This window comes from Haliotis asinina, chromosome 4 (assembly GCF_037392515.1).
Source record: "Haliotis asinina isolate JCU_RB_2024 chromosome 4, JCU_Hal_asi_v2, whole genome shotgun sequence".
In the NCBI taxonomy this organism is placed as follows: Eukaryota; Metazoa; Mollusca; class Gastropoda; order Lepetellida; family Haliotidae; genus Haliotis; species Haliotis asinina.
In genome coordinates this window covers 13,704,026-13,776,114 of record NC_090283.1, presented here as the reverse complement: position 1 = coordinate 13,776,114, position 72,089 = coordinate 13,704,026, and the positions used below count along the sequence as shown (strand labels likewise).

The 72,089-nt window shown below is 40.7% G+C and overlaps 2 protein-coding genes and 1 pseudogene across 4 annotated transcripts; 1 reads left to right on the top strand and 2 right to left on the bottom strand.

Moving 5' to 3' along the window:
* Positions 1–1,281: 1,281 nt before the first annotated feature.
* On the top strand, positions 1,282–14,004 carry LOC137280781 (uncharacterized; annotated as a pseudogene).
* Positions 14,005–14,483: 479 nt separating this feature from the next.
* LOC137281302 (uncharacterized) lies at positions 14,484–17,746 on the bottom strand. The gene is made up of 3 exons (XM_067812473.1): positions 17,653–17,746; positions 15,180–15,928; positions 14,484–14,712 (listed from the first exon to the last, which is right to left on the bottom strand). The coding sequence occupies exons 2-3, from the start codon at positions 15,907–15,909 to the stop codon at positions 14,627–14,629; spliced, it is 816 nt and encodes a 271-aa protein (XP_067668574.1). The 5' UTR covers positions 15,910–15,928; positions 17,653–17,746; the 3' UTR covers positions 14,484–14,626.
* A 7,337-nt stretch (positions 17,747–25,083) lies between these two features.
* LOC137281301 (chitin synthase chs-2-like) lies at positions 25,084–57,551 on the bottom strand. Of its 3 annotated transcripts, none has more exons than XM_067812471.1 (16): positions 57,508–57,551; positions 56,956–57,080; positions 55,517–55,943; positions 50,861–51,822; positions 50,482–50,575; positions 46,053–46,222; positions 44,461–44,537; positions 41,759–41,867; positions 40,890–41,043; positions 38,766–38,976; positions 37,795–37,995; positions 35,422–35,588; positions 33,063–33,293; positions 31,245–31,743; positions 29,694–29,756; positions 25,084–27,102 (listed from the first exon to the last, which is right to left on the bottom strand). In XM_067812471.1, the coding sequence occupies exons 2-16, from the start codon at positions 56,979–56,981 to the stop codon at positions 25,979–25,981; spliced, it is 4,515 nt and encodes a 1,504-aa protein (XP_067668572.1). In that variant the 5' UTR covers positions 56,982–57,080; positions 57,508–57,551; the 3' UTR covers positions 25,084–25,978. The 3 variants fall into 3 exon arrangements, with proteins under 3 accessions (XP_067668572.1, XP_067668571.1, XP_067668573.1); XM_067812470.1 differs by having other exon boundaries at positions 57,227–57,545; XM_067812472.1 differs by lacking the exon at positions 57,508–57,551 and adding an exon at positions 57,316–57,350.
* Positions 57,552–72,089: the final 14,538 nt, after the last annotated feature.

Genomic DNA, 72,089 nt, shown 5'->3' with positions numbered 1-72,089 from the left:
AACTATTCCTCTTTTGCTATTTATTTTTGTTAACTGGTTATGCTACAGTCCTTGTGAACAGTGTGGCCAGGTCGTTGTCTGGTCGGAAGTCGTCCGTCTGTTTATGGATATGGTATGAACTATTTTATGTAAACAGAGGGTAACTGTATGGAATCACTCACAGGCTGCACATGTCCTCGGTTTCCTGAATGGGGAAGTATGCAAACAAGCTCATTTGTTAATACACTGCTAAACTGGGTTAACTGTTATTCGTCAGTATCTTGCACATGCCCACATATCGTACATGTGCACCACTTGTCACGACTCGTTGGGTTGGATGGTTGTTTAAAACCGCGCTCAGCAATATTCCATCCGTTTGGCGATAATCTGTTAATAGTTTACCCTGGACCTGACAATCCAGTGGTCAACATCATGAGCATCAATCTACAATACTGGTATACGATGACATGTGTCAACCAAGTCAGCGATTCTGCTAACCGGATCACGTTAGTTGCCTCATAAGACAAGCGTGGATTGCAGAAGACCAGTTCTAACCTGGCTCGTCGCGACTATCATGACTTCATGATTTCAGTAATATATTTCCCCGGCGTTGTGCGATCAGGATGATTTCGGTTGCTAAGTATTTATTTGTCAGAATACAGTATGTCTCCACAGCCCTGTCAACAGATGTATCGTATAACTCGACTTGATTTGATGTTACAAACACATCACATAAAGTTTACAAGCATTGTCGTCAGACTGCATTCCGGTAACCATGCATTCCCGCTCCACAGCCTCACGATGGTCTGTAAAAAAGAATCTCTAGTCAGATGCGGTAGTTCACAAAACGTTCGCAGATAAATCGTCAGACATACTGTTTTGCGTGTCTCTTATCCACTTCTATTTCACCATTGAATATATTTGATACTTGTTGAGCGTGTGAGAAGCTATGATTACACGGTGCCATTTAGAAAGTGGCCAAGTGTAACATGTGTTGTGTTTCGGATTACACTTTCTTAGTAAAGTACATGTTCTAGTACTAAGAAAGTGTAATCCCAAATATGAAATATCTTTCGTCTGAGTAGCTGTACCAACATCCCATCTTGGCCTAGATTGTTTGCAAGAAACGTTGATCTGCCATTAAATAGTTCAGGGTTACGATTCTGTAAAGTTTTAATGGCATAGCTATGATTCATGCTCACAGGACAAAGACGGGGAAGGTGGAAGATAACCCTAGCACTATGCACAATGTTATATGCCCCTCTTTCATTTCACAGAGAGAACCACTGACGTCATCACAGGATGGACATGCCCCACACCATTATCCTGCAGAAGAATCATGTGTTTCTGAAGGAGGAACTTCAGGTTGACCCTGTCCTGAATGTCTTGTATGAGAAATGTGTCTTCACAAGTGAGGACTATGAAAAGTGTAGAGACTCTGGACGAGAGAAATGCGAGGTGTTCCTCGACACGCTCAGGAAAAAGGGAGTCGAAGGGTACTAGGCGTTCTGCGCTGTCCTTTATACGTCACAGCCATTTATTAAGTCACGGCTTGATGCTTCTGCAACTGAAGAAGGTTTGTATGTGTGAAGGTATCGTGTGACTCAAACAGACACACACACACACACACACAACTCTCACATACAAAACTCTCACACACACATGTATGTTTATTTGTAAATTATATTTATATCTAAACCAAGGACTTGTTCATGATCGACTTACGGCAACTCTACTGGCAAAATGTAAAGATACCGTCCTCTGAAAATAGCATTTCAGCTCAAAAAATAATACAACAGCACATTGCAGACAGAAGTAAAGGAAATATATTTTACAATGTCGATAGGCACTGTCTCATGTGTGGTTAAATGCTTTAGGATTATACAGTCAACTGCGTCATAATCTAAGGACGATATCACTCACCTGTTTAGCCCGCACCATGACACAACCTTTCAATGCTTTCAGCGTGACAAAACTGAGCTTATATTTTCAATCATTAGCATTACCAAATTATAAAATTCCGATCTGAAACAAATGTACACCAACAACGTGCTTGCTCCATGAACCACTTGTGATGATCACGTCTCCTGACAGCTACAGTACCTCTGTAACTATCAATCTCCAAGACATGATGACATGATGAGACGCCATAACCATCATACATTTCAGGGCATCCAGGCATTGTCTATGTGAACAAAGGCACGATGGAGGCTGAACACAAGAAGGAACTTGATGAGAAAGATGGACAAATAGCAGCACTACACACCGTGAGTTTTGAACATACAGACCACCCTTCTTAGTTTATCACATGACAAGGCAAGTCGACACATCATTTCTAATATCCAGAATTTACTACTTCAAATTAGGAGGGTCATTCATTTTAGTGGTCTCAATTTGGTGAATGTGTTACGTGTCTGAACTCCACATTTGTATATGAAAGGATGGGACTGTGTTGCTTTGATCTGTTCTCCAAACTCTATTCTTGCTGTGAGGTTAACTCTTTCCCTGGCAGTTATTCTACATAAAACAGTTAATGGGCCAGTTAATCAAGGATAATTTCAGGCAGAAAATGTCATACGTTACTCCATCTGGACGTTTCTACAGGAAAGGAGTTTTTCAAAATATTTACTGATCATGAACGTTCGTTTTCAGGAGATAGAGGGACTTCAGGTACTAATTAAGGACAAAGACAAGGTCAACGCTGAGCTGATGGGAACAATAAAAAAGGAAAGAGCTAAATACATATCGCAGATTGTAAAGGAGAGTCTAGAAGTTGAAGCTCGTAAGCTGACAATTATCTCATGTAGTGAATTATAGTCTCTACCTTGAATTATGATAACGTTACACTGCCTATGTGGATGTCTTTGTGTACACGTGTACGTGTGTACTCAGTCACACAGTGACAAAGTCGAGATTTGTTACATCTACATTTTCTTCTTTCAGTAACGACACAAATATCTAAGGCAGATGCTGATTTACATCAGAGTAAAACAGAGTGTGAGAAAGTGAAAAAGGTGAGGATAACGTCTGTTCTTATTTCAAAATTAATCACTTGCAGTGCATACGAAATAGAAATAGACTGTCACATAATTACACCTGTCACATCATGACATGTTGGTGTAGTGATTACTATTACAACATGCGTGAAGGAGAAAACATGAGAAGTATTTTACACATTGACCAAATCAGTAACGACACAAGTATCTAAGGCAGATGCTGATTTACATCAGAGTAAAACAGAGTGTGAGAAAGTGAAAAAGGTGAGGATAACGTCTGTTCTTATTTCAAAATTAATCACTTGCAGTGCATACGAAATAGAAATAGACTGTCACATAATTACACCTGTCACATCATGACATGTTGGTGTAGTGATTACTATTACAACATGCGTGAAGGAGAAAACATGAGAAGTATTTTACACATTGACCAAATCAGGACCAAATCCTGAAAGTAAACGACAAAAAAATCACACATGATCAGGAGAGGATGTGTTTGGATGCAGTGCTAAATGTTGTTACAGAGACTTCAAGAAGAACAGGAGGCACATGGTGCTCTAGTGGGTGTTCCAAGGACACAGTCTCCAGACAGGGTGGGCAGTACAGAACAAGTCCAACATGCAGGTACAGTGGGTGAAGTGACAATCTTTCTTTCCAAATAAAACAGTTATCTCTAAAATCAATACAACCTTGAATGCATAGCCCTATATTTGGTTCATTTAATTATCTTACCTTGCTTTTCTACCATCAGTTTTAGAGGAGGGAATGTGCGAGTTTTCAACGCAGTCCTGTTGTGATGAGAGTCAGCCTCGTCTTCTACCATGCCTTCATTCCGCCTGCAAGCCTGCCTTGATCACCAAGCTACACAGACGGAAAGGAACCGCATACACTGTCTATCCTGTGGTCGTGAGTTCACCATAGAGCAGACAACAGTAGATCATGTCAGATGCAGTGAAGCTGCCTTCAAAGTCAACGTTGATGGTGATATTAAATGCAGCTACACCAAAGACGATCATGATACAAAGCCTGTGATGTACTGTCACGAATGTGATGTCAAGCTATGTTCTGACTGTCATAAACTCCATGACTCCTTAGGACGAAACCAAAACCACGAGGTAAGCGAGATGAACCAAGCAGAGAATATTCCTATGAAGCGGTGGCTGAAGGAACTGAACTGCAGAGACCACTCTGGGAACAAGCTGCAGCTGTATGACCACACGTGTAAGAAGGCCGTCTGTCTTATATGTGTGCATGGGGCCCACAACAAGCACCAGAAGGAAGACCTGAATCAAGCATATGACGTAGCGAAGGGTCAGCTGGAGGAGCAAGTGAGAAAACAACAAGATAAACTGAAATATGTCGCTAACAGCGTGAAAACTGCCAGGGGTCACCTGCAGCAAGTTGCAACTAAAGTTTATAAAGCTGTTGCTGCAAAGTTCCTTAATCGGCAAAGACAACTCATGAAGGAAATTCAAATGAGTCTTAAAGACCCAAGCGAAATAGTTCAAGAGAAACTTGACACTTTACATGACGTTCATGCGTCAATAGTATCAGCGATAGACTACACCCAGGGAACACTTGAATCTACAAGAAGAGAGGAGCTCATTTCTCTCACAGATGTACTGCAGACGAAATGTGATGAAAATCTGAAGTGGATCCTTCCATAAGATGACACACAAGACACCAGAATCATCCTTTCCTTTCAAGGACAGAGAGCTCTGCAGGAACTCATCGATACGTTTGACGGACTTGTCTACAGCCTCAACGTTGATGACATACCAGATAAACAACTTACTTTGCAAGGTAAGTAGACTTTTCGAAAAATGTACCAAACAAAACAATTTTCCTAATATTTAGAAATGTCTTTCAAAGGTCCTGCTTTGAGTTCACTCTATACATATAAAACATACGGAAAACTGAAAAAAATTACCACGTTCCACGTATGGGTATCTTCAGTTGAATCGTATAAGTCCCATCTGCGGTGATAATCTCTCCAAATCTATTATTTCTGTAGTCTCTTGTAGGCTCTGAAACAATACATCTTTAGCATGTGCACAACATCCTGAGGTGTTTGAAACCAAATCCCGTGTCACCAGAATCATTCCCACAAGCAAAGAGAATGTCTCCACTCTGTCGAAAAAGAAGAGAAAATGAGTTGTGCAATTCTTACGTCATTGTTTGATGATTAATATCTTCATGACGTTACTATATTTCCCACGGCTTGATATCATTGTTTATCGTTTTGACAATGTCTCCTTATTACAAGTTTACTAGCTTTCATCAAACGGTATTGTATATAACTTGGCTTGACGAAATTCTGATTAACCTGCATTTGTACTTTTTCTCATCAGATCTCCTGACATTGAATATGCAGCTGACATTAATAGGGGAAAACATCAGGAAGGTAATGTATTGCTTTTGTAAAATAGACAAACTTAATACACTGTTGAAAATGAAATGAAAACAGAGAAAGAAGTTAAAAGGCTGTTATTGCTGAAAATCATTCATGGTGTGTATAGTAAGTATGGAGATATGGCATTCTATACAGGTGTGATATACACAGCTACTCTGTAAGTCGAAGTTATATTCGGACATTTATGATGTAAGCGTTGTTGTTTCAGGTACATGTTTCAGGTTTCAGTGTGGGGACATCATCCATCGTATCACAGGTAAAACATAATAACTGGGTCAGATCGTGAAAAGAAGATCAAATACAGAATTAACTACATCACATTTCTGCTTTAAGTTGAATTATTGCATCACCGGTTGGTATTATATAATATAGATAACTAATACTTAATGAGATTTTATTGTCTTTATGCAGTGAAGTACAGTTGAAACATTGAAACATTGCAGGAACTGTCCCCCGTCCATCTGAATCACCAGGATTACAGGGGACATCACAAGAAGTCCAGCCTGAACAAGTAGCACGGCGAACCGAACATGAACCGTTGATATCACATGATGTTTTTGAAGCTGTTAAAGATGTAAGTTGAATGTCATACAAATATCCCTAAGTGACAAGGTAAGGTCCATTTTATTGAAGAAATAGAAATTCAGTTTGGCTCTGGCTCTTTGTCCACGATGGTATTTAGATTAATGTTTGAAATTCATACAAAGTAGAGATTTTCTCATTGTTTATTTTCATTTCATGAGTAGAGCGTTCGTTCCTTCAGCGTCACTTGAATGTGGTTTATACCTGAAAGGTTCGTACATGAGGAGTTGTTGATTTGGGGTTGAAATCTTGCCTGAGTTAATGATACAGTTACTAACATTTTTAGAAGTTTCATAATTTGTCCTTGGAGAATTTCACTGTCCGGTAGCAGATGCTCAACTACTGCAAAAGTATCTCGTCTGTTTATTAAACCGCCTATTTCCAACATATCACAACCTACATCAAAACGTACTTTCTATAGTGAAACAATAAATATGTTACAATAAATATGTTACACTTACACCGTTTATTTTTCTTTTAATTGGTATTATTGCGACTTTTGAATTGTTGGTTATCATGCAGTTTAAACTGTGACATGTGGCAGTGTAGCAGGGACTCAAGATGACCCTTTTTGTTGTTTGGAATATATTGGGCATTCTGGCGTACGGGGTGCTATGAGAAGGTACAGAATTGTAAACATTATTTATATCAATTTATGTAGTTTACCGCCCCTTAAAAGACGAGATGAGATGTGCCGTTCACTTGATCACGTGTTTCCTAACTTTGTGTTTTGACACGGGTTGCCAATGTTGACTACAGCACCTCCGCTGATTGAGTAGAGCTGCGTTCCTTTCATGTGTTATATTTTTTATAATCCTAACCCAACAATGCTCAAAGTAGCTATAATCAAAACTCATTGACTCACTTTACTCTGTCGAGCACATGTGATGGCCGAGTACAGAAACAAAGCTTTGTGTTACCATGGAAACTATGTTGCAGGGAATTCAGGCACGATTCACACCATCAGCTCAGAGGGAGGTTTTGAATTCATCACCTGTAAGTAAATTCCATTCTTTTATGCAGTTTCCTTATGTGGTGATTGCTATAGTCCGTTTGGTTCAAAAGTGGACCGATGAATTGCAGTCTGACTCGAAACTTAATAAGCAAAATGTTCAATTAAACGTTTATCATAATCAAAACATTAGAGCATACCTGTGAGCTTTTTGCAGAATTGATGTCATAAAAACTAAAAAACAACAATTGTTGAACAGACTATTATTAAAACATTGACACACTTCACCATTTGTTACGAGGAAGGAGTACAGAGAAGGGGATAGCTTGGTGTACGAGAAAGGATGAAGACGGCACAGCATAGGTAAATGAATTAATGACTTTGTCAGCACTTGTGGACGTGGTTCTCGAGCACCTGGCTGTCACTTGCACTCTTCCCTCTTAACAATTAGTGAACTGTGTCAACATTTTAGGGATAGTTCTAACTCGGGACATCACGAGAACCAAACCGTTCATTCATACATGTGTGTAGTGTGGGTTTTTTTATGTTTCATTTTCTGTATTAACTTGTCCACAACTGAAGGAGTTAATTAGGAGTTTCTGGTAGCAGTAATAGTGTGTCTTCCAATGTGACCCAAGCCGTTGTCCAAACCAGGTGCATTCATGTAGCAGAAGTACTTGTAGTTCCCTTGGTCGCTGCGGTGTGGCCGAACTCAGATACTTGTCTTGTTTCCTATAATGTGTCTTCGGCTTAGTCGACTTACTATATATTGTGTTTAAAATGGTTTCTAAAGTATTAATAAGATACTTTGCCTATGTTACTAGTACCCTTACGAAACAGATTGTCACTATTTATCTTCCTTCCTTCCTTTCTTCCTCTCTCCCTCCCTCCCTACCTTCCAATCGATATACATACACACATACATGCACGCAAGCACGCAAGCACGCAAGCACGCACGCACAGGCAGACAGACAGGCAGGCAGGCAGGCAGGCACACAGGCAGGCAATGAGCAGCTGATAATCAAGTGATCAGTATACTGAACAGTGACTCATGTCGTGGAGATATCATCACCTGGGATAGGTTAGAGTTTGGGAATATGTGAAAACCTGACGACCAACAAAATGTCACATGTAGTAAATTACTCTAGATGTCCGTTATAACACATCGGGAGTGACTTGACCTGGCCGGTAGTGCTAAATCATTGCTTGAAAACCATGTTATTAGGACAATCTGTTTTTCTGTAAAATGTGAATAATATGTCCACCATCTCTAATGTACCCAATGGAAATGCACTCTGCTTCCTGCATTTTGCTCAACATTTAAGTGGAAATGTAGGATGGGAAATCATACACGAAGAATAGGTTTATAGATCCCTGCGATAAAACCACGTTTATATCTATTTGGGACATTTTTAACAGGAATTTCCGTGTTTGGCTATCTTGTTTGTGGCATTTATGAACAGGCATACATGGAATAGGTTCACAGTGACCTGAAATTCAATTATTCAATATATTTATATTATATATTGAAGCGTAAAATGTTAGTAAATGAGAAACAGTCGAGAATGATGGCATTACTTCGATCACAAACATGATACTATGCTTCAACATAGTGCAAACCATCATTATTATACGTCAGATGTAATTATTGAGGTTTGTTGCCAGAATGGATGCATTTCATATTTCTTAATAACAATAACATAGCAATTTACTCAGTTCATTCACAAATATCTGTCCCCCTCCAGACACGAGACAACCCTCCCCACACAGCGGGTATCATGAAACTGTGTTCAGTGATTGAAGCGGACGTAGAAGATACCGGTTCACGTTCTGTCTGTTGAACACATAAATGTAAAAATATCGCCAAACAGAATACTACCTGTCTCACTCTGTCCTATTTCATGTGATATGACTCTAGAATACCTGTAGTGATAGATTTATTGTGAAATGATGTTGAAACATCTACATCTTTAGGCAGTAGTAGTGTCTATTTCTGGCCACCGTCACAACAAACTGCATTTGTGGGTCAAACATATTTGGGTGAAAGAGTACTTAAACCAAGGTTTATTTGTTTACCAATGTACGTAGAAATGAATTGTTTGACAAACAGTTTAAATACCCATATGAATAGTATCATCTCGTTATTATTACTATCTAGGGCACGGGTGTCGTTGCGCTTACAGACGGACAGAAATGGCAGTCGATCAATTAGTGAGCTGTTTTGGATTCACTGAAACGGGACAAACAATGCAATGACATCTTAGAGGAAATACAGTTGCTAAACTCCATTAAATGACACTTCTATATTTGCAGGTCCTAAACTCCACCTGGACGCTGGTCGAGCCAACACCTGCTGCTGCCATGTTACTACAGACGGTGAGCTGGTCAACTCGCCCCCCGCCACACAGCACACGGACAGGGACAGACGAACCAGGTGGACAGTAAGTGGTATGCTTGTCTACAGCGCCGCTCCTGGTGTGTCAATGTACTGAGGTGTGACACACACCCGGGGAGTCTCTGTAACAGGGTGTGTCTCGCTGGGGTGTGGGGGAGGTGTTGCAGAAACACAATGTCTGACACACCCGGCTCACAGGACACCCTTCACTATGGCGTTGTGTTGGATGTCAGGAGGGGTAGAATAGGATTTATTGATGTGGACAGGTCCGTTGTTTTGGGACAGGTTGATGCGAAGTTCAAGGGGGGTCTCCTGAATGTGTTTACTGTCAATCCAACAAGTCACTACACAGTAAACATGAAGGTATTTAGTGGGGAGGAGATCCTCATATCTGACACCAAGAAATCGCTCATTAGTGAAGCTAAAGACAAGAAGCGGACAAAGAGGTTACCCGTTCATGTGTTGTACGTCGTGTACAACAGTGTAACAAGGGTAGCTAAATATGTCGGTTTTCTACATGACAGGTTTCATGTGTGGACTAGCAGCATTTTGCATCCACACATATTATGATTATTATTATGTAATAACTGATCACTTTATGAAACATTTCACACATTTCTGAGTTGATTATTGAGTAAAAAGGTGTTTCATATCATGAATATCTTGACATATTTTATTTTCACTCTGTAAAATTGATATCCACGTAAAGCTTATGGATTGGAATACAATATTTGTAGCTGTGAAAATAGACATGTTGATGTCAGTTCAGTTAGACAATGAAAGTGACTGACGCGGACATAAAATGTCCTAGTTTAAACGTGCAATGGTTCTTGTGTCAACAAAGAAATGAGTTACTGAACTGTCCGTTTCTTCATTCTAATCAGTCCTGTTGTGTTTGAAATTATTTAAATTCCCCACAGAGTGTTTGTTTTGTGTTTTCCTCTCGGTCAATTCATCTACACGCATAATGTCCAATGTACAATCCTACCATGTCAGCTTATTACATCACGGCTCCCGATGTGGTTAAATTGAAAGCTGTGTGTGATATACTGTTATGAAACACTTCCTCTAGTATGGAGTGTGTAGAGATGGATGTGCCACTCTTAGAAGTTTACACTGTGTTAGGCTCAGATCTGTCGACTCCTCCTGTAAATTACAAGGCTTAACCAGGGGATAAATTATCCCAGAATCCAGCATTTAGGAACTTCTTGTATTCAGTTACTTTACGATGTCAAGTTCACTAGTAGATGTGTCCGATAAATGTATGAGTTGACTGTCTAGTTTTCATACTGCATGTATATGATAAAATGTCTAATGTTCATTGTGCCGAGTACAGAAACAAAGCCATGTGTTACCATGGAAACTATGTTGCAGGGTATTCAGGCACGATACACATACCGTACACGGAAAACTGCCCAATTGGACAATCTCGTTGTGTATTTGCTTTATCGATTAGACTTTGATTTTGCGCCGAAATTATGGAAATTAGATGAATCAAATATATTTACATGGGGTTTAGGCAAGATGGTGACAATGGTGTTGCCATTGAACGGCGGTTGGTGGGACTTTCCATAGACGGGTTGGGTCATGACCAATGAAAATGAAGGTTATGCGCGAATATCCGCCCAATTCAGCGACAGCCGCCACAAATGAACAGAACCTTAGGGCTAGGTTCGCTCTATGAGTAGGTAAGGGTAGTTCCAGTGAAACTCATGACAGGCAAGTTGAGCCTATGGAAGTTGATCACTTCCGACCCTGCCCACGTTGCCAGAATTGCAGTCGAGTAGGTCACGAAGCACGTGACTGCAGGATCTCAACTTATAGTTAGGAGATACCTACAGGGGAGACCTGATTCAGATGATGTAGACAACAACATTCCACTTGCAGAAATAGCAAAACGCATGAAGCAAAAGCCCATGGACACGAGTGTTGTTTCCGATTGAGAGAATCCAGTGATCCTGAAGACCCGGTAGAGAATTATCACTCCCAAATGGACAATGACACTGTAACGTGAAACCGACCCAAACAAAGGAATCGGTCAAAGCATTACTTAAAGCAGTAGCCGAGCTGCTATAAGGCTACATAGTGGCAGGGTTACGGATCATTGTATATAGTTGTCTTGGGGTTGTTTCATATGGTATTTTATAGTTACTCATTGTATCCACGTTCTGGTAATGGTCAATGTTGTAGGTAGTTTTAGTTAGTGAATGAATCGGCATTACATTACCTGATGTTATTAGTATAGTGATATACGATCTATACCTATGAAACGCCTTTTTAAAGAACTGTCACTCGTACGGAACTGGGATGGGAATATTGAAACGGGAAACCAGAAACATGCGGCTCTCATAATACTCTTCAACTCGGCATAGTGGTTACACTGATAATCGTTACCATGATTACACTAGGTCTAGTGTATAGACCCTGGTTCGCCAAAAAGTTCAGATTTGGTAGACACCCCCGATCCGATCCGGACCTAGAGATGGTGCCAAGAGAGCGGTTACCCTCTGCACCATTGCTGGCGGGAGGAACGACGGAAGGACTGGGAAACGGCATCCCAAGGTACGATCTTTGTATCCGGGCCTGGATGCTGGGCAGACACAGCGGATCTTATAAAGCTAGATGTAGGTAGATACCATCCAGCTGGAATATATCAATGAAGACACAACGCAAAGGAACAACTACTGACGATTCACCGGACGATACATAGACTATAAGGATCCGTGCCAGGATCATCCCACCAGTCATCGACAGTGATGGACGGGATGAAACTAGTTGATATGCAACTCCAGTTAACAACTTGGTATCGCATGCTGGTTATGATCAATCATCGACAGTGGTGGACAGGATGACACTAGCTGATATGTAACGCCAATAATTATTAGCAATTTGTTATCGCATGTTGATCACCATCAAACGTCAACGGTGTTAGACAGGATGACACTAGTCCTTCTATTGACCACTGGCTGATACGTGATCCGGATGCTGGGGAATGGGTATAAAAGCACCCCAGGCGATGGACAGAGCATAATGGAGCTTCTCAGCAATCGGACCAGTGCATGGCCTCGGTGTACTGGCCTGGGGACTCGCGTGGGCTGTCTTGCAACGTAGAAATCAAAAATTCCTGTAAGTAATAAATAGTTCCTACTCAAGAAATCGCCTTGAGAGTTCTGTCATTGCTTTGGAAGAAAACCCGAGAGAACCTGACTTAACGATGTTGTGTGTAGCGTTACAGTAGTGTTCTTGCTTTTTGGTAGTTTCGGCTTTCTGAAAAGAATATTGTTTGGCAACAATTTGGCTTCTACTGAAATTTGTGGTAGTACTATTTACCTGAGCAGAACTGAAAAAAACATTCCGTTCGTTTCTCTCACTGTGGAATACAGTCACTGTGACTTGGGCGACACATATCATTTTATCCCAGTTGCGTAGATCCATGCGCATGGTGTTGAATCACCAGATATTGCTGAGTGGGATCTACAACTAAACTCGGTCACTAATTAATACCAAAACATTTGACATAGTCATAACCAGTGGACATTTATATATAATACTGTGTAGTTCTGGTCCAGCATGTATCAGCTGTCAAACTGCTCTCAGTAAGGGAGATAACTTGTAAATGTGTACAGCTTCGATGTGTGTATACATCTATATTCAACTTAATGTAAAAAAATGTTGTCGTTTCTTTTAGCTTAACTAAACAATTCCATTTGGCGATGAAATTAGCTTGTGATTGTTAAAGAGGTTAAAACGAGTAAGTAAGACGAAATTCAGCTGAACAAAAATATAACAGTTTGTTAAGTGTTGGAAGCATGTAGGCCATTAAGTCCCAAGGTCTCCCTAAAACCGCACCTACCTATCAACCATGAGTCGGCACGTACCAGCAGTCACTTCCATTTCGCTTCACGAAACAACGAAACACGTAACATAATAGCCAGGTGACTGTTTAATAATTCAAGATAGCGTCTACCATTTTTAGCAGAATGGTTCCCATTTGGCACAATCATGTGCCAGAGTAGGGATGCATTTTGTTCTTTCTTTAGGGGAAGGAATGCTGGGGTAACCATTTGATAAAACATTTACCAAATGGTACAATGTGTTGAGCGTTTATTTTGCCAGCAGTAACGATAATAATTACAAATATTGTTAAAGCGTAAAACACAATGTACCAACGCACGTGTACAAACAAACAACCATGCACCACGATCTGACACTCACTCACTCACCCTCTCACACAGTCACTCACCCTCTCAGACACCCACTCACTCACTCACCTACTCTCTCACAAACTCACTCACCCTCTTTGTCACTCACTCACTCTCACTCACACCCACTCACTCACACACCCACCTTCTCATACACTCACTCAGTCACCCTCTCACACACTCACTTACACACTCACACACTCACTCACTCACCCTCTCTCACACACACTCACTAACCCTCTCGCACACTCACTCACACACTAACACACTTTACTATTCACTTAGGGGCGAATTGTGTTTAGAACAAAAGTAATGGCAATGCAAATTCCCAAAATGAATGAGTGTTGTTTTACTGCCAGAACTCCATCCCTCTCACGGCTTGTATCTGGATCAGTCAAACCAGTATGGGAATACCCAATGTCTCAGTGTACCTGATACACAATCAGCGAAATCAGCAGGTGTGGAGACAACGCAATGGTGAATGACATCTTTCAGTTGTATCTCGGTGTTCAAGACCCAGGTTCGATTCTCCTAATGGACACAATGTATGAAGCCCATTCCTGGTGTCCTCCGCCGTCATACTGCGTGAATATTGCTAAAAGTGGCGTAAGACTCACTCACGCACTCACGCACTCACGCACTCACTCACACTCTCCACATACTCTCAGATGGCCCAGGAATCTGTTACTGGACTTCTCAGATTCATAACAGAGCAATGAATATCTAAACAAATCTAGAATTGAGTAAGCACCTTTTCACATCTTATCAGAACGTGTCAGATTATTAGGTGCTGTAATGGCATGAGATCCCACGATTTCGGGTTCCTGGCAATCCTAGGGGACACAACTCTTGCAATTTTTCTTACAGAGCCAATTGTTCTCACAGACTTGATGCAGGCAAGAGTTCTCATTGGTTGTGTGGAATTGTTATCATTGTAAGTCTTAATAGAACAGACATGGAGAAATTTCAAAATATAATTTTATTCAAGCAGATAATATTTCTTTCTATACTGCTCAAGAACATATTATTTTGTCACGAATTGACACATAGAAAGTTTGAATTTTTCACTTCTGAACTCACATTTCAAATAAGTACGGGTGAGTGTTTCTACAGGTAAACCAGGGCGTGCACTGCAACAATTACGACAACGTTTCCAGGGAAGATTCCGTTGCCATGGAGATCCGATCCTGAACCTGAATCAGTCAAACAGTATTACACTGAAATAGGTTAAAGAAGGTATGCACGATCCTGCAGCGGTGATGGGGTAATTATAATGACTAATCTCTCTAATGGGGCATCATCAAATAAGCAGATAGCAGATTCTGTTCTTGTTTATGGGTTATGTATGACTGACTGAAGAGCGTTCACGCTACCGTTATATACCTGAAACATTGTTGGCGATACCGGTATTAGCAACAAACACAAATGCACGTTTCACTGGAGTTCGTATAAAGAACTATCATTTAAACATAGGACACATTGAGCTAGACAATACATTCACACATTCAAACAAGCTAGTGAATCCTGTATCTATAAGCACATCCCGTTTGATTCCGCATATTCCTACACCCTGTGAATATATTTTTTAGAGTTTGAGGTTGTCCTAGTTCAAATTAATTCACTAATGGTCATGCAGTGGACTATTTTTCCAACTTAATACCTGAACTATGCTGCTGCAGCATCGCCTGTAAAAGGAGAACCAGATTGTCGTCTGCCGCGCTGTCGACTGCTTCATACTGGTCCCGTGCAGTGCTGTGTGTGGGTTCCGCCTGCGGCTGGAGTGACGCCTGCAACTCTTCTGCCACCATGACCATCTCCATGATGGAGCTCCCAAGATCAAAGAAGTCTGGACCATACTCCAAAAGAAGTTTAGCAGTTTTCTTGAGTTTATTGCGAGCAGATGCGGATCCCTCGTAAGCTCTCTTCATCGCCTCTCGGAACTTCTGCCTAAACACGTGCTTTTTCGGGTGATTAATCTTGGCGGTAAATCCATCTACCTGCTCCCTTGTCTCTCTGTACATTGGTTTGTCGTTATGTGGGTCGTTGGCGTCGTCGATGTCAGTGTTGGCATCATTCTGTCGTCGCGAGTCGTGACTGTGACTGTGTCTGTGACTCCGCACATCATCACTGTCAGAATCTGTCCTGAGTCTCGGCGATTCGTCGATAGTCAGTTTACGCGGTGGCTTGACCTCGATTGGTTTAAAATGAAAACTGGGTGTTCTCATTCCAAAACGTGCTCTTTTCATTCTCCGAAGTACTTGATCTTCCATATAGGTGTCCCCTCCGTGTGAGTCCCCATCACGTGCTGATGACGGCCCTGATTCCATGGTCAAGGTCAAGGTCAAAATGAGCATCAAGAGGAAGCAAATCAGCATGCTTGTGAGTGCCATCGTCGGAGTAACCGGTGGGCTGAAATAACGTTGAAATAGCATACATTTAAATATTATTCCGATCAAACAACTACAAGATCATACTTCTGTGGAACGTACAGATTAGAATGCATCCCTGGACGTCCGTCCCAAACAAACTGAAATGTCGAAAGGAGCTTCTCAGAAGATATCTAGCCGAGACAGAACAGACAGTAAACTTGGCGAGTCGAAGATGGCTCATTGACAGATAGTTGTTATATATTGCTGGTCTTAGCAGCTACAAGAACCGGATTTTCATCCAGGACACATATGTATATTTGTATGCAAATGGTAACGGTAGGCAGTATACACGAAGCCTGGACTCTTCCCAGGTTTTCTGTGATTCATTTACATGTATATAGAACTAAATATATGTTATATATTTTCATAGCTCAGCGAGACACGTGCTATAACTCATTTAGCTGAAAAGCGGACAGATAAAATGCAGTCTATCTCGAAAACTACTAAACTTAGAAAGGGACACCCAGGTGTTATATTCATTAACCCTTGCTGTACCATCTCCATCCTGTTTCGCACACCTGGCTGTTCCATTCTCTGCACTCCTTCCTTGTAACAAATAGCAAACTTTGTCAATATTGTAATGATAGATTGCTAAGAAAACGCTTGTATGTTTTAGGACACAAATGCTGCAAAAACCTCACGTACTTGGTATGATGTTTTCATTAAGTATTTTATGTTTATTAGTTTTCGAGTTAGACTGCAATTCGTCTGACCGCTTTGGGGCCAGACGGACTATGCCCTGTTGCTGACGTGCGCTGTAGGGTAGATCGTAAGCCATTAACACCAAGTGTAGCAATACTCGAGCAGGGACACCATAAACAGTACCCTAGTGTACAGACTTACAGCTGGCATTATTAATATGTTCGTGACGAAGAAACCCTTTAACCACCCAGCTACCACCCCCCACCCCCCGAGTATAGGCCAAGCAATCCAGTGATCAACAGCATCAGCATCGATCTGCGCAATTGGGAACCGATGACGTGTCAACCAGGTCAATGAACCTGACCATTTGATCCCGTTAGTCGCCTCTTACGAGAACCATGGGTCATTGAAGGACACTATTCTTACCCAGACCTTCACGGGTCCCATCAGCAAATGATTTGTCTTCAGTGGAAAAACATTGAATACTATCCCCGCACCACGGGCACTGTCACGACATTTGACTACGCTAAACATGTATGGTATCATCATATATGATATTGAGCAATATGAAAATATCGTTTTCATTTGGATAGGCTTTTGTTTTGCAAACAGAATGTAAAATCCCCCCTGTAAAGAAAAGTATTCAGACAAATATTGTGCCAATTTACTTAGTAATTTAAACGTAGTCAAAAATAAATATAACTACCTCCTCGAGTATCTAATCTTCATCAGTAAGAAATAAAGTCCTGCAAATATTATGGCATTACTGTTGATATACAGATTGGAATGGTGTTCATAACATCCGTCACTAGACTTTATGGTTTAATGGCGGTGCAGTGGGGTAGCCTAGTGGTTAAAGCACTGACTCGTCACGACTAAGACCTGCGTTCAGTTCCCCGCATGGGTACAATATGCGAAGCCAACTTCTGGTTTTCCCCCGCCGCGATTATTGCTGAAATATTGCTAAGAGCGGCGTATAAACCACACTCACTCACGACTTCAGCAAGTCGGAATATATCTGAATGTGTTGGCAAACAAACAAACAAACAAAACAATGCATACCAGGAGGCGGCCTACCCCGTCCGTTTTCGCTCAGCTGTCTGTACAACTTGATGTAGGGTAGCGTGAGTCTTGAGCCCAGGTCCGTGACGAGAATGTACCTAACGCCAAACTATCCCCTTTATACCCCATCAACAAGGAAGGTCTCTGTGGAAAATTTCCTCTGAGTGCAGCACCAATACATGAGAGGAAGTTGGGGACATGAAAATATGAGATTGAAAAGGGGATTCACCCATCAGATAAAAAGTGTTGGATTCACATGGCTAACTCCTTGCTCCCTTTATTCAGGCTGAATTTGTTGCTATGGGGAAATACGCTCAACAATATACACTAAGTCTTAATATTCAAAATAACTCGCAGCATATGGGAGCGGCCGTTAACCTGGTGGTTAAAGGATTCGCTCGTCATGAAGCCTATATCTGGTGTAAAACTCAGCTCACTAACTCGTTCTGCCTACGATGCTTGATTTCTTTGCATTTTAGCAATTCCAAATTACCAATGAATACAGCTGTAGCAAGCAAGAAGTTATGTTTGCCGGAATAATATTAAATAATATTTAATGCTTCATGGTGTGAGTGAGTGAGTGAGTGAGTTTAGTTCTACGCCGCACTCAGCAATATTTCACCTATATGGTGGCGACCTCTAAATAATTGAGTCTGGACCAGCTAATCCAGTGACATGAGCATCGATTGGGAACCAATGACATGTGCCAACCAAGTCAGCAAGCCTGACCACCCGATCCTGTTAGTCGCCTCTTACGATTTACGACAAGCATAGTCGCCTTTTACCTATTCTATACCGGGACCTTCACAGGTCGCTTCCTGGTTGGACAAAGACATCTTATGTGAACTGTCACATACTGGAGATGAGATTACTGTATTTGCAATGGAAGTTCCGATCGCTTTTGGAAGGGTTAATTCCCACGAAGTGGAATTCTGAAAACATTGGAGTGAGCATGGGGGACATTACCTGCGAGTCAAACAAAGGCCATTCTATATTTTACAGGCATAAGGTGGGAAAGGAAAACTGAAGTGGAAAAGAAATGAAATAGCTCTAAACTGATATGTGACATTTCATGATATAATTTACTTGTATTTGGCGTTACCACTATTAATCTCAAGTTGAAAACATATCATACGACATATCAATATATCAAATATTGCACCAGTTACTACCAAGAAGAATATATATTCTGTTGTATGTACAATTGAGTTCTGACTGTTAAGTAATCACTGTATTAATATCACTATAGAGTCACAATTCATCTTACACATATTGCATAATTTTAAGCAGATTTAATTCAATGAGATACCACCTTTAAGCAATACAACATACGTCAACCGTAAGTCTGTTTTCCAGAGTGAACAATTCTCTCTGGAGATCTTGATACTTCTTTTTCTTTGGGAGTGGTGTCTGGTCGGCACTATATTACAGCATGTTAAGTTTATTAATTTGTGGCTCCTCCAACGAAAATTTGTCATCTCGAAAACGTTGGGGTTGGCCTTTCCAACAATCTTCTTTAAGTTAAGTTAAGTTAAGTTCAGCATTTTTCGGTGTCAATTAAAAGCGTTGTGTCTTGATGATAAAACCGTGGACGGATTCAACTAGTACTATTTTCTGGTTTTCACAGTGCCTAAGTTCCGTGTGTCCGTCCGTTATAATCCTAAGTATAACAATACACATTAGTTCACATCTGAAATAGATATTAGTTCACATCTGAATATAGTTATCCCAAATGAATAAAGAGTGTAGGGCGTTTTCACACTGACATCCACAAGAACAACATGGACTGTACATTAAATGTCTGATATAGGTATCGGCAGGTTTAGGAACTTGTAATCGAACTGAGCCACTGTGAAAATGATACTATCTATTGTAAGACATGTATGTACTGCATGACACTGATTGAGTGAACACATTAATCAGTATCATAATCACAGTGTGCAAAACAAGGGGATGTAAAAGAATAGTGAGCCTCACCAGGACAATGATACAAATGCAGCTGTTTCATGTTTCATCTTTCTGCAGAATGTCTGTCAACGTCTAGTAAACGATCCCCGTTTGTTTTTAGATAATGGGGAAATGTGTAAACCAAATGATCAATATTTCACCATCACCATGGGTTATGAGATGATGATTTTAATGGACTTGCATGGACAGTGTCAATGGTCCCGCACCCCCCTAAAATTAATATACAAAGTAAGTGATACACCCCGACCTCTACCCCCACCTGTGCGTGCTTGGCTGAATGAATGTATTATATCACTCTTTTTAAACAGAAGTGCTTGGGATTTTCTGATTCTGCACTTACGTGACACTTCCTTGCGGTTTGCAATAGTTGCCATGATTACATTTTTACATGGAGCGTAGGGTTTCCCCGGGGATTGTGCTGTGGAATTTCCTCTTTGTGTCAGATACATTACACAATATCGCACGATACCAGTGCGTGCTTGACAAACAAATCTTGACCAACACGGGTCGTCGCTTTTACGGCTTCCGTGGGAATAAAGAGCCGACATGAGGAGTTTCCGCGAATCTTCTTGAGCTTCTGAGACCCAGTTCTCAGTATATGGCACAATTAGTAACCTAGTGGTAATGTATAAGGAGTGAAATGCCGTACCTTTGCATCCGCGGTAAACGGCATTTCGCGGAAAAATGGCTACCATTATCAAGTGACGTGAAAATGACGATCTTTTTTTCAGTGGTTTTTACAGTTTGTCATTCTCATGTCTGAAAGAGCAAACAGTGACAAGAAAGCGATTTTGAATTGTTTCGTCGCTGTCTCGTTTTCTCGTCTAAAGGCACTAAACGTGTTTCTAAGTCGTTAGCAAACAGTGGCTGGGGATGAAAATCGAGATGGGCTGGTAATGTGTGGAAGGATTGAGGTATTTAATAAAAATAATCCCAATTACCCACAATGGTGATGGGATTATGTAACTGCTTTAAAATCGTGAAAAATATATGTTGTCATTTTGACGTTATAAAGAACATTGGTATAAGAACAGTTCTGTCTCATGATGATTTAAAAATAATGATAGAAACACCAATGGTGAGAGATTCGATGCATGCGTGTGTTTGTTCACATAACGATTCACCTGTTTTAACAATGAGCGTTGTCTCTAACAATCTTGTGATAATCGAGATTTAAGATGTACTGTCCGGCGTTTTCTGGTGCTGTAGGTTTAGACGAGTTTCAAAACAAGATCTATATATACCCTTAAAAAGAGTAGGGCAACTTCATTTTTAATTTACTAGTGAGTGAGTGAGTGAGCTAGTGAGTGAGCTAGTGAGTGAGTTTTACGCCTCATTCAGCATAATTCCAGCTATGTGGCGGTGGCGGGTAAATAATCGACCATGGACCAGATAATCCAGTGATCAAAAACATGAGCATCGATATGCACAACTGGAAACGAATGACGTTTCAACCAAGTCTCTGAGTCTGACCACCCGATCCCGTTAGTCGCCTCTTACGACAAGCATAGTCGCCTTTTATGGCCAGCATGGGTGGCTGAAGGCCTATTCTACCCCGGACCTTCACGGGTGTAATTAACTAGTGAAAATATTAGGTGATATATGTGTTTGTATTATAATAGTGAATGTTTTGAAAGTATCACCACTTGTACTTTCCTATGAAAACCGTCAAAATAAAACCTGACAACCATGCACGTGTGTTGTGCTACTGTGTTGTGCACGTGCATTCCATGTGTTGTGTTCGCTATCGCTATCTCCTACGTATGACTTACTATCTCCTACGTGGGATTTTGTATCTGCTACGTAGGAATTAGTAAGTCCTACGCAAGATTTAGGATGGGACTCAACCAAAAATTACTATTACTATTATTTTACTAAAAAAGTGTAATTCCAAACATGACATACGTTACATTTGACCTTTTTCTAAATGGCATTGTTTAATCATAGCTCTCGGCCTTAGGAGCCGTGCCAATTTACACTTATCAGTGGGGTACACAAAGTATGCTGTCTAGACTACCAGTTGTTCGACATCCATCTTTTGTTGAAGTCGCGACGGCTGAGCGGGTTAGGCGGCTGACTTTGTGTGCTGGCGATTAGGTGCCTGACTCTGCGGGTGCGGGTACGGGTACGGGTACGGGTGCGGGTGCGAGTCCCGGATGGAACTCAACCAAGTCGGCGAGCATCACTATCCTTTCCCGTTAGTCGCCTCCCGCGACAAACGTGGGTTACTGAATATCATTTCTAACGTGGATATATCAAAAAAGCATGTAATACCTCATAAGTGAGCTTGATATCTCAGGTTGTATCAGCAAGTCCTCAGGTTAGAAATATACGTCTTCTAACCTCTCAAATATTCATCGACTATAATCCGTGGGAACAGATCTTAATTGTTCAAGTTGATTAACTTCAGCATTTTTTATGATAAAAAATGTTTGGGAATTTTTTTATCTTTATTTTGATTTGTGTGTGTGTGTGTGTGTGTGTGTGTGTGTGTTTGTGTATGTGTGTATCTGTGTGTATGAGTGTCTGTCTGTGTGTGATTGCGTGTGTGTGCGTGTGTGTTGTATATGTGTGTGTGCGTGCGCGCGTGTGTGTATGTGTGTTTGTATGTGAGTGTATGTGTGTGTGCGTGTATGTGTGTATGCGTGTGTGTGCATGTGTGTGTGTTTGTGTGTGTATGTGTGTATGCGTGTGTGTGCATGTGTGTGTGTTTGTGTGTGTATGTGTGTATGCGTGTGTGTGTGTGTGTGTGTGTGTGTGTGTGTGCGTGTGTGTAGGGAGGCGGGGCTGCGGAAGGAGGAATTGTAGTCAAGCACAGGAACTTCATTCAGGTGTTAATAACACTCTTCCAAGTGTTCTCCAGCAGTAACGTGAAACTGAATATTTTTTATGCCAGCTCGTTTTCTGAATGTACATCATATAACTAATCAGTACTAATTCTAGTCTATTTTGTCTTTTGGGAACTCCATCTCTCTTGCATAAATAGTAGGTTTTCGTTCTTAATTAATGAATACACGATGCAATGTCGAAGCGGTCAGATGTAAGAAGTGTTAACTTTAGGATTACAGATTCTCAGTAATTTACAGATTCTAGTATTTTGGTTTGGGATAGGTCCCGGATTCGAACCGATACCTTCAGATTCAGGCAGCTTGTGACCAGCACACACAGGCATTCACCTAATCCGCTCATTCACTGTTGGAAGTAGGGGGGGCTAGATGGCTGACTTTGTGTGCTGGCGATTAGGTATGGCGATATCATGGTGGGACACCAGAAAGGGGATTCACAGATTGTACCTGCGTGGGCATTCGAACCTCGGACTTCAGGTGAAGAACGGACTCTCCAGTCACTAGGCTACCACACCGACCCAGCACGTATGTGTACAATTACCGAAATGTTTCACAACCTCATAAAACAGGAGATCTAATAGAGAATAGAACAGCACAGTTGGTTTAAAATCTAGTTCAGTGTATGTTGTCTCGCCACCACTTTTACCCTGTGACGGTGTAAAAAGCTGAGATAACACTAGCCCTTTAGGTCAGTTGTGATGCTTTCTACAGATTAGGTTGTAATCACAATGAATGCAATACAGGTCTATTGAAGTGTGATGGTAGTTCAGCTCAAGCATCGCATTTTATAAAGTGTATATTTAGTAATTTATTAATTTATCAATCAGTCAATCTTTATTTCAGTACTTAAAAGGTCGCAGGCCTGTAGTACATTTAGAGTTTACATGAGTAGACAGAAGTCATTTATAAGTTCTCTGTAACAATACGTTTTCTTAGTGTCATAGCGAAGTAGATGTACATTGCCAGATTCTGTAATAGTGATGTGGTAGTATCTGTTAATAGTGAAATTAATGCTCTAACACTTGGGTGCTTATTAAAGTTTGGTTTTAGGTAGATTGTTCGTAGAGTCCTATAAGCAGGACAGATTACAAGGAAACGTAGTTCATCTTCAACTGCATTCATATTACATAAATGACATACTCCTTTTTCTCTTTGTGTACCTGTATACCTGCCGGTTTCAATAAATAATTCATGAGAAGAGCAGCGTCTATTTTTGCTAATTAGTCTTCAAAACGTATATCCGATTTCCATTGACTATAGTATAAGCATTTTGTGGATAGAAGTAGCGATTCCGAGCAAAATTGGAAATACACATCTTTCATTCTTTGTGTAAATAGTATGATAAAGTTTGTGTACAACTGAACGCTGTAATCACACCACACATAACCCTAGCCAGTTTAGTACAGCAGCTCTCTGGTATCAGCCACCCCATTTCTTTTCCCATTTTTGTCATACAATTTCATCATATCATAACATTTTTTCGGAAACCTATGGCATGGCAAATGCAAAAATCTTACCCAGTACTTCATTGCTTTGATGGAAGAGTATATAAACATAGGGGATCTACCCAATTCTCCAGAGAGCATCATATTACACGTGTTCGGTTTTACCCCAAGGATTTTTTTGCATGCATATAAATGGACTCTTTCAATACTGGCATATTGTTGTAATCCCCATATTTCAGAGCCATATAGGACTATTGCACTTATCTTCATATCGAATATTTTAAAGAACGTGTTAAAGGACATTTTGCCCAATGATCGCATATTTTCACAAACACCGATTAAGATTTTCAAAACTTGTACCGACGCTTGTTTTGTGTGTATAGACCAGAAAAGGCTATTAGAGAAATACAGGTACTTATAAACGCTGGCAGTTTGGTGTTTGATTTTGTCTCTGTTTACATACAATTTATCTTGGTCAGAAAAATTGTCTAATCGTCTATTTGTTTCTGTAAACCGTTAACAGTACTAGAGAATAATACAATATCATCGGCAAAGAGTAGCAGAATTAGTTGTGTTATATCTGGTTGTAGCTGGATCCCATTCGTACATGCCTCACATATTTGTACTGCTAGTTCATTAATGGAAAGCCTAAAAAGGAAAGAGCTTAAAAAACAACCTTGTCTAACCCCTAGTTCACCAATGAAAGAACGCATAATTCATGCTTATTCCTTACACATATTTAACATTTTTGAATATACTCTTGAACAGTTTATTCATTTTACTACTAAGACCGTGCGATTGCAGAAGCCCCCAAAGTTTATCGCGTTGCACAGAATCAAAAACCTTTGCAAAGTCAACAAATAGTGCGTAGAACGTTCCACCTTTTGAGATGAGGTATCATTGTATTGGGCTATACAGTATAAATATATTATCTTTTGTTGTATATCCCTCCCTGAATACAGGTCTATTGAAGTGTGATGGTAGTTCAGTTCAAACTTCACGTTGTATAAAGTGCATATTTATTATCATACAAACTGCTGGGCACACTAGAAAGGGGCTTCACAGAGTGTACTTGTGTGGGCATTCAAACCTCGGGCTTCATCGTGAAGAGCGGACTCTTACTGGGCTACCATACCGACTCATTACTTGTGTGTACAACCCAAATATCACGATGTACGAAGGGTACATTTATTAACATAGAAACTGTACAGAATAACAGATATACAATATTGTACACAGGTATATGCCAACGGAAGAGATGTCATCCATGAGTCAAAGTAAGTGAGTGAGTTTAGTTTTACGCCGCACTCAGCAATCATGAGTCAAAGCATTTACATAATTAATGATTAAATTACAACATAGCATTTGACATGCGAGGACCAAGTGTTCTTTTGCTTGTTAAAGTTTTAAAAATGGTATTGAAGATGCTATTTGCCTTTGCAAACACTTCCATGAATGCCTTTGAATTTGAGACCTTAAACATGATTCATTTATAGTGTCTGTCATTAGAAATGTACCATTTGTCTTACATATTTGCTGCGTTATTGGCAATGCACACTATATGCTGAATAGTAAGTGAAACGCAAGTTTCGAAAAAAAAATGAAATCTCATAAAAGTAAACGTTTATGTTGATGGAACGTTCACGGCAAAGTGACAGACAAGCTAGACTTGCGTTCCTTTTGCTGCTCATAGTAGATTTTTCTATGCATTCAAGGACTGTTCAACAAGTAAGGGCAAATCCATTATCATATCTATATAACACATAACTCCGGCACATTTAGCATCTATGGAAACCCTCAGATGGGTCCTAATCAATTGACTAATTTTTAAACGTCATAGTCAATACGAAAAGTGGTTATGGTGTCACAACTGTGATTAAAATAGATGGAGTTCAACAAGGAGAACCTTCGCTTCTCTATGCATATACATCAAATGTAATATTTTCAGATAACACTAGGGAAACAATTTAAGAAACAAATCATGGCACGTTTCACAGGTTTTTTCTACTGAAAGCTGATGTGTTTCAACTGTTTGTATCATTATACTTCTCATATGAAAAATACATCTCACATCTCGGTATGTCCTGCATTTCCGATGCTGTCCACTTCTATCTCATCCTTCCCTTTAAGCCCTTTAAAGTTTTCATACAGTTCCACATCTTCTGTATCAGCCGCCGTCTTTGACTGATCCTGTCTCCTCCTGTGTTTGTCTCTGACCCTTTCAGCAGGTGCTCGTTTCCTGGCTGGTGCATCAGGCACGCTCTGGTCAGCCTGCTGTCGTTCCTCCTTCATTCTCTTTGCCATGAGCGTTGCTTTCCGGACGAGAGATTTAGTGAAATGGGGACTAGATTCATTTAGACTCTTTAACGTCTTAACCGACTTTTTCCTATAGCGGTGAATGGTTTTCTCCCTGTCGTTTGGGAAGGAGTCTCCGGACTGTTCAACATCTTGTGCAAGCCTGGCAAGATTTCCAACGAACCTTTCATCAAAGGTCGTTGGTGTATCTGCCTCTGCCTGCTGTCGTATGTGTCTTCTACTCTGTATTCTGGCCCACTTCACTTTCTGGCTATTCTCAAACGGGTCGGAAGTTTCCTCTATCTCTAGTTCATCTTCATGGTATCGCTGGAGATCCTTTGTAAGTTCAACATACTCCTCACCCTTCACCTCCTTGTCAGACGCTAGTTTCTCTTTGGTCTTTCTCAGTGTCTTCCCTATGTCCCGGACGTCTGTGATGGACGTGATATGGAGGAATGTGGACAAGCGATGGACAAACATGGACAGGAACTGGATGACCAACAACACTCCAAACACAAGCATGAAGGTGATTGAAATTGGTTCAAACTGATCACCTTGGAATGTGGGATCTGGACATGGTAAATGGATCTTCAGGTTCGGTGTATAATCTGATACCAGTTGCAGTGTGAAGATTAATATGATAAAAAGACCATTGATAAGAAAGAAAAAGAGACACGTTTTGTTCCGTAGTTCCAGCAAATCATTCTTTATCTTTTCTTGTTGTTCTTTATTCTCTTCCAAAGGCAACAGATATCGCTCAATCAGCTCTTTCCAAAACGTCACCTCTGACCCATCGAGATCCTTGAATTGCCCTTCACCGAGGTCAGGATCCAGGATCCAGTAGGGGTCACTGTCGAAGGGGCCATTTTTATCGACCTGCTCTTGGATGACTTCGCCTGAGATATAAAATATGTTCAAAATGTCAAATTTAGTCAACTAATCCAACAAGCCTGTATGCCAAAATGTGATACAGGCAAGTGGAAGTAGCTACGATGTCATCAATGTAGTAATACATACTGTACAATCAAACATACTGTGGAATCAACTCAAGCATACATGGACAACTCGCACTAGTATTATAATACTCTTCAAAACTAGCAGGGGATCTCCATTTTTTTATTTTCGATTAAAAATATTTGGGAGATTTATCGGAGTCAATCAATGTTGATATGATATTATAGAATGTTTTGAGAGTGCATCACAATTTACACTTCCTTACAGTCAAAGTTATTTAGAATGCATTCGCTCTTGACAGATGATTGGTGTATGGCATGTAATTTGCATGTATGCGATTTTCATTTTAAAACAAACGACTAGAAACAAACACTAACAAATATGTGATTCAAGGGTGTCAAAACTAATATTCTAAGTGATTGATCGACCTTCTTGAAAAACGTCAAACTGAATGGAAGCACATGCACGTGTGTGGGGCTACTGCTTTGAGTACCTGCATATCATGCGTTGTGTTTAGTGTTGGTAATAGAGGTAAATGGTGGTGCGTTCATATGATGTCTGTCCTTGAAACGTTTGTTAACGTTTACACTTCCTATCCAGATTGGAAGTTCAGTATCCCCTACTTTCTTGAAGAGTATAATACTCATACGTTATCTCAGTTACAAATTCACTTTCGTTCATATTTGTTCTCTGAGTTGCCATTTGTTTCTTAGCAGCATGCCCATGGAAGCATCCTTAATATGACTCACAAGGCCCTAATGGCACATCTCCCAAGGCAGGAGAGTGAGTAAGTGAGTGGGTGAGTTTGGTTTACGCCGCACTCAGCAATATTCCAACTAAATGGCGGCGGCCTGTCAGTATTCGAGCCTGGACCAGACAATCCAGTGATCAACATGAGCATCGATCTGCGCAATTGGGAACCGATGACGTGTCAAACAAGTCAGCGAGCCTGACAACCCGATCCCGTTAGTCGCCTCTTCGCATAGCCTTTTATGGCAAGCATGGGTTGCTGAAGGCCTATTCTACCCCGGGACCTTCACGGGTCGAGAGTAAGGAGAGATCCTTACTGAGTTATTTTACAAGTTCATGTCTCCATCGAAGTACCACCGGTGACTATTAGGAGCTATCTCTACAATGCCTCTCTTATTGGCCAGTCAGATTAAACGCATCGTACTAGTCATGCCACCTTTTTGTCAATTTTTTTTACTCGGTTCACTTCAGTAGGTGTACATTTGACTGTCCAAACAAAATGAAGCGCTCATAAAATGATGGACAAGTCAGTTAAATGAACATATCGATAGTATATTCAAACGTTTCAATGGATGAAATTTAGCCCTAACATTGTACTTACAAGCCATAATTCTGTCTACTTTACACAATCCTTGACGATATTAACAAGACAACCAATGGATAGTCCATTCTGTTTCATATGAATATATTTTGGCGAGCAGGATGATGTATGTTGCCATCAGACAAACAGAAATGGGAACATTACAATGTGCAGGATCAATAAAGTTTTCAACCTTTCCCAAAATTCCTGTACAAGATTATATTAAATGAATACACGTAGGACACTTTCTGGTTCTGACTGACAACAAAGAACAAATATTAGTTTCAGTTATCTTCATTTGCACTAGCACTTTTCTAGCACAATCGGCACTGTTTATAAATCTATACTGAAAGTCCCATGCTTATACTACATACTACTCATGTCATGCAACGTATTGTAATCAACTTTTCATTGCAAAATGTATTAACTTACTTGACATACAAGTCAATGCCTAAAGGAAGGACCCTTGCTTTGCAGATAAACTGCGAAATGAACGTTGATTTTTATCCGCGATTGCATTTCCTCTTTAGTCCAGTTGAAACATAACTCTACAATTTCAGCCTGTTTACCAAAGGTGGAAGCTGGGCATCACGAACATGCAAAAGAACCATGCGATGCTGTTAAATGGAACATAACTTTTTCGTAATCTCCCCAATGTATCCGTGATATTTTTCTGATACACCAATATCTTTTTCTAGATGTCACGTTTAGCCTTTGCACTCTTGTCTAACTGCGTCAAAATTGCTATTGCATCTAGTACTTCTTTCACTTTGTGCTGGCAGTCTCGATATACATAGTTGGTTGTAAATCATGTGTTTGATTCCATGTTGTTTTTTCTCAAATGAGAAGTGAACGTCAATTTTATGAAACTGTTCTATTTTCCTATACAGTATTTCCACTTGACATTTAGTTAGACTTTTAAGGCAGTCGATTACTTGGCGTTCGTATATAAGCTTCAGTATAAGTTCTGAGATACACCTCCTGCCGAATCAACAACATTCACCTGCCTTCTCTCCTTTATCCAGATTGAAACTAAGTGAAGTCATTGCGATCAAATGAAATGACCGAATGTGCAAATTTTGTAATTGCTGAAGTCTGTATGCTTGGCACTAGTACGATACTGTCTCCCTTAATGTAAAACGAATTGAACACTAGTGGTTCTGAGTTATGAACCATAGCATTTTGTGATTCCTGAGAACCTACCTGGTAAAGATATTTGTCTTCGCTGTCGCAATTGTCTGGCATTGGAATCACTTCTCTGGGGACCTGCGTAACAAAAGACACGGTAGTCTTCAGTTGTATGCAAAAGATAAAAAAGAGTTGATATATATGACCGGGTCTATGGAAATGTCAGCTTCAAATTATAGTATTAGTATGTAAGTCTAATGAGATCAAAACAATTGAGTGTCTTAGTCCATAATTGTCTTTCGGGTCCAGCAGAGTTCAACGGATTATCACGTGAGTATACGGGTGTTTTTTTATGATAAATATAATTAATATTTCTATTGCACCTACTGCTCAAAGGCACTTTGTCGAAGACTATGTTGAACAAGTGGGTTCCCTGGTGTTTGAACCACAGCCAGACTTTTGCGAAGCGAACAAAGGTTGGCAACGTACTTTCCTCGCTTCTGTCAAAATATCGCCACCATCAAAAGTATACACCCATTTCTTCACTGGGTTGTGCTCTTACATTTCCAACCCCATGTTGGACAATTAGTCACGTGAAATATTTTTCATTCAAACTTTTAAGCGCAACTCGTGGTATATCTGACCGTTCTCCTTCCTCCATACCCCCTTCCAGCTTCCGGTTCAACGGAGTGAAGGAACAGGGGGTATTATTCAATATGGAATACTTACAGTTACCTCCCTTGCTTCATTCGCCCATTGCGCCAGAAGTCTTTTATGGAGAATAAATGTTACGAAAATTCTACTAATGGCGACGACAGGTAAGACAAATAAACTCCAACAGGTTCATGATAAAATTAGGCATGTGGTATTTCTTTCTAATTTCTGCATATTCTTGTCTTGTCAGTCCGTTCAACCGGAGGTTGGTGGTGTAATGGTGGCGAAGAACGACCTGAATACCACGAGTGGCGCTTAAAATGTTGAATAAAACATGTTTCACGTGAGTAAAATGGGGTAGAAATGCGAGAGCACAGCCAAGGGAGGAAATGGAAATGTGCTTTTGATGATGGCGATATTTTATTTTGACATGAAAAATAGTTTTCGATACGAAGCCAGGAAAGTACGTTGCCAACCTTTGTTCGCTTCGCTCGCATATAAAAAGACTTGTCATATTCTCTATGCTGCGCTACAGTTTGCCTGTGTTTGAACTGGCAGAGACATACTGAGGCTCGAGTGTCTACAAGATCACAGCTCGGGCTAGACTAACAGCTAGTCTCTGAAATGAACATATTTTACTGAAAAACGTTCATAGTGAAAAAAACATAATATAATGAAATGGAGCCCTGAGACATTTTTCATTTTCAGAAGCTATGGAAATGTAGGCTTGCTACATTTTCTAGACTTGCGTGGGCTTTCCTGAATATATATACTTCAGGGTCTGTACGACAGACTAAGTTCGGGCAGCAGAGATATTTTCTTTCATTCTCTCATTGAGTGACACAATTTGTCGTAGAAAATTGAGTGCCCCCTTATGTTCATTATATAAACTGAAGAAGGCAAACTATCATGTACCCAACATATATATAACTTCTCAGTCATATGTAAATCATTGCTGTATATGGTACACACCTTTGGGTTGTTCCACCACTGCAGCTTCGATTTTCTCCAACCTCTTCATCACCTGGTCCAGCTGGTCCTTGCTGGCGGTGGAGGAGCAACAGACACATCTGCACAGTGCGTCCCACGCTCCTCCTTCATCCGACCCCGTGATCCGAGTCCACATCTTCTGTAATGCATTCATCTTCTTCTCCGGCTGTTGACCTGGAGGAGGCGCTGCTTGCTTAGTCTCGCGAGTTCCCCACGAGACTACGTGGAGGTTGCCAAGAGAGTAGATCATGAGGATCATTGACATGGCTGGGAGGGCCAGGAAATACAGGAAGCCGTGGATAATGCACGTTAACTCTTGAGGATGCAAGATGGCGGCTACGAAGAAGATCCCAGTGACGATCACAAGGAAAATGGTTGCAGTGGAACAGAATCCGAATGTTGCGGCCTGTTGAATCAGCCCTACTATCACCAGCATCATCACCAGACTGTAGACGATGGATATGATCGCGGCATAAGCAAGCTGAAAGATGACGTACGCTTTGTTATTAATATTGTTCAACAGGAGATATATTAATTTTGATAAAACTGAAACTATTACGTATGTCTGGCTTGAGTCTTTTAGGCACAAATGCCGCTTCTTATTTCAGATGCCAACACCTTTATCCTGAAACCTGCTTGATAACGTCAGGATTGTATGTATATATAAAACTGAATGCCCAGAGGAATATTTACCCTTTAAGTTATACAAATAGATGAGAGCTGCAGCAAGGACGTCGATCCTTTATTCGTTGAAGGTCTTGCATATAAAATACACGTACACGTACTATATATGATTCAAACCTCAAATACGTCCCCATGTATGTATTTTGTAGTATTCAGGTCGGAAATGCATCCCCATGTACGTATTAATAAGGAGCATATGTAATGGGCTGAATTCCACACAAAGGAGGGACATGATCAAAGGGTTACAATCTGATTATTACTACCCTGGATAGTGAGTGAGTGAGTGAGTTTAGTTTTACGCCGCACTCAACAATATTCCAGCTATATGGCGGCGGTCTGTAAATAATCGAGTCTGGTCCAGACAATCCAGTGACCAGCAACATGAGCATCGATCTGCGCAATTGGGAACCAAAGACATGTGCAAACCAAGTCAGCGAGTCTGACCACCCGATCCCGTTAGTCGCCTAATGGGTTGCTGAAGGCGTATTCTACCCCAGGACCTTCACGGGGCACTACCCTGGATAACCCAAGCTGCCACGTTGTTTATCCCACCAGATACCCATTTGCTGCTGGTTACTTGTGTCACGCGTGCCTCGTTGTGGGTCAGAACTGAAGTCCCAGAAGCTTGCGGGTTAAACCACGTATTCTAAATGAGTCAGGCCTCCAACGCACGTCATGCACGTATTGTGTATTAATCAGCTCTAAATTAAATCTTCATACACGTAATTGATATAGGCCTCACATAGGCCTGTCCTGACACATTTACGCCAAATACGAAAGCGAAATGTTTCTCGGGCATCGGCGCGTCACTTATGTTTGTGCGCGTTACATTTTTTATTGCCATTTAAAAATAATAGTTTTGACGTGGCCGCGTCCCGATCATCCATTTGTCCACTATGAGAAGGATTGTCTGAAAGAACGAGTGTGAATGAATCTACTACTCATTAACACCAGCTAAACTTCCCAAATTGTATTTCTGGGAGAAAAAAATGAAAATGTGTTCCTTCTTCAACACGGTTTTTTTTTCTATCAAAACTTTAAAGCAAAGTCCTACTGCCCTCGTCACTTTTGAAACAAATGTGCCCGTGAAATATTTATTTGTTTATGCAGACTTACCTGTATGTTGGTTTTGGCCACGAAGCAGAGAAGAACGAAGACAGCTACTGGTACGAGGTTGAGGATGAGTGCACCAAATAAAGGCATTTCAGGGAAGGCAACATTAATGGCTCCAACGATGAGGAGGAATATGGTTCCTGGAGTTATGATGGAGGATGCCATCAGTGCCATCTGGTAGATGATGTACAGGCAGGAGATATCTGCATTCTTCCTAGTGACACTCTTCCAGTCCTAAAATACAGCATAATTTCACGGTGTTAGTGACTCTGAAAGCTGTACATTTAATATATTTAGGGCTAGCTGATGGATGGTATTTTTATTTGCCGGTTGGTATATTTCAGTGAAGATATTTAAATTACAGGTTGTTTTAACTACAGGTTGTGTTTCCGATGTATTCGACATAACCACTGTTAACTGAAATATCCACAGTATCGTGCATATGCTTTTCGTTGACACAAACACGTCCTATCAAAATTCGGCTTTTTCGGAGTAAGTGAGTGAGTTTAGTTTTACCCCGCACTCATCAATATTCCAGCCATGTGGCGGCGGTCTGTAAATAATCGAGTCTAGACCAGACAATCCAGTGATCAAAAGCATGAGGATCGATCTGCACAACTAGGAACCGATGACACGTGTCAACCAAGTCAGTGAGGCTGACCGCCCGATCCCGTTAGTCACCTTTTATAGCAAACATGGGTTGCTGAAGGACTATTCTACCCCGGACCTTCATGGGTCGGCTTTTTCGGATCTTTGGGTGAAATGATGGGAAGGAAAACAACAATATGGTCTTATCTGAATACATATGACTTATGTGTGAGCGTGTAAAACTTGTGTCGACTTTTAATGTGTCATGTGACAGACATAGGCATCGTTGAGGAGAATATGCAACTTCGCAACAAGTGGAAACAAGTGCCTTTTAATATTGACAAAACCATACAAAATCTTACCCAAAGAAAAAGTACTTTTTAGGTTTTTGTTTTCAATCCCTGTCTCATATTTTAACAACATTTTCTTATGCACAAGAACCAATGTTGTAATATCCCATAGCCTTGGCAAATATAGGAAAGGACATGTTCCAGTTGGATTTGTCAAGGATAGGGTTGTTAGAAGCTTAGCGTGGACAAATAAATCGTGTAAATAGTGATTCGATGGTAGGTCATGATGATTTCATCCCACAATCGTTTGTGTTACTGGATGTTGAGTGTATATGAAGCCAAAGACTAAAATGGCGGTCTTCCGGATTTGCAGTAATTGTACCGCCAAGACTGTTCTGTGTATGTGAGCTCAGGGGCACGTCGAGCAATATGCTAAGGCCTAGTCTCTGAAGGGTCTAGGACAATTCCCACCCGGACAAATCCCACCCGGACAATTCCCACCCGTACAATTACCACCCGAAAATTTCCCACGTGGGGCAATTCCCACCTAGGACAATTCCCACCTAGGACAATTACCATTTAGGACAATTCCCACCTAGGACAATCCCCACCCCAAAATAAGAGTAACATGAAGAACATAGTTCAGTTTCAACATTTAATCATTTAAACATATGTGCCCTATAAAAGAAACATGAACTACCTTCTTCTTGACATGCTTTAGTATCAGTTTTACTGATCCTATTTAACACATAACAAATGATAGCATTTAAGTAAGGAAGCACTATTTTGTGACACACATAAGGTGGGGATTATAAGTGAGAATAACCGGGTGGGAATTGTCCTAGGTGGGAATTGCCCTAGGCGGGAATTGTCATAGGTGGGAATTGTCCAGGTGGCATTTGTCCGGGTGGATTTTGTCCGGGTGGGAATTGTCCTGCTCCCTTCTCTGAAGGCGTATAATTTGACAGGAGGAAATAGTTCCTTATAAATTCAAAAGGAACTCCAATATGAAGGTGAACCTGAGGGACTCGTGCTTCATTTAGCAGCGCTTTAGTATTGCAGAAATATTTGGTAGAAGGAAAATGATGCATTTCAGACAGGGAGCGAAATAGTTTCCAGTCTCTCTCTGAATGTTACCACCCCAGAACATAATTCACTAGACCCAAATCTGAACGTAGTAACTAATCAGAAGGCTACAAAACTAGATGAGAATAAGATATTGTCGGTATGACACAGGTTTCATCATTAAGCTGACAAAATGATGAACATGTTTTCAGGCCATACCATTGCATGATTTAAAAGTGTTTTATAACTTAACGGAGAGAATCACATATTTTCAAAATGACCCAATGAAATTTCACCAGCCAGTAAGGCCAAAGACTGTGGGGCTTTACTGGCCCGACTTGACTTTTATTAGCCACATGCCAGCGGACCAGTGGTTACTTCGCATGTCGTGTTCAGGGACTGTGAGTCTACAAGAGTACCTGGAGAAGGTCCAACGTGTTCGCCATCGTGGATGGAGTCCAGCGACGACGCTGATTGAAGAACTCGTAAAATCCTTCTGGTGCATATGTAAATGAATCGGAAGCTGCGCAGTACTCGACTCGGTAGCCTTGCTGTAGGAGCAGTGTGCACAACCATCGATCCTCGCCTTCAAGTAAAAGAAACTTGGGTTGTAAATATCATTTAAAGTCTCAACAGTTATTCAACACCTGCTGAGGATCGTGGAAGTTTGGACAAATATTTAATGACATCAGTAACATGACGTTTTACAACCATCACATAGGTCTGTTAATGAGGCGTTTCATCTGATAACGGGGTGGTAGGTTAGGCTAGTGGTTAAGGCGTTCGCTGGGCACGCTGAAGATCCAGGTTCGATTCTCCATGTGGGAACAATGTGTCCATTTCCGGTTTTCCCGGCGTCATTGCTGGAAACGCGTAAAACTATACTCATCCACCCTTTCTTCTGATACCTGTAGACTGGATCCTTTGTCAGACACCTGCAGTGTCCGTTTATACCTGAACATACAGGTGCAGTGCGAAATAGCCACTATTTCCCGCTAGTCCGTGTTTATTAAAATTCCAGTAGGGCCAGTAATTTTCCACAGTCACTGGCCCGATGCCTGGTGGATTGTCATGGAGTCATTGTGTAAATATATCGCTCTCTCTGACTTGTTAAGTAATTACACAATTTTAAATGATGCAAGATTGTGGCCTGGGTCATCATATTAGCAGTCTAATGATGAAACCCGTGTCTGCAATCAAATTTCGGACTAGTGAATAGTTTTGTGGGCTGGTAACTTCAGGCATAGCTAGCCCGACTGGAAAATCTGGAAACTATTTCACACACTGTACAAGTGGCCACACAACCAAGTCACAACTACAGGTTCAGTATAGGGCTGGCTAAACTTACATATCGTCGCATAGATTATTAATGACTATGGACATCCACACTGTGTTATCGATAATATTATTGTATATTAACTTTTGTGAAAGGAAACGTCATAATTTTCTCACATAATATACAAATTTAGAACTTCGACATTGTTCTGACCATTAATAACGGTCAGGACCCGTTTGGTTCACAATCCATTCGCCCATTGGTTTATCGATAATCAGACCTGATATCTTGGCAACTACTTCTCACACCCAAGTTTTGATCCGGTTGGCAGGAACAACGCCGAGAGACCGTAAATTTCGCCGTTAATTCGCAAATTCCCATGAGTACGCCAAACATTCCGACAGCAATTTCACCTTGTGTCATCGAATAACTTTACTTTGTGACCTCAGAGGCATGATGAGATTCTTTTGGGTACAATGTTGTTGTCTCTCCTCCGGAGTAAGAAGGTAATATTGTTTTCAGTCTTGGTTATCGTGGTAGTGGAATCAAGTTGAGGATATTGCCTGAACAGAGGTATGGTTTATGTTTTACGTTTCCATTCTCCAATCAGAGAAATCAAAATAGGGTTATTGTTTTCAATTCTCTCCCAAACCTCCCAAAAATTATTTGTTCCTCCGACGAATTACAGATACAGCGATAAAAGTATTAGATCTTTCAACTTAATATCGTTCACTTCCTGAATGATTTATATATCTTAATGATGTATGCCCCATTGTATATGTCACTTGCAAAACAAGTGCTGATAACAGCATAATATAGAAAAGAAGGGAAGATTGTTCAACATTTTTTTGTGAAAGTGGTGTCAGTTCTGAAGGGTCTGATATCTGATACTGGTCTGATATCGAGGACAGTACATCCTCATTACGTGTCCACGTGCATCAAAAGGAGGATGGATCATCAGTGATAACAAAGAACGATTTTTTGTCTAGTCTGGTCCAAAGTCGACACTTTACACACCCTTCACGATAAAGGCCTAGTATTGCTAACTGAGGCAATAAGTGCATGAGTAAGTTTTACACCGCACTCAGCGATATGGCGGTGGACTGTGAGCAATCAAATCTGGACCAGACTATTCAGTGATCAACAGCATGAGCATCGATCTACGCAATTGGGACACGACAACGTGTCAACCACGTCAGCGAGCATGACCATCCCGTTAATCGCCGCTTACGACAAGCGTGGGTTACGGAAGATCAGTTCTAACCCGGATCGTTATGTATCTACAGCAACAAACAACAGATAGGTTATCGATCAGGTTATAACCTATGATTGATTTTTGTCGTTGATTATTCTACATTTAATATGCTCATGATTTACCTTAGTGCGGCGAAGATGGGGTACACTAGCGGTAAAGGTGTTCGCTCGTCAAGCCGAAGATTCGAAGATATAGCTAAAACGGAGTAACACTAAACTCACGCACTCACGCACTCACGCACTCACTCACGCTCTTTCTTACCTTGATCATACTGCACGTAGTGTCTGGCCTCAGTTGGCGTTGTCGTGTAGCGTTTCATCACGTTGTCGTCCATCATGGCGGAGCCTCGGAACAGGCTGAAACACCCGGGGCTGCACAGGACGCAGCCAATCACATGCTCTGTTGCTTTCTGCAGCCAATGACTGACAGCATACTCAAACTTCTGGTACCACACCATTGGACCTGGTAAGAAACGCAGTAATATACACTGGCAAGATGGTTCGTCATTGATGGTTTGTGTTGTTTGAATTATTCGTTTCACAACAACACCGGATTGTCTGGTCCAGAATAGACTATTTACAGACCACCGTCATATAGCAGTAACATTGCTGAGTGTGGCGTTGAACAACACATAAACCAACCACAAAAGCATCCATAAGGTTGTTGGTTTGGTTAGTTACAGAATGTCAAACGGAACCATTCCATTTGGACAGTTTGCAGAGCGTATTCCAAATAATATGTCCCACTACCTTAGGACGTTGTTAGGGTTTGGATCTGATGGTCCCGTCGATACCTTTAAGTCCCGCCCATATTAAACCATTTCAGATACTCCCGGGTAAACAGACATTGTGTAAGCTATATCACGAGCTATGTACAAAAGTACAAGAGGGGTATATGTAATTACTTGTTAATACTCGTAATGTCCAGTTTTGTTGCGTTTACGGTTTAGAGGATCACGTGTGCATGTCTGTCGTAAAAGTCAGCCTAAATGGGGATCGGGTGGTCGAACTACCAATCTCAGATAGTTGCTCAGGCTTACTGATCCTGATCGATTATTAACACTTTAGTGATATAAATAATATTCACGTCTGTAGCGCTTCCATACGCCAAGTGAATGCTCAAAGCTCATGCACACAGATGCTGAGCGATATGTAGCCTTATTTAAAACATCTTATGAAAAGTCTCTATTGGTCATGGGTATTCAAATTTTATCCCGTGTCTTTGCTCCCCACCTGAGCCAATTGGATGTATTCTTCCACACGCAGCTCCTACGTTCGGGTCCCGCCTCATCCTGTCCACCAACATTCGGAGAGCCTCGGGTTGAAAATCGACGTCACCATCAAGAGCCAATAGGAACGTGTTATCGGCTCGTACGCGCTTCCGGTTGATGTCGATTTGCTCAGACATGAGCCTATTGGCCAGGAAGTAATATAGGTACATCACCTGCAAGGACGACATGGTGAGTTGAAGTCATGTTCCTCTCATCTGTGCTGACAGTGATAATAGTATAATTATGATACAATCCATACAATCCAGTGATTAACAGCATGAGCATCAGTCTATTTTTTTGACTGGATATCGCTGCACTAATGCTGCTTGTGGCGTTAAACAACAATTATACAAAAATACAAATACGTTTTTAATGTTCGTAGGCTGGTTGGTTTATGGTTTAACACCGCACTCAGCAACATACAAGCTATACGGTGGTTGTCTGTAAATATTTGAGTCTGGTCCAGATAATCCAGTGATTAAAAGCATGAGCATCGATCTACGCAATTGAGTTATGATGACACGTTTCAACGTGTCCCGCTAGTCGCTCTTACGAAAGTATGGGTTACTGAAGATCAATCCTAACCCAGATCTAAACCTCACAAGACACTGGAATTTAGCCAGAAATGTTCAAATATTTAAAGAAACAGATCAAATATTTAAACACAGACCAATACCTCAAGCACATCCATGTTGACACTGTAAGCACAACCAGTAGTCATTTTCTTTCTTTTTGTTTTTGGTTTCTGTTTCCGATCATATCCATTATATATGGATTATCATATTGTATATCCGTTATGTATGGATTATTATATTGTATATCCATTATGTATGGATTATTATATTGTATATCCATTATGTATGGATTATTATATTGTATATCCATTATGTATGGATTATTATATTGTATATCCATTATGTCTGGACTATTGTATTGTATGTCCATTATGTGTGGATTATTGTATTGTATATCCATTATGTATGGATTATTATATTGTATATCCATTATTATCAATTATTATATTGTATATCCATTATATATTTTACACAACTGCAAGGTGATTTGTAATATATTCCACAACATAACATGCATAATGGAAGGCCAAGGTTATCCGATCTCTTAATTTATTCTTATTGAGCCATATTGGTTCCTCATCTTATCATTTAATCATTATCGAAATCACAATCACATGTAGAAGAATACATTAAGTGAAAGGAAAAGGTTCAACACTTAATTTACCTGTGTATTAAAACCAGTACTCAGGATACTCTCGGTTATATTTTTCCTAAAGGCGATAGTTAATTATGAGAAACATCTGTTTAATCATCACAGACGTTTGTATTTAGTATCGGAGTGGATGTCTGATACCAGGAACTGTAACTTTGGAATATGTTGGAACATGGTACACTCAGTTACTTAGTGCAAATGATGTGGATGTGAAATTCGCGATATTTTGCCCCCACTGAATAAACTGCTGTATTATCGAGACTGATCGGACATCTTTTCATTTTGCTTACCAAACACCTGAAATGATCCGTGTTCCTTCAAGTACATACTTGTGACTGAAATGTGTTGAAAACGCCCGCTTGATAGGCCTACCTGATTTACATCTGCCCAATCCTTGACCCATCTGTCTCCTGCTGTTTGCCAACTTTGACAATCCCTCTGCCGTGTCTAAACTGATCCCTGCCTAGCTCGCGACACGTCTGTCTCCACGTCTGTTACACCCGCTTCTAACCCCCACACTGTCTAACTCTGACCCTACCTCTCTGGCAATGCTGATCTTGAACTGTCTAACTGTTGGAATTTCCCCCTCTACCTCCGTCGCACTCTCGATGCTGATGATCCAAGTCTGCCAAATCGCGACATATCTGACCTCACACCTACCAAACCATCAACGCCCCTGACCCTGAGCTTCCTCACTCTGGGAATACCAGAATATCTGGGAATACCTTGACGTTCCTGTCCCCGAACTTTCTATCTCTTTACTTACTTTCCAGTCATTCCTAAGTCTGCCTCTCCAGTCCTACCTCTACCGATACGTTGGCGTCACGACATTTCTACCTGTGCTAAGGTCTCTCCCTACCTGACTCCATCTCTTTCGGTGACGTATTTTCATCTTGTCCTTCAGATGCACCGTCAGCGTGTTGCCCCCTTGAAGTGTCCACACCAGCCGGCCCCCATAAGGAGTCTCAGTACGTGTTGGAGCGGGGATAGTATGTGGCGTGTTGTATTCGTCTCTGTGTAGAACATAGTGAGTGAGCTTAGTTTTTACGCGGCGTTTAGTTATATTCAAGCAATATCACGGCGTATAACCAGAAATGGGCTTCAAATGTCGACATCATTTAACCACTACGCTACGCTGGATCATAAAACGCCTTTTCTAAAATCCAGCATTTAATTTTGGGACTGCTCTATGGTGTAAAGAGTCGAAGATCGGAATACCGGTGGTTCATCCCCTGAGCAGCACTAACCGATGGCGATTGTTGTTGCCTTGCATGAAGAGTGACATTAGATGAAACAGTCTTGTCGGCCCCCTAGAACTTTCCATATCACTTAAGGCTAACACAATAACACTGTAATACGTCTTGAGTAGTACTTGCAGCAACCCTCGCAAACCACACGCATATACGGACGCAGAGCAGCAAGTACACACCTGCGTGCATACGGACTCATGAATCTCAAGGTTAGAATTGATTTTCAGCAACTCATGCTTTCCGTTTGGAGAGACTAAAATGATACGGTTGTCAGACTCGCTAATTTGATTGATACGTCATCGTATCCGATTTGCATAGATGGATCCTCATGCTGTTGATCACTGGATTGTCTGGTCCAGACTCGATTATTTACACACCGCCGCCATACAGCTGGATTACTGCTGAGTGCGACGTTAAACAGCAAACAACTTAAAGAGAGGAAGTCCGACGTTCGTCCAGACCAGCGTCAATGACGTACCGTAAGGCGACGTTAATCACCCGCAGAAGTTGCTTCACCCAGTCGTTGACGTCGTAATCCACATCGCCGTCTTTGTGAGGCTGAAAGGCGTCGTCGAAGAAGATGTGAGCTGAAACAGACAAACTTAACAATCAACAGATCTGCCATCAAATCTTTGATGTTTGTATAGGGAAATTTCAAAAATATTATTTATAGGACAACTAATTCGAAGACGCCTCGCTCCAAGCTGATATTAATAATCTATATCTGTAAGTATCTATGGATCAGTGGTTAAAGGGGCACTGATGCGGGGCGAATAATGTTTCTCGCCAATGGTCTAACTGTAAAACCAAACTGCAAATTGGTCAGCACCCGCTCCCTCGACCGTGACGGACAAAGGGACTGGGGTCCGGTCCATATTAGGAGAATATCTTCACCTAAACAGTCAGGAGGCTGGATACCCATCATATGCCATTATTTAAAAACAACAAAATAACAAAGTAACAAAATATCCCAGCAGTGTAGGTTTTTTTTTCCGGATGCTTGGATGGTATAGTGACTGATCCAATTCGATCCTATTTCTGTGTTTTTTACCTCGATACTAGTATTTAATCATGTCATGTGAAAATATATCTACAGGCACATAGCAAACCATTTGTTTCAGTCCGAAAGAATGGAAAGCTTTATATCTAGATAGTTTTGAGTGTTTCCCAAACTGTGATAGCAAATATCATACGTAAATTTTGGTAGATATGGTAGCTACCCTGGTTTATTATCTATGATAATAAAAACACAGAGTTGATTTATTTGTATTCGTAAACTAAAAACAAAGATTTTGCCATTGGTAGAGAAATCTGAAAATTGTCTTATCAAAAAATGATTACACCTATTTACCCAAGTACACAGCAAATGCCTGTGTGTATTTCTTATGTAACGAAGTTCCGTTGGTATCCTCAAAACAGTTTCGGCCCATAAGTATTTTCAGGCTGCATGCGACACTGAGATTACATCTTTCTTGCTGTAACTCGCGTTTGATGGTGTAAACCTACACGTGTAATTTGTCATCATTCTCTTGATGGTCAGTTAATGATTTTATGACAGGTATAATTAGGACAAATACACCTCAACTTCTAAAATGCCTCTCAAACAAGGTATAATTAGTGGTAACGCCACTCAGGTTACTCAATAAAGGTTCCCTTTTTCTCATTTCTCCTGTCTGGAGTAAATACTCAACATTATAAATTAAGGCCTGTAGTGGCAAATGTTTTTTACGTTATGTAATATGTGCATGTAAGTGATGCAAGAGGGTTTATCAGCTGAGTTACTAAAACAAACATCGATCAAAGGATTAACCGATAACACACTGATTGATTAATTGCTTTTATCTTCTACAGCGGATTTGTCAAAATGCACTGTGTGTTGATGTACTAATCTATACTGACTACACCCTGTCGTAAAGTGCGAGTGTAAAAACAGCATCCTCCCTTCAAAGAATTAACCACGTGCACCATTGCGTTGATTGATTGATTGCTCATTATTGGTTAACTAAATTACCTAGAATGGCGGACATCATACAGTTAGTTGCCAGGTGTGCTATCTTGGGTGACCAATGAGAAGTTTATCAGGTTTTGACCAATGTGAAAGACCTGAAACGATGTGTTACTTTTTCGCAAATTAGACTGTTGTAAGAAACACGACACAGAGCAGGATTATTTGCCAGCTGCAGATGAATGGAATATCGTTCTTTTATGTGGATATTGATGGATACATTCCTGAACAAGGTAGTAGCCTGACATTGTTGCTATAAAATTAGTCTGTTTTACATTCATTATTTGCATTTTGTTTTAATATATTAGTTGTAGCATTCAGCAGAATCTATATGACAGAAAATACACACTAGATTGCGTATGTGTGTGAAATAGGATCCACATTGGCAGCCTATACAATGTTTAAATGTTACAGTCATGTTAGAAATTTACTATAAGTACAAACAGACCGTGTATTCTTTTATTAACTTTAAACATCATACAAATATGACAATAAACTAATTAGGGTTATGATACAAAATATAGAGACGTACATTGGCTTCGTTATTTTCCCGTCCTAATAGTTTTTTACCATTTCTACCAATGGCAGATGATTAACCTTCAAAGTGCTTCATTTGTTTTCATAATGCATTTGTAATGAAGTAAAAATGACTTCACCTTAGTTGATCTGTCCATAATTAAACTCTCAATTGCGCCTACGGACTGAGGTCACAAACCAGTCACGAATTCTGGGATATCATCCGGGTACTCAGGGGAGAAAAACAATAACAAAAGTTTAAACGGGTCCACGGAAATTGCTCCGCCTCAGTGCCCTTTTAATTAATATAGGGAAGGTGCGCGATATTACTGGCAGAACAACTAGTTTTTTAGATTCTTTCTTCAGTCTCCTTGAGATCAATATCCGTTAGTATGAACACTCAGAACAGCCCAGCGATCAAATAATTCATGTTTAGTTTTGAATGTGGTGTGATACTATTTACATGACAACTAGTTCGAAGACTCGTAGTTAATCTGTATCTTTAAGCATCAACATGTCAGCGATCAAATGTCTGACGTAGAAATCTATATCCGAAAAAGTATCAACAGACCAGCGGGATCAAAGCTTCCATGCTGATTTGCATTTTGAGGCGCCGTATACGCCGTATTGAGAGGTCAATTAGTTCGAATATTCCTTACCTTCAAACTCGTAGTAATCAATATCGGTCTCAAACGTTTTGATGGCTTTTCGCCTGGCACTCTGATCCTCATCCAGTCTGGGGAGAAATATGTTCAAAATATTGAAACATAGATCACAATATATTTTAGACACAGAAGTTTGGGGTTATTTTTTCACAGGATGACAACTGATCATGAACGTTTATACAAACGTTCAGTATTATGTTTGAAGGTGAACTTGTTTGGCAGGTCCACCTAGATCATCAGAGCATGTCAGCTTACTTTATTCATTATTGCATTTAGAAACGTTTGTATGTCGCGATTCGATAATTCGATACACATAAAAATCTAAGTCTTGGCCGTATACAGAATTTACTAATAATGCTGAAGATTATTAACAGAGCACTGTATCCATCCACAATGTGCTTACTCAAGGCGAATAAAATGTGAGAAAAAGTAAACGACATGAAATAATAGTATGAAATACAGCCTTTGAATAAGAGCATGGAAGAAGGCCTGTGAATAACGGCAGGATGTGAAGTCTATGAGTTAGTGTCTTCGAATGACAGCGTGTAAAAAGTATACGAATAATAGCCTAAAAATATATGCGTCTTGAGTTTTGACTTGAATACAGGTAACTATTATGAAAGCTTGATGTCCAGTCCAGATGTTTCACACATGAGGTCCATTGCTGGTCAGATTGCACTGAATAAAACATTGTCCCACTAATGTGTTCAAACAAAGGAGATCATATGCTTCTCTAGATGCTAATGCGGTCTGATGTACGCCTCGTTCTAGCAGTGTTATTACTCGGCTGTAGGTGTGCGTCTCTTTGGAAGGGATAACACTGCTACAAAGAGCCATACATCAGACCGAATTAACCGAGAAAGAAGCATACAACGTGTTTATCCTACTGTCATATTAAATTACAAAATATCATTTCATTTTGTTATGAAGATCGCTACCCACTATGTAAAATGTAAACAAAATGGCGCCTGCCTCTCGGCTGGATTTTTAAAACCAGTGAAACATAATCTGACAGGGTTAAAACTGCTCTAAAAATGATTAGTTATGTTTATGTTGAGTGTGCAAAAGATGTAATGTATAAAATATATAAATAAAGTGGTGAAAGTGAACTCAAAAACAGCTGATCGAACGGTATAGAGCTCCGGGCACTGCATGTGTCACGTGTATACGCTGCGTTTGCAATGCTTTAATTTGCCAGTCGGCCATCGGGGCCTGCAGACTTCAAAACGTACAGTCCCTGAATGAAAATCTGCAGGCCCATTTCTTTACATTCAAACAAATAATAACAAAACAGACTACACTGTTCACATTCCTACGATCAGAACGCTGAAGTATCAGGAAGTGAAAAATAAAGTTATCGTAACTTGACAAACCGTGGATGATTCCCGAAGGTTAATAAAAAAAGAAAGAAAGAAAACAATTATGAGAAAACATTCCAGTTAAGAAAAGACAGAGAATTTACTGAAGGCAACGAGGGACTGCAAATATTAACCCGGCCGGCCCGATACAATAACAACCGGCACCGGGCCTCCGGGCAGACGGTTTTTTCGAAGGCGGTGTAAACATGAGACAGCTGATATTCTCACCTATACACTGATCTCAGCATCTGTATCATTTCATTCTCCGATTCATGCCACATGGTAGCACACACATAGATCATAGGGGTGTCGTCCTTCCTCATAGTGGTGGTGTCCCTCAAGTCAAAGACATCACTGTCGCCGAGGTGAGGAACGTTCACTCGTGATACATTTTTCTCCTGAAACAAATGGCATGTATCATCAAAGTACGAGCTAAAGGTATTCTCCCTTTGACAAAACTATTAGCACTATTATTAACGCAAACGCTCCGTGACACAAACTGATGAAAGAAGATTTATCTCATGAAGGGGATACATGTGTAGATATATATGATCTTACACCTCAGATTGTGTCGCAATTATGTGAAGCCCATAAAGTAATGAGTTCGAAGTAATGAGTTCCCATTTTCTTATGATGCGTGTGTGTCATTCTGTAATACGTATCCTGAAACAAATAATTCCATGAATATATGGCATGTAAAGAATGCCACAGTCTTTGAACTACGTTTCATATATTTCATGATTGTAACTTATGAACTGTTATTTCTGTGAAACATGCTCATTTCAGAGAGTAGATTTAGTATACGACATGGCCAAGTAATCAAAAATACCTTCTTCAGTCTGTTCTATTTTTGAACATAATGCCAAAAGGGTAACTATTTCAGGTAATTATTTACAGTTGAGAGAAGATAGATAACACTCCTAATGTGAGCTAATTGGGGTGGCACAATTGTTAAAGTGTTTGCTTGTCACTCCGAATACCTAAATTCAATTTCTTTTTTCAATTACAGTGCTTGAAACTATGTCAGCGATTCCTACCCGGAACATTTACGGTAGTCTAGTGGTTAAAACGATGGCTTGTCACCCCGAAGATTCGAATCCCCACATGGGTACAGTATCTGGTAGGGCTGGAACGGGTAATCGGTTACTCGAATCCGTCCCATTTCCAGGAATCGAGTACCCGGAAAGAGAGATAACTATGAAATGGCAAGGGCAGATAATAACATGTCTTTTTTCATTACTGACCTAACACACATTTGCTCCACTGGTATTGTCCGCTAATGGAGCTTATTACTAACGACTGTAATTTATCTGCGCATGAGCAGTGCGTAGTAAAGTGACAGTAACAGCAGGAAAAATGTTCTGTGACTTTACGAGGAACATACGTAATAGTGTTATTCTTACACTGGTTAAACAGACGTATATAAATAGCTACAGATACGTTTTAATGTCTTATTGCCACCCTTTAAAATGTTGAATAAAAATCTCTGTCAAATCGTGATTGAATATTCAGAACGTAGACAGAAAGGGCTGTATTCTTTACATTTCCGGGAACTCGATTCCTCTCTCTGCTCCCATCCCCTTAGATGGTACCGTAATATCCCAAAAGAACGACCCATATCCTCATAAAAACCATTCATATTCATTGAATATCAAGTCACGACTATACTGTCAAGTGTAGACCTTTGCTCATAAAATCAATCCATCGTTCATTCAACTTAAGAAGCTTTCGAATATTACTGGCAAGGCAAAATAAAAAAATAACCAATGTTGATGGGTTTTTTTTCGCATCCCATAAGTAATAGGACCGATAGGTCGTTTTTCTGTTTTCTATTTTTTAAATCATGTTTTGATGATTGACTGGTTGATATTTTATGTCGCCCAAAACAAGGCCCCTACGTTGTGAAATACATTTCAGTTAGGTGACACGCGAAAAGTAGATTGATGGTATGCCCCTCCAGATTGTCCCATGACACAGATAACTTTTCATCAGGGTTAAGACAACAAACTTTCAGATAAATAAAGGTTATATTTATAAAACCGACACTTTAAGAAGATTTGAATTTGTTATAGAGGCCTATTGTTGTCTACTATCGGACTGCCGAGTAATGTAGCCTATACTAAACAAACAACTCACACCGAGCTGGGTCACATAAATATTCTGTTACGCTTTATTAGCTGAAGTCAGTAAGATAAATGTATGACTCTCAAGGACTTCAAGGAGCTCCCAATGGCTGTACACGTACTTGGCATTGTTTATGGTCAACCCGACCTTGCAGTTTATTACATTCACGACAATAAAGCAAACCTTGGGTGTACGGGTAGAAATGTAGGTATTTGGCTTTAGCCACGGAGTTGTGTTGAATTTCGAGTTAAATAAAATGATTCAATCTATTTGTAATGTTGGAACTAGATGAATCATAGATCCTTGTGAATCCTGAGTCAGGGCCACGGGGTAGTCTAGTGGTTTAAGCGTTCTCTCTTTACACAGAAGGGCAGGGTTCGATACCCCACATTAGTACAACACATGAAGCCCTATTGTCCCCGCCGTGAATTTGCTGTAATATTGCCAAACGTGGCGTAAAACTCACTCACTCACTTCTTAGTAAAAAATTATTTTAGTCAGACTGGACGAGAACACTATGGTATATAGAATACAGAATGGTATATAGCTGGATATTTGGTGAAACTACGATCACTTCAAGAACACTATGGTATATAGAATACAGAATGGTATATAGCTGAATATTTGGTGAAACTACGATCACTTCAATGAATTCAAACCATGCAGCAACTCAATAAAGGAAAGAGTGAGTGCGCTTTTACGCCGTTTTTAGTAATATTCCAGCAATCCACTGCAGGGGACACCAGAAATGGGCTCCACACATTGTACCCATCTGTGGAATCGAATGCGGGTCTTGAGCGTGACAAGCAAGGACTTAAACCACTAGGCTACCGACCCTATTCATACAGGAGTTAACATCTGAACCATTGGGCGAAAGGACGAGAGTATTGCTAGTCTGCTATGTGAAACTAGGTCACTCGTTCACAAAGCTTACCCATGGCAAAGGCAGTTAACCGTTAAACGTATCTTGTGGAACTGAAACGTTTTTCAAAAGGACAAAGACAGCTGTAATCTTTTGAAGAGTGTAAAAGCCTCTCGTGACAGAAACACGCTGAGCAATTCAATAAGATTTACAGGGAAAACTCTAAGAAACATAACACACCACTGTGGACAGGACAAGGAAATATTGTGCTTCAAAACATCCGGGTAATCTATGGACGTTAACCCATGAAGCAGCTACACCCACACACAGACCAACAGCCCAGGGATAACGTGCGGACTGGGCATATCCTCATAGGTATAGGTGCGTCTCTCATACTGAATCAAACCCAAAATGTACACCGCACCCCCATCGATTTAGAGTTATACAACCCTCCCATATAACTCCATGTTCCCAATCCTTCACATGACACTCCACCTTCATAACTTTAGAAATTATGAAGGGTCTACAAAAACACTCCCAATCGAGTTACTCTTTCTGTGTACCCGGATCCAAATCTCCGCAAATACAGCCTGCCATCCAAAAACTAGAAGACATGTTGCATCTGCTCTCACACAAACACTCGACCTACCAACCCAACAATACATCATATCTACCCGATCCAGATCTCCTCGAATACACCCTGCCCTCCAAGCATTAGAAGACACAAACATTGTACCAACCAAACAAACAATATATGCGCATACCTTGATCCATATCCCATACACCCCTCAAAGATTACAAAAGAAGACATATTGTGTCTACTCTGACCTATCAACTCAACAATACATTCGGTCTACCCCGATCCAAATCTCCTCATATACACCTGCCATCCAAACACTAGACGATATGCTGCATCTGCTCTCACACAAACACTCGACCTACCAACTCAACAATACATTTTGTCAACCCCGATCCATAACCCTTCACACATACCCCGCCCTCCAAACACTTGATGACACATTACAAACACTCGACTTCCCATATAAGTCTCCTCTGCCACCCCGTACCCGCACTTCACCCTTCTAACACCAAAAGACACGCTGCATGAGGGTCTCACACACTGCACTCACATGAACAAGGTACACATTACTGTGTATTCTCTCTTCCTCTCTGTTTCTTTCAAAAATAGCGTTAAAGACATTGAAATCTTCAGATGAGTCGGTTTGTTTTTATACCTATGTTTGGAAGGTTCTGTAATAGTATTTGGGATTCACATTTAAACGCTGGCCTTTGACATCGAGAGCAGTTCCTTAAACCATTATGAACACGCAGAATGTCTCATTATCAAGAGTGAGAAAGTGAGTGGGTTTAGTTTTACACCGCACTCAGCAGTAACCCAGATATATCATGGTGGTGTAAATAACAGTCTGGACCAGACAATCCAGTGATCAACAGTTGACCACCGATTTACGCAACTGGGGCACGATGACTTGCATTAATCAAGTCTGCGAGTCTGACAGTCGATCTCGTTAGTCGCCTCTCACGAGACACATGGCTGACTGATGATAAATTCTAACCCAGATGTTCTCGGGTCTCATCAAGAATGACCACTGACAGCAATACTTCACTCTCATCATCAAGATTGGTCATTGATGGCGATACTTCACGTACCTTCGTTTCTATGTGGGCTTCCTTCACACGCTTCCGGTTCAGGATCAGTGACTGGTCAAGCAGTATTCCACAGTACAGCGGCTTGGCAAATAACCTGTAATATTCGTAACTGGTTTATGAGTTGGGCTGCCACTGGATTTAACAACTTATACAAGTGAAAAATACAAAGTGCTTTACGGCAAATACATTTTGAGAAATATTTGCGCTCTTTAATGTCACTTACAAACCAGCGAATCGGCATATCCGTAAATATCTGTACACGTATGCATAAGTATAGTGTTTCAAAGCAAGATAGCCCGGAAAGCATGGTCTCCGAACACACTGGATATTGACTGTCGAGAATTTATCATAGGTTACGAAATAATACCAGTTCTCCTACCTGTATGTCCTGGCCAGTCTCTCGTCGCTCGGATGCCAAATATGATCGACAATGCAAAATAAGGTTATGTACCCAAACACGCCGATCGGAATCCAGTAATCCACGGTAAACTGCAGCAGGAAGTCTGAGAACTCTGGAATTGGTTGCACCCACTCGAAGCTGCAGCCCAGGAACTGTCCATTAATATTACTGACGGAGTAGGAAAGCAGGATGAGACCAAACGTAACAGGCGTCGAAAACAACATTGGGACTGAAAAACACGGGATCTGTGCACGCACCTTGCAGCAGGCCTTGGACATGCCGTAGCACACCGCGCTGCACAGAATGCACACTGCAGCTACCAGAAAAGGGATTTGCGCAGAGCATGAAGATGTTGCATCTCTAACATCTTCAAGAGTCATCGTCCCATATATGGAGCATCCTGTAGCATTCTTCTTTGTAAGGAAAAAAGTTGCGGCGCAGTCATCGCCACCAGGAGCAAAGATTACAGCCGGAACAACAAGTGTAGTAATTATTTTAATGACGGAGGTAATTAAATCAATCTTCACCCTCTGTTCACGGATGTTACGTCGTATTGTAGCCAAACCTTTGATTCCACTCACGTAGTTCTCCCACCACGTGACCGATATCAGAACGAGGCTGACAGGAAGTAGAATTGCGTTTGTGATGTTGTCTTGCTGGGTGTATGTTCTCAGTGCCCACAGGGCAACAGTCGTTATGTGTACAACTGCCAGGACGCAGTTCAAAACTCCCTTCACGACCTTCATTGCTGTTGATTGCGTGGAGTCATTTCCTGTGTCAGCATTGCCATTCTGTTCCTTTCTTTCAAATATTCTGAAGATCGCAGGAATCACAGCTACGCTAAACGTCACAAAAAAACCGAGCAACGGGTCAACGTTTGGGAGGACGAGGAAGACAAAGACGCAGAGGCCGATGGAGTGAATGATCTCGACGAGGCTTGCCTGGAGATAGAAAGACATCATCGGTACCAGTTATATTTGTATGGAAACAAACGGGATTACCACAGCAGTACAGTGTAGTTCTTGTCCTTTAAGGAGCTTGCACTTACAATTTCATTAACGACTCACCCAACACTATTCCAGGTAAATAGTCGCGGCCTGCAAATAATCAAATCTGGATCAGACAATCCAGTGGTCAGCAGGATGAACACCGGTCTACGTAACTGGATTACACTGACATGTGTCAGCTGATACGCATAAAGTATAAATTGCTGAAGGCCAGTTGTAATCCGGATCTCAATCTCACAAGACACTGATATTTGACCAGAAGTGTTCAAGTATTTAAAAATAAACGTGTAAGTGCGTACTTGCAGCGCGTCATGAGTTACCCAATAAGTTGGTTGCTTCGTTACTGACACCTAAAATGCCGATCAAACAATCAATAGCTGCCTGTGTCTGTTATTTCACCCATCAGTCGTGACCATTGTCCGCATGATCACTGATTCTTTCCCAGTCACCGAGGCTGACCACCCGATAACGATAGTCGCCTTTTAGTGCAAGTGCGTGTAGCTGAACACCAATCCTCTGTAGAGTGGAACCAATAGCCAAAGTATATTTTATGGAAAACGAAGTCTTGACTTTCTTTGAATAAGTTTTAACTGGTAACAACTCATGGAACACTGTGTGCACAAATCACGAATAGGGAACACTCCCCTGGCCCGTTTCAGTCTTATAACAAATGCAGGCATCTTCAGACTTTGTTTTGTAATCTACCTGATTTGTGTGACAAATCGAATAACACAGACTAAGAACACATAAATGTAATTACAGTAAGGTTGATGTTCCCCTTTTTTATAAGTACAACACTCTCCATCAGAACCAGGGACAGTTGGTGGGATACAGCTTGTAACTTTGGAAAAATAAATCTCATAGATGTCTCGTTGAAAACAAAAATCATGGAATCCACGTTACTACCATCTGCAATCTACCTTACCATTTAGTTTCAATCATCATAATGTTACATGAAACAAATATGGAATAAAACTTTGCCTTTTGCATAATCTCAGCTACTATTGACCACAAATCAATACAGTGTTCTTCTTGAAAAGGGCACAGATGGGGATAATGAAGAACTTCGGAAAATGTAACATTTTTGGTAATCTCTGTTACCCCTCATTGTATGATAGCTCTGTAGCTCATAATACACTTATTATCATAATACACTTATTATCATAATACACTTATTATCATAACTTATTACAAACAAATGAATATTATGTATTGATGAAACAAAACCTATAGATGCCATGGAAAGGTATCGAAGGATAGCATTGTTAGAGGGAGTCCGATTAGGTTAAGAATGTTCACTTTAATGTAATTTCGTTACCAAGGTCAAGACGCCTTAGAAACATAACCTAGCAAATGCATTGATTAAGTCATTAGCTGGATTTTATATAGTGCGTATTGTATTAGCGATAGGTATTAGTTCTATAAGAAAAGAATGTATTTTCGCTGCCAAGTAGATCACATGTCATCTCGTACATTGCATCACAGGGATTTTTGTCTTGTTCTTTTTGTATCATCTGTGACATATTACTGCAATTTGCTGTATCCTCTTGAAGCATCTGCCTCGCTATGTCGGTTACGTCCAGTATTTTATGTTAAATATTGTTATATGTAGGTCAGGTAGGTTACGCCCTTAAAAGAACGAAACGATATAAACTTTAATTATGTTTTTATTGTAAAGGAATCTGGAGTAACCTGCTGTTTAGCTTTAACACATTTTCCTCATTACTTTTTGAGCTATTTCACATCATTTTGAGATTTTAACAAGGTATTTGCGTGTTCTAGACTTTGTTAATTCATTAGTAACGTAGATCACGCATACGAGGGGATGTCAATACGTTTTGAGCCTTGAGCATTTTTCATACCCAGATGTTACAGCCTATGGTACGACATTGAACCTTGGGGTGTAGCTGATGTGATATATGAGTTTGGGTATCCTACTCTCAGAAGTTATGGAACAGCTCACATTGACAGAAACACACACACACACACACACACACACACACACACACACACACACACACACACACACACACACACACACACACACACACACACACACACACACACACACACACACACACACACACACACACACACACACACGCACACCACGGCAGGGAAAATGAATAAAATTGAGTATAGAGCAGTAATTAAGTTTTTAGTTCTTGAAGGAAACTCGGCGAAGAACATTGAAGAAAGGCTTTCAGCAGTTTATGGGAAGTCTTCCCCTTCATCTGCTACCATCAAACGATGGGTCAATGAATTTAAACATGGTAGAGAGAGTCTTGAAGATGACCCCCGTCCAGGTCGCCCAACAGCAAGCACTAGTCAGGAAAACATTGACAGAGTGCATAGACTTGTGCTGGAAAATAGTCGAATCACACTCCACGAGATAGAGGAGACCACAGGCATTTCACACGGATCCATCGAGACAATTCTTCATGAACATCTCGTCACGTCTAAGGTGTGTGCAAGATGGGTGCCAAGAATGCTGACAGATGAAATGAAGCAAACAAGGGTCACCATAAGCAACTCCATGCTAACCAGATACAACAAGAATCCAGAAGATTTTCACTTTAGGCTAGTAACCTGTGATGAAACCTGGATCCACTACTATGATCCTGAGAGCAAACAAGAATCCATGGAATGGAAACATGTCACTTCTCCCAGGACCAAAAAGTTCAAAGCCTCCAGATCAGTGCAGAAGGTAATGGCGACAGTCATCTGGGATAGCAAAGGCGTCATCTACATAGATTACTTACCAAAAGGAAGAGACAATGAATGGGGAATATTACGCTAACTCGTTAAGGCAAGTGCGACAGTCAATGTAGGAGAAGCGCCGGGGCAAGATCAGACGTGGTATTCTTCTACATCAAGACAATGCTCCAGTACACACCTCTCGTGTTGCAGCTGCTGCTGTCCAGGAATGCGGGTACGAAAACTTGCCGCATCCCCCCCGCCCCTACTCTACCATCTGTTCCCAAATCTCAAGAAACACCTGTGTGGTCGTAGATTTCAGGATGATAATGAGCTTATTGCTGCTACTGAGGCTTGGTTTGAGGACCAAAATGGCGCCTTTTACAGAGATTTCATCAGCGACTGGCAGAAAAGATGTCTTGACTCACGGGGACTAATATTTTGTGTTTTTCGATGCAAGGCTCAAAACTTAATGACATCCCCTCGTAGAGATAATGTACAAAATGGTAATCTTGGCTAAGAAATATACTAAACGTCACTCTTTCTTTTCTCTTGAGAGAATAACATAATAGAATATTTATAAATGCTATTTCAGAAAACGTTTTCAGGACTCTCTGTCGTGGGTTGCATTGTACTACCGTCTGGCGACAAAAGTTAGTAATAAAATCAATCCATATGAATATCTGTAGGTAGTCAGATAAGCACGAGGGCGTGCCAGTTAACGCTGTTTGCGATGCCTCGGGGTTGATATTTAACCGCTAACATATTTTTAAATACAAATCCCAACTCCCCAGGCTACAGTTTAAGTGTGACACCAATATTCATAAATGGCTCCTCTTTACAGACAATCGGTGTGAACATCAATTCTAACATAGGTTCTTCACGGTACTATGAAACATGATTTCTGAGTATGTTTTCCAGTATCACTCACCACAATGACAGGTAGTACTTGCACCGATTTGTTCTGTTTTGTGATCATCCTCCACGTGCACGACATCGCCGTGAATACATAGGGGGCCCACATGACGAGAATAAGTGACCACACCCATTTCATGTCTACAATCAGGTCCTTCTGTTTCAACAGGAACCGTACCCTGTTGTTCCCATTATGAGCCGTATTGTTGTCTTTGATTTGTTCTTTGCCAAGTATAAAATGATCATGGATGGGTAGATGGTACGTCATATAGAATATGCAAAGTTTGGACATCACGGACGAACCGAGAATAAGACCAATGAAAACGATGTACGTAAACAATTTGACGATGGCGTTGATGGTCTTCCATATTTCGTATTCCGAGGAAGTTGACAGGCTCGTCTTGGCATCTTCTTGGAATATATCCCATGGCTTGGCTTTCTCTCTGAAAATAATCGAAAATGACCATCGATTATTTGTTATAAACTTTGCTTGTGATGCAATGTTGCGAAACCCCCTTCCAGACTGAACATTCATTTACCATAAATTATTTTTGGATGTTGTTTTAAGGCTTGATATATGTTTGTAAAATATTTATGTTAGACGGATCTACATTTTTTAACCAAAGGGGCATGGTCCTCGTGAGCTCACTGTTTTGAAATCGGTGAATCTGACAACGAATTGTAAAAGTACTTCAGCTATTCTTACGCATACGACTTTATATTTGATTAATTGAATACATTTACATGTTTATTGTGCGGCATTTGGTAATTAGCCATTAGCCACGCATGTATGTAATATAGTATACACGCAAGTATATCTTCATCAAACCCTACATCACAATGTGGCTGTGTGTATGAGCGGAGGCTTATTAAAGCAAGCAAAGCTAAGCTACTTACACATGAAAGGGTATGACTTCATCTGAAATTGCTTAAATTAAGAGAAGTTAAGCTGACCTAACCAAACCATACCGATTCTTTTCTTACCTTAACATGCTTTAGATTAGTTAAGAATATCTTACCTTACCTTACCTTACCTTACCTTACCTTACCTTACCTTACCTTACCTTACCTTACCTTACCTTACCTTACCTTACCTTACCTTACCTTACCTTACCTTACCTTACCTTAACTTTATGCAACCTAGCTTAGCTCAGCTTAGCTTACATTGGCTTATTTTACCTTATCACACCTTCGTACAAAGCTAAGCTAAGCTAACATTATCTAATCTAACATGATGTAATGCACTCTGTTCTAATCAGGAAATGCATTGTGCTGTGGCCAGTACTTGAATTACATCGAGTGCTGCAAGGGCTATTTGGGACAGTGCCAGCTCCACCTCCATCTCAACTATGACAGTCGTAAATTACTTACATGGGGGAGGTCCTACGACCGCTGTGAACGTTATTATCATACGATGAAACCCTGTTGACGGTGTCAGCCTCCTCGCTTACATACCCGGGATTGTCTGTTCCCGTTGCCATGGTAACGGATGTGATGTAGCGTCTCAAACCACCAACTCTACATCATCAGGTATTACTCTGAAGTTTCCCTTGGTTATCCCAGCACAGGTCGTCAGGTACCTAATGAATCCAAACACAAGTACATTAACACAAACATTAAACAAAGCACTCACACATGACTAATTACATGCAACTATTAACTCAAAGACATTAATCATTGGAGCATAAACACAAAGACGATACAAACTGTCTGTGACACGACAAACCCTGTGACACGACAAGCACTTTATCCGATCACACCCCGGGTAGGTCCACAGATTGACTCCACCCTCAAATAGCATATACCCATGGATACCCAGGGACAGAGGCAAGCGTCCGGCTGTTCCAAATAACACTCTTGTCTCCCTCGGACAGCGCCCGATTGTAACTGCGATAGGCGCGGCCGGTAAGGCTGTTCCAATTAAGAACAAATCTCGATTGTTTCCAATGGACACGCCTAACTGAACCCAGAACACACGAAACCGACAGACTGTTCCAAAGAACTGACTATTGTCTCCCACGGACACCACCCGATTGCACCCAGGATAGTCGCAGCCAGCCACTAACACTGTTTCACATATATGACTCTCCGCTCAGGAGTGAGCTTTTCTAAGAACTGACAACCATGTAAACTGACATCTGATAACAGAGGAGTTGTTTAGGTCCATATTGTGTTATCTGTACAAATTCGTCGCTCTGATAACCCGGATGTCGCGTTCCATTGCTTGAGCATGACGAGCTGTCGCTCACTGTTACTTCACCGACACGATTCATATCAGAGTCCTCTGTGAAGTCGTTTCAAATTGACGTTTCTGAACCTTGATACGAAAGTGGATTTACATACACAAATGATAATCGTTGAATGAGCTTGGCTTGAAGTATAACATATATATTGATATGTATGTATGTATGTATGTATGTATGTATGTATGTATGTATGTATGTATGTATGTATGTATGTATGTATGTATGTATGTGTGTGTGTGTGTGTGTGTGTGTGTGTGTGTGTGTGTGTGTGTGTGTATGTGTGTATGTGTGTATGTAATTCAATGCTATATAGCAAGGATTTGTCTGTTTATCAATAGGCGCAGCATGTGGCTCGATGCAGTTAAGGGATTGATATACGTGTGATACATGGATGTGAGGTAATTTGTAAATTGGCGTTCGGGGATGGTGATTGAGGAGGGGGGTGGTGGTATAGGGGAGAAGTGGTGTACGGCGGTAAGGGTACTGGGGAGGCGGCTGCAAGGAACTAGGTGGTCGGATTGTCTGTACTAGGTACATTGGTGTGAAGTTGCCACAAGTCAACGTGGAGAGGTCAGGAAGTACAAGCTTGAAGTGATCAAGGTCATAAGAATGACCGACAAGCAGATTTTTTTTTTTAGCTTTTCCTGTTTCCTGGGATTCTTTTTTTTTTTCGAAAACGGACCTAAGGCATGGTGACGTGACTGTGTGCTCATCATATATCTGTTCATGGGTACCCGTTTAGTTGATGACGTGACTGTTAACCTAATGACCTCAAATGCGAGTTGTTGAGAGTTGAAATCGAGTTTCTACATCATCATCGTTACATCATCATCACCTCCACCACCAACACCACCATCATCATCATCATCATCATCACCACCACCATCATCGTCGTCGTCGTCGTCGTCATCGTCATCGTGGTCGTAGTCGTTTGTGTTTAAAATCCAAACAGGCAATTTGCTAACCGTTCTCAGGGGTACCCTCAGCAGCAGAAAACGTCTCGTTACAAAACAAGCAGCAATCACCCCCATCAGTGTAGACACCCATATATTTACACAACTTTTCCGGGATGTGTTTTGTGTGTACGGAAAGAAATCGTGAACTGTTTATAGTAAAGGACTTATGCATACTTTACATGTTTTCATTCTCAACGGAGTGAAACGCGCAAGGGTATAACTTTCCAATGGTGAAACGCAGTCACTTGTGACAACGTAATCTGACGCTCCTTGTATGTGGTTCACGCTTCACTGAGCCATGAGGGCGTTAAGTCTTTCTCACACAGAAGTTCTATTTAAGGAAAACCTTAATCTTAGAGGTATAATTTCACATTGTCATTATGGAGATGCTTGTTCAAGTGGATTAGTTGCCGACTATTAGTTTCATGTTATGTCCTTAAGGTGTAAGTCAAGGTGATGCTGTATTTACCTCCGTCTCTTTGTTACAGTTTTTCTTTCCCGTTCTCATAACTACCTCTATGTTTGAAATGCATAGAGGGTATATTTCGCAAATGAAGCCAGGGGGATCTGACGATCTGTATTGGACGGTCTTTGCCCTACGAAGAGGAACAGACGAGTGAGTGAGTGAGTGAGTGAGTGAGTGAGTGAGTGAGTGAGTGAGTGAGTGAGTGAGTGAGTGAGTGAGTGAGTGAGTGAGTGAGTGAGTGAGTGATATGATTGTGTGAGTGAGTGAGTGTAAATTGGCACATGCTTGGACTCCACACTTTCAGTGTCATGTTAGCTTTCACACCAAAGAGATAATTCAATGACTGAGGGGAGACACCAGAAATGGACTCCACAAATTTTACCCATTTCGGGAATCAAACCTAATTCGTCGACGTCACAAGAGACGTCTTTAATGCCTAGACTACTACCCCATCCCAAAAAACCCATTACAGTGCTGTCTCCACAACTCACTCATATCCCGTCTAGTGAACTCTCAGATTGAAGGGAGTATCAAGTGTCGGTGAAACACAAGACCTCGTCCATCCGTGTCCAGTTGTCCCTTGATATAGCCCAAGCTTCAAGAGACCTCATTAAATATATCTACTCCGGAATGTTGGTCTACACACAAAGAAAGAGGTGAGCAAACGTCTCGGGCTAAGTTAACCTAGATATCGGCTTCATGATCATACACTGCTATCAATCAACGTGGCATATATTGTTTCATCCACTTCGGTTGGTATCTACAAATATTTGAAACATGATCATGATATTCATTCCTCTTAACGCGACGCTTTATTTCCATCTCCAAGAACAAACATACTTTATTTCGATGTATTGTGATCTGTGTTTAGGAATGGTATGCTGTTATCGTTATGGACGTTTTATCTTGAAATCGAATAAATAAAACAGGAAAAGCATACCAAAGTTCAGCTCTATTATCGGCCATGCAGTAAACACCATTCCGGTGAACGGGAAACTGTGTAATGATACATTTTCTGGATACTTATACATCAACCTGTCTACTCTTGTCATTTAGTCATGGTATTTTTGTCTTGTATGGTGCGTTTGTGTTGTTCAGTGTTCGGAGTTCATGCCAAAGACCCAGGTTCGATTCTCTACATGGGCACATTGTGTGAAGTCAATTTCTGGTGTTCAATGTGGTGATATTGTTGCCATATTGCATAAAACCCTAATCTATCACCTTTAATGTATGTCACGTCATGTGTCATTTTACTAATCATATCGCAATATGTTACTTTCAAGATGTGGAGTAATACTGTAAAAACTGTGGATAGGGTGGTCAAAATGGAAGTCAGGTACGATTTACGTGTACGAAATCAAACTCACTTGTTGAAGTGCGCGTCACCTTACCAACGACATGAGTTAAGCTCGAGCACCATTTGACCATTTCACGTTTGTATCTACTTTTCATACGGCTGTACCACAACACAATATTCACCCTTGCGACTTCGCTCGTCCACAAAGGGGTGAAAGTCCAACGGTGAAAGCATTCGCTTATGACACCAAAACCGCGGTGTCAGTTACTGGATTGTCACGAATATTTACAGGTGGGGATGAGGGTATATAGTAGCCAAGTGGTTAAAGCCTTCGCTCGTTCGCTTCCCCACATGAGTACAATGTCCCCGGTCGTGATATTGCTTGAATATTGCTAAAGGCGGCATAAAATTAAACTCGTTCATTACAGTTCGTCGTCACTTGCCTACAGTAATACTGAGAGTGGCTTTGAACGAACAAACAAACAAACCCCAATGATAATAGCAGGATATCCGGGTAAGACTTATGGCACTGAGTGAGTGAGGTGGTTTTGAACATCACGCCAGTAATATTAGTGTACAGGAAAAAGAACGCAACTCTTTTTGTCAAGGTTTTACACAGAAAATAAACATAAACGTTTACTTTTATAAGATTTCCTTTTTGCGAAACTTTGCGTTTCTTTTGCTGCTCAGTGTACATGTAAAATTGATATTAAACGACACCCTGAAGTAATAAATACCTCTCACAGGGTACGGTCAAGGAACACATTCCAGTGCAGGTAATTCCGATGAGGTAGAGTTCTCAGTCCCTACCCCCGTGTAACTACACTCTGAATATGACAGACGAACAGCAGATCAAGTCTCTGCCCTACTCCACTCGACCATTTAAATGGGGTGGTGAAACAATCATACGATCTTACCTTATGCTGTGAAGGCGCGCCCAGTTTGGCATGTGCAAGAGCAATGCCGAGGTTAAGAGATATTTGTGTGTGTCTATATATCGCGGGGCGTCACGGAGCCATGCCAATAGAACCAGGAAGTAGATCTTGTTAGGTCAATCAGGTCTTACGGATGAATATTGCAGTAGGTCGACGACTCGGCATATCCTGTAAAATGATCGGCAACCTATCAATGAAGAGATAAAAGCCCTGCACAGTAATTATCGTTCTCTACGAGTGTGGTGGTTGAAAGTTGCCGCAATGCAACTGTGTGTTGTGTTGACGAAATTTGTGTTGTGTTGACGAAATTTGTGTTGTGTTGACGAAATTTGTGTTGTATGTTGTGTTGACGTATCGTAACCTGGAAACTTTTCATTGTGCGACCCGATACATCAACATGATTGCTGAATGTTGTATGTTACAAAATCAGTAATAACAGGAAGGTGGAACAAGCATTCAGAAATTAAGAACAATCTTACTGTTTGGTCCAACAACTTGTTTCTCCTTTGAAAGGGTGACTGACAGCTCCTTTGAACAGGTACCTTTCTTGTCAAACTTTCAGAAACCAGCACCTCGTTTACCCACATGTTTACCCACTCGAACCAGCAACTTGTATCTAAACCCGAAGGAATTAAGAAGTTGTTTAGCCACTCAAACCTGCAACTTGTTTACCGACTTCAAGCAACAACTTTTTCCACACTCGAACCAGCAACTTGTTTACACTACTGAACCAGCAAATGGTTTACCCACTTGAAGCAGCAACTCACTCGAACCAGCAACTTGTTTACCATGCGAACCTGTAACGGGTTTGCCTGCTCGAACCAGCCACGTGTTTGTCACCTCGATTTGTTTCCACACTAGAATCAGCAACTTGTTTCCACACTCGAACCGCAACTATTTTTACCCGCTTGAACAAACATATTGCTTACCTTCTCGGACTAACAAATTGTTTACCCAACTGATCCAGCAAATTATTTTCCTTCCTTCCTTTGTTTTATCTTTGAATAATAATTTTGTTCCACACTTCATCCAACAATTTGTAACCTGATTGAACCAGTTAATTGTTTCCTCTCCTGAGCTAGCAACTTTTTCCCTTACCTGAAGCAACAACATTGTTGGCAAATTATTGAATTGTAATAAATCCTTTGCCCTGAGATAAAGTCACGACTAGTTCTGTTATTTTACTTCAGTGTGACCTTTGTCCCACGTGAAGCATTAATCATTAAATGGTGAATTATTTGAGATTTGATCATTTAATTTCAAGCGTTAACTTCTACCACCGACCAAAGTGTTTTTCATTAAAAAACGAATGTGACAAAAAAAATGAAAATTACGGCCTTAGACGCTAAGATGTTAGAATGTAGTTACACAACCAATTTAACACATTGCACAATGATCAGAGACCTTATCGGATTGAAATTGAATAGGTTATCTAAAAATATATAAGCGTACGCTGGGCGTTTTCGATACCACGATTGTATTATGGAAGTCGAGTTTTAGATATCAGTGACTCAGACGTCTTTAGAAGAGATTTATATGGATCATTTGATCAGTTTGAACTACTTCCTCGATCTGACACGTTCACTTGAGAGGCTGTTGAGAACTACGTCACCTTTGACAATACTGAAAGCAGCATGCGTCAAACAGATTCCGTGAACCCTTCTATAATTCCCTAAGCCTTTTGCCACATGGTCACGAACACCGTGCCTCACGCTACACCAATCCTACAGAATTTCAGTGGGTGAATGGGAGTGATATGTAAAACTGGGCCTTCTTCAAAGCGAATATACAACTGAATGGTGCTTTGAGTGCAATGAATGACGACGTTGTGTTCGAATCTGAGGGTCGGGGAATTTCCAGTTTGTCCTCACTTCACCCTCCCACTATGACTTTGGGGAAGAGGTAATTGTTGGTATTGTCAGATAATGTAGAGCGTGACAGTGTCCAGGTACCAACAGTCTACGGAGTATTGTTGTTTGCAATTTTCCAGCTAAGTGACGGCTGTGTGTAAGCAAGATAAACCATTAAAATATTTAACGTTGGAGGTCCCTGCGTAATTAAACAAAATTTAGTGAGAAGGACGTGAGATGATTTGGGGTTAAGTTTACTTGGTGAGTATCGCGATGACCATTACCTCCGTCTATTACAGACTTACTTGCTCTAATTAGAGATCCTCGGGACTCTCATCTCCAGTATATGACATTTCATATCAAGGGTCTTGTCATATCAAGCAATGGAATCCTAGTGATTGACGGAAGAAATATGGTCCTATATTGTTTCTGTTTTATGGCGGATGGTAGCGAGTCATCCAAAGATGACATATCCCCCGGCATTTAAATCTCAGAATTAATTCAACTTAAGAAAACGCTGTTATGAGTTTGTATAAGAAGGGGGTAAGCATGAAAGATAGAACAGTGAAACAAATGAGCGTGCAGTACGGGATGAATGTTAACTTCGACTACCCTTACTTGTTTTCGGTGTTTCATTTTATGAGCACTCCTCCTTGTGATACAAACCAATGATAAAAAATTGAATTTATGACCGCTTCTGAAACAACTCTTATCCGCATTTGAATAAAATTCTGAGATTTAAATATTCAACCGGCAAGGTAAAATTATGAGCATTTGCAATTTTAATTTCACTGTATTCGAATAATGTTTAATGGTGTAAAGTGAAATTCATCGGAAGGTTTTCATTACAAACATATTACAGATGAAATAAGAATACTTTGTCAAGTATATTTCTAAGAAATAAACCAAACCTGTTCTTTGGGTGATTGAGTGAGTTGTTTTACGCCGCGTCCAGCAAGATTCCAGCTGCATTGCAGAAGTCTGTAAATAAGCGAGTCTGGATCAGACAATCCAGGGATCAACAGCATGAGCTCCGATCTACGCATTTAGGACATGTGTCAACCAAGTCAGCGAGCTTGACCACCCTGACCTGTTACTCGCTTCTTACGACAAGCATCAGTTATTGAAGGCAAATTTTAACTTGTACCTCTTCTTTGGTGTCTGATGAAGTTAGTATGATGGGTGTGAGTGAAAGACTTGATCAGAAGTACCTCTATCCTGACAGTGTCTATAAGTGCGCGTAGATTCGCTCAATGATTACTTAGATGGAATAACACATACACTCATTGCTCAGCGCCCAGTACTTAACACTCGCAGTACTGTTAGTGAACTCGCGTCTCGAACCGATTCTATAAAACCAGTCGGCTTAATTCTTTAAAGCTAATGGGCGCTACTAAAATGAAGAGTGGATTTTTCGATTCTCAATTTCGAAATTATGCACTGAACTGGAACAAGTATGCTCTAAAACTGCTTTGATTTAAAAGTTCATCAGTTTATAATGTTTCTGATCACTAAAAGCACAATATGTATTTGTCTTCGAGACGATAGAACACTCGATTTCCGTATTAGAAATGAAGTAAAACGAGACAATTATTTCGGATTACCCTATGCTCACGTTGCTCCTAATTTACTACAGCTATGTTCATTGGTCATTTGGAATTGCCCAAATACATACAGACTGAGTAGCACTGGTCGTTCCTCTAGAAGGTGGGACCTCAAGAATGTGCCGGCCCTCATGATCGTGGTCTCTTACGAAAGCGGTCCCTCAAAAAGGTGGTCCCTCAAGAAGGTGGTGGTTTCTCGAGAATATGCACCCTCAAACAGACGATCACCCAAGAAGGTGATTCCTAAGAATGTGGTCCCGCAAGAAAGGTCTTCCTGAATAAGGTGGTCCCTTAAGAAGGTGGTCCCTCAAGAGGGTGGTTCTCAAGAAGGTGGGATCCCAAGGGGGTTGGACCGCCAACCCATAAATAGAAATAGAGTCTGGCCTAGTGGCCAACATCAACATCTGTGATAATTTGCTTGCCACGCCAAAGGCCAACGTCATATTGATTAACAAGCCTCTGTTTGATTCAATATCCCAGCTATACGAAGGCGATGTGAAACTACTACACTCTTTGAAAATCTAGAGAATTGATCTATTTCACCGGATACGGTAGCATGAGCGGCGCGGTGGGAGAGCCGACTTAAGCGAGTTTGAGGTGTCGGGATCGAGCCCGCCTGTGACCGGGTGTAAAACCCGATGTGTTTTGTGTGCAGACTCTTTCCGTGTTTCCGTGTTGTCAGACCCCTTAGAATACAATATACAACTCTGCACACTTATGAGAACCCACGAATCCGTTGAGGTATAACCAAATAGTGGCCACATGCGCAAACACTTATAGTCGATCTGAGGGGAAAACGTACCTATGAATTCCTTTTTTAACAAATATGTGAATCAAATAAACTCAAATTAAAGTTAAGAATCCTCATAATTTTACCCCTCCAATTGAGCATATAAACTTATTAAATTGAGAATAAAACTTGTTTAACAAACGGTCTTAGTTTCAAAAACCTATTATTGGTTTGCATTACGAGGGGGTATGCACATTAAACGAAACACCGAGAACAAGGACCGTTGGTCTTATTTTATGCCCATTATCTGCCGCCCTTGCATTAGTTTCACTGTTTCATCTACTGCGTCTACCCCCATGTAATACATACCAATATTCGCTATTTGAAACCATGATCGCTTGTTAAAAAACGTTTATACTAAGTTGAATAAAATTCTGAGATTTAAATTTTCAAATGGCAAGTTGAAATCAAGAGGATTCTCAGTCATAATTTCACTTTATTTGATTTACATTTTTGTTTAAATGAAATTCATCGGTACGTTTTCACCGCAAAGAGACTATAGTTGCAAGTACAGCAACGTGCAGTGAACTTGGGCAAAATACTGTGACTATGTGTCCAAGTGCACCCAGCTACGAATGGGTATCTCGTTAGGATTTGAGGGCCTTGAAGCAGCAAGAGTTGTATACTTCCAAGGGGGTTGAGATTCATAATACGCAATGGCGTTGAGACTGACATCCAATGATCAAGGGGAAAAAACAGCGCCTTCAGCAAGCACTAGCTGCGTGGATATATGTATGTGTATTATCGTATAATAACGTAAATTGTACAACCACATCCTGTACATTATGTCAACCAATCCTGTTACACGTCGTTTACAAGCATGGGTTGCTGAAGATCCTTTAAATCCCGGATCGTCAGGGGTTAAAGTACTTTTGTTATAACCAGGAGTAAAACAGTCATGTTGACTCATACTACGCGGCATTACTTTAAATCACAACACATTCGTTGAACAAGGTTCTTGTTCTGATAACACCCTAAAACCTGTCGCTGTCAGTCGCTTCTGAAAGACAAACAAGACCCGAATGACACATGACCCCATAAACACAACATAACTCATGCAACTTTATTGCACAAACGGTAAACCAAGCCTCTTCTCAGAACGAATCCATCTGATATGCCTGCTGGTTGACAGAAGTTCCGAGATACTTGATTCTTCTCATGGCGATAGATCGATTCCACTGGTGTAAAATAACTTGAATACCCTGAATCTGAACCTTCCAGTCGCCTCCTGATCCCCAAACTGCACTGACTCAAACTTTTGTGGCATGAAAAAGGATCTCATTGTCAGTTTGCACTCCTTCTCATCTTTCAAGTGGGCCATAAGCCAAACCTTATGGCCCCTCAAGACTTCCGTGAGACATTTTTTTTGTATAATTGTTAATGTTAGGTTGCATTTCGTTTCAACACAGGTTGACTGCACCTTAAATATTTGTCAAATGTCAAGTTAAGCAATACGTGGTGTTACCACAACGTGGGTTACGTTAAATAAAACTTCATTTTACCCAACGTGAAAGAATCTAAGGTCTAGAGCTATATCATTGAAAGCACTCCGTCCGTTCCTCCGACGAAAATGTTGTTCAAACAATAAACTAAAATCTGTTAGTTGGATTGTTTCAAATTGGGAGACCACATTCTTAGGGGACAACCTTCAAGGGTGCCATCTTCTTCAGGGACCACCCCAACCGACTTGGAGTACCACCTTCTTGAGGGACAACCTTCTTGGGGGAACACCTTTTCGAGGTTCTACTTTCTTGGGGGACCACCTTCTTTGGGGACCACCATCTTGATGGACCACCTCCTTGAGGGACCACCACCTTCTTAAGGGACCAGGTTCTTTGACTCCAACCTCCTTGGGATTCCACCTTCTTGAGACCCACCTTCTTGAAGGACCACCTTCTTAAGGGACCACCTTCTTGAGGACCGTCTTTTTGAGGGAGCACCTTCTTTGGGGAGTAGCTTCTTGGGTGACCACCTTCTTCAGGGACCACTTTCTTGTGGTCCTTTCTTCTTGGGGACCACCTTCTCTAGGGATCACCTTTTGAGGGAGTACCTTCCTGAGACCAATATTTTTTTGATTGACCACCTTTTGAGAGACCACTTTCTTAACGGACCATCTGTCTCCGGATCACCATTTTCTTAAGGGTTCACCTTCTCTAGGGACCACCTTCTTGAGGACTACATTCTTGAGGGACAACCCTCTTATTGGGTCACTTTCTTGAGGACCATATTCTTGAGAGTCCAGCTTCTGGAGGACGACCTTATTGGGGACCTCCTTCTTAATGGAACATATTCTTGAGGGATCACCTTCGTCAGGGACACCGTCGTGTTGAGATCTCACCTTATTGAGGGACCACTTTGTTGGAGCCGCCTTCTTGGGGGAACACGTTTTTGAGGTGTCTCCTTCTTGAGAGACCACTTTCTTGAGGAACCGTCTTCTTAGGGGGCCACGTTTTTTGATGGACCACCTTCTTGAGGAACACCTTCTTGAGGGACCACCTTCTTGGAGGACCACCTTTTTCAGGGATCACCTTCTGGGGGAATCACCTTGCTGAGGGACCCCCTTCTTTAGTGTCACCTTCTTTGTCTAAAGGAAAGGACCAGAGTGGAGATATGTCAATTTGAATGTTTAGAAGGTTTTTTTAAAAACATGAGCTAGATTTTTTGTCCAAACAATAACTTGAACACACTTGAACTCAAATTGAAGGATAATTCCCCTAATCTGTTGGAAAGATTCTTTGTAACGTTGTTTAATATTCGATATTAGTAATTTATCAATAACTGTAACAAATTAAATCTCATGAACTCTGAAAATAGCGAATTTGTTCAACCAATAACATTACAGTCATTTACAGAGCTCCAGATAAGATACATATTTGCGTAAAATACGATAACACAAAGTTGAAATACGCGAGAAAAATAAATACCACCGAATGAAGAAAACACAAAACATTTAATTTTGCGCTATATCTAAATAACAGGGCGTATTTACCCAATGCATCAAAATCATGTTGCGTATTGTATCAATTCAAGTTAATCGAACTTAAAGTTTTTCCATCCCTAAATACTCTTGAATAATGTTAATGCAGTCAAACTGTGTGACAGAAATAGAAGACTTATGGTGTTTTATCAACCCTTCACTGATTGGCCCATGTGTAAATAGCGACCAATCAAATAGCTGTTTCTTTCTGTAAACAAATCGACAATGGAGAGTAAGTGTGAAAGAAAGCTTGAACACGCTCAGCATAAACTAGCTAGTTTATAAAGTTTTACAAACAACAATTATCTTCATTAGAAAGTTGCTAGATGCAATGATAGACAAGTACTGTGTTTCACAATCACAATCAATTGCCGATGATGTAACATTAGTTAGTTCATTAAAATGAAAATCTAACATTAGCTATACTTGCGGCATGGAATTGAAACAATACGATGGGAACAAGGTTTAAAAAAAACCCCTTACTGTTCGAGTGAAGACATGGCTGTTATATCATAGAACAGCCATCTTGGTGTATTGTGTACTGAAAGATACATATACCCATGCAGTATGCTTGTCATCCGCGTCTATTTTATTAATAGGACTGATGTGACAACCTTTATTGGCATGAGTATATTATTATTATTATTACGTACATAAAGTTGCATTAACTATACTTTGGCATTGTTTGTTGGAATTTGTCTTATTCTATTATTCAATAAAACAATATTACACCTGCTAAACTTATCTGAAATGAATACCCATATTTTGACAAAACAAAATTGTGGGTATCTAAAGCTGTAGATACCTACATGAAACTGGAAATACCCACTTTGTTTTAAATGTGTGGGTATCATACCCACATGGCCAAAAGCTTATCTGAAGCTCCTTCATTTAAAAGAATGTGTCAGATCTGGGCAATGGTGCTGCGCAAAGTCTCACAAAGCTCTCATAAGCCTAATATCTCGCAACTTTCCTCGTAGCATGAATGAGTGAGTGAGTGAGTGAGTGAGTTTAATTTTACGCCGCACTCAGCAATATTCCAGCTATATGGCGGCGGTCTGTGAATAATCGAGTTTGCACCAGACAACCCAGTGGCCAACAACATGAGCATCGATCTGCGCAATTGGGAACCGATGACATGTGTCAACCAAGTCAGCGAGCCTGACCACCCGATCCCGTTAGTCGCCTCTTACGACAAGCATAGTCGCCATTTATGGCAAGCATGGGTCGCTGAAGGCTATTCTACCCCTAGACCTTTACGGGTGTCGCGGCATTTGTACCTCAGCGTTTCAGTATAGGGGGAACGAATGCTACGAGAAAAACTACGATATCTTAGTCTTACGACAGTCTATTTTCGTAGGAAAGGTGGCATGCAAAGTGTGATACAGATATTGTCTTCATTGTCAAGATTAATCATTATTGATTTAATCTGAATTCTAAAAACATGGCAAATTTGTTCAAATATCTTGAAAACTATTTGATAGATTTTTTTTACTAATTTGGGGAACAACTTCTATGTCTACGGTGCAGGTGTCCACAATTACTATCCTGTCATCATAAAATCTGCATTACGTATGAAGGAAACGGGCCCATATACATACGGATTATAACACGAACAAGTGTGTCATACGAATTAGACGAAACGAGCGTGAAATATTGCGTTATCACAACGACAGCGGGGGCAATGGATAAATTGTCCGAGTTTTATATACAGTGAGCCTTGCTACAGAGTAATGATTTCTTTACCAAGCATTTTATTCATGTACATTTGTGGAGTAAACACGGTATGCAAGCATGACGGCAATCTTCAGTCACATTCAATCGTCACAGACGACGAAATATAGAAACAATGGTTTGTAAGCAAAAGTAATAAGTGCACGTGTGCGCATATGATATATAGGACACTGGTTATGTTTAACGTATGGGTAATAAATATTAATATGCATATTCCAAAAAGGGTTGTGCAGCTCGCTACAGAACCTCGCGATACCTGTTGCGATATGGTTCAGATTCTGTAAACCGTTGGGTCACCCAGAGTTAGCTCCCTTTGAATTATCTACCTTTGTCATCCACAGCAACAAAATGGGCTCTAAAAGTACCAAATATGCCAGTATTTATTCTGGTTTCAAGTTACATTTCACAAGTGGAAGTATCTCTGTAATATTCTAAATGCACCAATGTCTTACGTTTTGTCGTTTTGAATGGTTTCGTGTGTGACATTTTGGAGGAGTGAGTGAGTTTATTTTTACGTCGCACTCAGCAAAATTCTAGTTATATGGCGACGGTCAGTAAATAATCGAGTCTGGGCCAGACAACCCCGTGATCAACAGCATGGGCATCGATTTGCGCAACTGGGAACCGATGACGTATATCAACCAGGTCAGCGAGCCTGACCACCCGATCCCGTCTGTGTCCTCTTACGACAATCATGGGTTGCTGAAGGTCAGGTCTAACCAGAATCTTCATGGGTCCAAGGATACCTTCTTCTAATGTGAAATGATACCATTTATACGGTACCACACAAAAGTTGCATTATCAAAATGCGGGGTGTTTGCATCTTTTTGTGTGTGCATGTATAATTTGACACGTTGGGTGGACCCACGAGAGAAAGGAATTCTTTGCTATTTCGCGGCGTGAAATTTTCGACTTCCAATTCGAATCACGATGAACATCATGCACAAATAAAGTGATTCCGAACTAAAAACAGATGAAGCGTTTGAACAATGGTGAGTTGTCTCCCTTAGCTGTTCATAGCTGTGTGACTTGTGTGCACTTTAGTATAAACAGCCCTAACATTTCTAACATAGTATCAGGAGCCAAACTTGTACAAACACTTGGAAAAAACATGTTTCTCATCTTGTACGTGAATTAACAACGTGCACTTCGTCTTCAACTGCAGATATGAGTCTCAATGACATTCTTGAACAACTAAAATGATTCAGGAAATAAATGAAGCGTTCGTATAATGGTGAGTTGTCTCCTTTAGCTCTGCACAGACAGCTGTGTGATTTGTGTGCATTTTACAAAATGCAGTCCTAAAAATTGTAACTTTAGCATGAGCTAAAACTTGGCAAAAACTTGTTTGTCAACTTGTCATGCACTTGTGACATGAAGTAACAACGTGCAGTTCGTCTTCAACTGCAGACACATTCAATTTCGAGTCACAATATCCACCATGCACAATGAAAATGATTCAGAACCGAAAGTAGATGAAGCGGTGGTAAAATGATGAGTTGTCTCCCTTGGCAGTTAACATTAGCGGTCTCGTGAGTGTGGACTCAAAGAATATACAGTGCTAAAGATTGTGACAAAGTAGCATCCTCCATAACTTTCTTAGATTTGTCTACATCACATAAATTACTTGTACAAGTTCAAGTTCAAGTTCAAGTTCAAGTTCAAGTTATTTCGGTAGTAGTGGCCTTGGGCCCCGGGTACAAGCAATATATAACATTTTGTTTTTGTGCTTTT

Coding starts and splice junctions, on each gene's coding strand:
- LOC137281302 (XM_067812473.1), bottom strand. CDS start 15,909: ATGGCACTCACAAGCATGCTGATTTGCTTCCTCTTGATGCTCATTTTG. Junction 14,713..15,179: donor GCTGCAGCAGCATAGTTCAG/GTATTAAGTTGG, acceptor TGACTGATTCAG/GTTCAGGATCGGATCTCCAT.
- LOC137281301 (XM_067812471.1), bottom strand. CDS start 56,981: ATGGCAACGGGAACAGACAATCCCGG. Junction 31,744..33,062: donor TGGCCAAAACCAACATACAG/GTAAGTCTGCAT, acceptor GTCATCTTTCAG/CTTGCTTATGCCGCGATCAT. Junction 29,757..31,244: donor AGTGGTGGAACAACCCAAAG/GTGTGTACCATA, acceptor TTTGTTACGCAG/GTCCCCAGAGAAGTGATTCC.